Source organism: Rutidosis leptorrhynchoides, chromosome 2 (genome assembly GCF_046630445.1).
Source record: "Rutidosis leptorrhynchoides isolate AG116_Rl617_1_P2 chromosome 2, CSIRO_AGI_Rlap_v1, whole genome shotgun sequence".
NCBI lineage: Eukaryota > Viridiplantae > Streptophyta > Magnoliopsida > Asterales > Asteraceae > Rutidosis > Rutidosis leptorrhynchoides.
The window spans coordinates 135,507,216-135,579,304 of NC_092334.1; the positions used below are offsets into that span (position 1 = coordinate 135,507,216).

The window sequence follows — 72,089 nt, forward strand, 5'->3', positions numbered from 1 at the left end:
TAACACAAACTCTTCAGGCTCCCAAGTAAATTCGGAACCTTTACTAAGACGCCATTGAACATTAAAAGTTCTCACTTCTTTATTTCTCAACATTTTGACCTTCTCATCGAGTATGGCAATCGGCTCCTCAATATATTCTAACTTATTGTTTAGCTCAATCTCGTCAAACGGTACCCAAGATGAATCATCTGCAAGACACTTGCGGAGATAGGAAACATGAAATGTATTATGGATCCCCGCAAGTTCTTCGGGTAATTCCAACCGATACGCGACTTCACCAACACGAGCTAAAACCTTAAATGGCCCAATAAACCGAGGAGCTAACTTTCCCCGTTTTCGAAACCGAATAACACCTTTCCATTGCGAAACCTTAAGCATCACCATGTCACCTTCTTGAAATTCGATCATTCGTCTACGCTTGTCGACATACGACTTTTGTCTATCTTGAGCCTTTTTCAAATGATCCCGAATCATATCAATCTTGCTATTCGTTTCTAAGACCAAATCGGTACTCCCGATTTCTTTTTGACCAATCTCACCCCAACAAATCGGAGTTCGACACCTTCGCCCATAAAGCATCTCATAAGGTGGCATCCCGATACTAGTATGATAACTATTATTGTACGAGAATTCCACCAAAGGTAAGTGCTCATCCCAACTACCACCGAAATCAATAATACATGCCCATAACATATCCTCCAAAGTTTGATTCGTACGTTTGGTTTGACCGTCCGTCTGAGGATGATACGCCGTGCTCAATTTCAATTGTGTACCCATATCTTCGTGAAACTTTTCCCAAAACCGAGACGTGAAACGGGTATCTCGATCCGAAATAATAGATATAGGAACCCCATGTCAAGCGACTACCTCTTTGATAAACAATTTAGCCAAAGCCTCCGATGATATCGCTTCCCGAATGGGAAGAAACAAGGCACTTTTCGTCAATCGGTCAACTATCACCCAAATCGAATCAGATTGGGTTCTCGCCGTCTTTGGTAATTTTGTAATGAAATCCATGGTAATGTGCTCCCATTTCCATTTCGGAATTTCCAACGGTTGTAACTTACCATACGGCTTTTGGTGTTCGGCTTTAACCTGCAAACACGTGACACATTGCTCAACATACTTTACAACATCACGTTTCATACCCGGCCACCAATAATCTTTCCTTAAGTCAAGATACATTTTCGTCGCGCCCGGATGAATGGAATACTTTGACTTATGTGCTTCATCAAGTAGCACTCGTCGATAATCCCCCATCTTAGGCACCCACACTCTTCCTTGAAAAGACAACAGACCACGCGAACCCATAGTAATGAATTCCGATTGTCCCACAATTCTTTCCGCATGCTTGTTGTAAACGTAAGCTTCAATTTGAATCACGCCAAGTTTTTCAAGAAAATCGTTAGTAATAATCATACGTAACAATCCCAATCGTAACGCCGGGTGGTGACTCTTTCGACTTAACGCATCCGCGAGAACATTCGCCTTACCCGGATGATAAAGTATTTCACAATCATAATCTTTCACCACATCCATCCATCTACGTTGACGATAATTCAAATCTCTTTGATCAAAAAGATGTTTCAAACTCTTGTGATCCGAATAAATCGTACACTTGACACCATACAAGTAATGGCGCCAAATTTTCAACGCAAGAACAACCGCCGCCAACTCAAGATCATGAGTCGGATATCTCGTTTCGTGTTCCTTTAATTGTCGAGAGGCATAAGCGATGACTTTACCCCTTTGCATTAGAACACACCCGAGCCCATTTAAAGAAGCATCACAATAAACCGTCATGTCTTCCACACCTTCCGGCAATACTAACACCAGAGCTTGACATAACTTCTCTTTTAACAATTGAAAAGCAATTTCTTGCTCGTTCTCCCAATTAAATCTTGCGTTCTTTCTTGTCAATTTTGTCAATGGAGAAGCGATCTTAGAAAAGTCTTGGATAAACCGACGATAATAACCGGCCAATCCGAGAAAACTTCGGATTTCCGTAGGCGTAGTCGGTCGTCCCCAACTCTTTACCGTCTCAATCTTTCCCGGGTCCACTTGAATACCATTATCGTTCACAATATGGCCAAGGAATTGAACTTCCCTTAGCCAAAATTCACATTTGGAGAATTTAGCATACAACTTCTCCTTCCGCAACGTCCTTAACACACTCCGCAAATGATGTTCATGTTCCTTCATACTCTTTGAATAGACAAGTATGTCGTCAATGAACACAATTACCGACTTGTCCAACATAGGTTGGCACACTCGGTTCATAAGATCCATGAATGCCGCTGGTGCATTCGTAAGACCAAAAGGCATTACCACAAACTCAAAATGTCCATAACGCGTTCGAAAAGCCGTTTTCTCGATATCTTCCGCACGGACCCGCATTTGGTGATAGCCAGACCGTAGGTCGATTTTGGAGAAATACGTTGCACCTTGGAGTTGGTCAAACAAATCGCCGATCCTAGGCAAAGGATAACGATTCTTGATCGTCACTTTGTTCAACTCCCGATAATCGATGCACATCCGCATGCTACCATCTTTCTTCTTTACGAATAAAACCTGAGCGCCCCATGGCGAAGCACTCGGTCGAATAAAACCCTTCTCAAGCAACTCTTGGGTTTGATTTAACAACTCTTGCATTTCCTTCGGCGCTAAACGACAAGGAGTTTTAGCAATGGGGGTAGCCCCCGGAACCAACTCGATGCGAAATTCAACATGTCTTTCCGCCGGAACACCCGGTAACTCATCCGAAAAAACGTCTTCAAATTCACTTACCACCAGAATTTCACGAATGGATGGTGGCTCATCTCGAGTATCAACAACATGAGCTAGAAAAGCCATGCCACCACTAACAAGGAAACGACGCGCCCGTGCAAAAGTGCACATCAGCACAAGTCTTCTTCGTTTATCACCGTGAATAATTAACTCTCCCCCACTTAGGGTTTTTACCCGAATAAACTTATCATGGCATGCAATATTGGCTCTATTATGATCGAGCCAATCCATACCAATGACGATATCAAAATCACCCAAAGTCATCGGAATGAGATCGATTTTAAAATTTTCGGCACCAAACACAACATTACAATTTTTATACACATCAACCACTAGCGCCGTCTTGCCATCCGCTATTTCAACTTCTACCGGACGACTTAACTTAACTAGCGGTTTATTTAACTTAGGCACGAATCTTGGAGAAACAAACGATAAATTAGCACCACTATCAAATAGGATTCGTGCCGGATTAGAGTTAACCATGAAAGTACCTGAAACGACTTCGTTGGATTGCTTGGCCTCCTCATTCGTCATCAAATAGTTGCGACCCCTAGCCGTGCCCGCCGCTTTCTCCAACCGTTTAACATGATCAGTGTTCAAGTCGGGGCACTCCGACCTTCGGTGTCCTTCTTTGTTGCAATTAAAACAAGTGAGCTTGTTTGTTGAAGGAGGCTTTGTACAATCCCGAGCCAAATGACCTCGCACTCCACAATTGTAACAAGTAGGGATAAAGTTTCCGAAACCTCCCTTCTTCACACTATTTACACTTTTGCAACCCTTCTTGTTCTTGTTCTTCTTGTTGGAAAAGTTAGAATGACTAGAACCTTCAAACTTTCTTTTAGAAAAAGTGAAATCGCTTTTTCTTGGAACATTCGGCTCAAAACCCCGATCCAATTCAAATAACTCTTCACAAGACTTAGCCGTTCCACGACTAATCTTACCCTTATACTCATCATTCATGGTAGGGTAGAAATCTTTCATTAGCTTGTGATCGTCACCAACATATTCCGGACAAAAACGAGTCTTTGCCAAGAAGGTAGACTTGAGAGTTACCAAGTCCATTGAACCTTGTTGCAAATTGTGCAACTCGTCCCGGATTCTATCAAGATCGGAAGAAGTTCGGTATTCTTGGAAAAATTCCTTCTTAAACTCCTCCCATGTCAAGCTCATGCATTGCTCTTCACCATATAATTTGATTTTATCGTCCCACCACAACTTGCCTTCTTCGCGCAACATGCTAGACCCATACCTCGTCTTCTTCTCGGGAGGACATTCTGCGGTACGGAAAGCTCCCTCGATATCGGAAATCCAACAAGTGCTTTTCAATGGATCCCTCACCCCATTAAACATCGGAGGTTGAGTATCCTTGAAATTTTTGTAGTGGAAGTCCCGCCTTCCACCCCCACCATTACCTTCACCCCCTCGCCTCGAGGATAAATATTTCTAACTTCCAAAGCCTCCTCTATTGCGGCTTTCATTCGTTCATTTATCATTTCGGTCACTTGTCCTTCAACCGACTCTTGGAAAACCTTTCGAACATCGTCAAGAAAATCCTTCTTTAGCCTTTTAAAGATGGCCTCGACCTTGGTCGTGAGTTCAACGTCCTCACTCGTACTTCCGTCATTGGTGTCGTGTCCATTTCTCATCTTCATTCTATAAAACAAAGTACATTAAGCAACGAAACGAAAAGGACTTAACACATACGTATATACATATACACCGCACTATCCCATCTTGCTCAACAATCGTCGTACATTGCTTGTTTGACATGATTTGAACCCGTAACAATGGTAGCTAATCATTGTTACGCGAGCACGTCGCATTAACTTGCTAGTACAACGTCTATCTCGCTTGATGTTTGCTAACACAACACAAAACAAATAGCGCAAGGTTAGTTCACATAAACCTAAACACTAATCAACTCCCAGTCTGACCCGTCTCCTACAAGTCCCGCATAAAGCGCGTACACAATAAGTCTAAGTCTAGGCACATATCTCAAGTCGCCTAAATCCCTTAGACCAGGCTCTGATACCACTTGTAACAACCCAAACCAATAACCAACCGAATACGCGAAACAATTTTTTTTTTTTTATCAGTAGAGTGCGCCACGCGCACCTCTTGGGGTGCGCGGCGCGCACAGGCCCTCATTCAGTTCTGTCCGGTTTTGTCAATTTTCAATTAAAGATCTCCCACTTCCCGACATATTTAGACGAAACGCTTTTCACAACATGTTATAATGGTTAAAACTCACACGATTCAATAATAAAATGAGTTTTACAAAACGGGGCCCACATCGGCCGTTTTACGAGTTTCATACAAAAGTTCGAGTTTCGACCACACTAGTTTAAATTCCAAACGACACTAAGAGCATGGTGTTTGGGGTTAAACTACCCACATCTCGGTCAAACTCCAAAAGCTATCACATCCAAAAGCGTCCCCTATCAAACAACAAGTGGAAAATCTCTAATCCAATCGTACGCCCTTACCCTTATCAACGCCCGAGCCTATAAAAAGATAAACAACGAGAGGGTAAGCAAAGCTTAGTGAATGCAATAATTATACATATACATATATAACTTACTTACTTGCAAACACTTACAACATATCCGCATACATACTAGCAACATAATTAGCATACCTTTATAATGTATAACGCTAAATCCTCGATAACATAAGCTAGTATAACAATATCATATAGTGCAACAACACAATACGTTACAACACAATACATAAGCATTGATGTTCACAACATCCATTAGTATTCGAATCCCAAGGCTAGCTCAACGAATGGTATCGTCAACATCGAACTTAATTCCCATTCGTCCCAATAAATGTGGTATCGTCAACATCGAACTTAAACCCACATATGAGGTATCTCAACATCGAACTTAAAACCCTCATCGAATTTTACTACAATAGCGGTATGGCTTCGTTAACATCGAACTTTAAATCCATACATGAGGTATCATCAACATCGAACTTAAACCCTCATCAAAACGTACCAACAATATACTCTAGGATATGGTATTGTCAACATCGAACTTTAACCCATACCCCACAAGCAAATAAATCATATACATACATATATAATTATTCCACTCACCTCAATGATTTGGTGATGATTTTATACTTCCGAATGCTTCAAAGCTGAGTACCTAATACAATAAGTACTCAATCAACAAACAAACTTGTTGGGATAAACACCAACAATTCACTCAAGCGTATTTAATGACTTAAATGCATTAAATGCCCCATTTTCACCAAAACCGCCCCTTAAGGGTCAAGACCATCGTCAATCACCTAAAAGCTAGTGATTAAGGTCTATCAACACTAACTATAACACAATTAGGGTAATTCATACCCATAATCTCAAACTATGTAAATCATTAACCCCTTTGACTCATTTAAAGTCAACGCACCCATTTCGGGTCATCCACTAACCCAACTAACACCCATTTACCAATTAGCTAGGTGTGCTAGTAATTAACTAACCAATTAGGACTCATAACATCAATTAACACTTTGAAGCCCTAAGTTAGTTACCATTGGGTCTTCATGACTCCATCTTACCCAAGAACACCCAAAATCAACAAATATGGGTTTTATGTTCTTCATTTACCCAAACCCTAACCCTACACAAAATCAAAGTAAGGAAATCAAGACTAGAGCTTACCACTACAACCCCAAACGTAGCTAGTGAGTAGATAAACGACTTTAATACCCGCACTTTGGCCCGAGAACAACTTTTTCCTCTTGGATTTAAGCTTTCTCACTCAAGAAATCACACTCTCTCTCCAAAATTAAAGTGAAGAAGATAAGGTTGTTGAAAATGGAGTGAATGATACCCCAAGATCTGACCTACTGGCCTCCAATACGTCCACAAGTAAAATTACCAAAATGCCTATCAAAATATCTGAATAAAACAACAGAACCCGGCTACAGTGAGGAGTGCGCCAGGCGCACCCCTAAGTGTACGCTGAGCGCACCCTGCTCAGTTTGCCCTCTGACCTCTATTTTAATATACAAGGTCACCCACACTTCATGTACCATAATTACACAGATGTACAATTATTATTAGGGTCTTACACTTTTTATCTCGGATTTCAATATCAAACTCTTGTAAGAGTAAGATCCAACGGATTAATCTTGGTTTGGCATCTTCTTTTGAAAATAGGTATCTAAGAGCAGAATGGTCAGTATAGACCACCGTTTTAGCTAGAACTAGATATGAACGAAATTTGTCAAAAGCAAAGACAATAGCAAGGAGTTCTTTTTCAGTAGTTGTATAATTCGTTTGTGCTCCTTGTAACGTCTTACTAGCATAATATATAGGTTGAAATCGTTTTTCAATCCTTTGTCCTAAAACGGCTCCCATTGCAAAATCACTTGCATCACACATAAGTTCAAACGGTAGATTCCAATTTGGAGTTATCATGATCGGCGCATTAGTGAGTTTCTCTTTAAGAATATTAAAAGATTTGATGCATTCATCTGAAAAGATGAATGGAGCATCCTTTTCTAGGAGTTTATTCATAGGAGTGGCAATTTTAGAAAAATCTTTTATGAAACGTCGGTAAAAACCGGCATGCCCTAGAAAACTCCTAACTCCTCTAACATTGGTGGGATGTGGAAGTATAGCAATTACATCTACTTTAGCTCTATCCACTTCAATTCCTTCCTTTGAAATTTTATGACCAAGAACGATGCCTTCTTTAACCATGAAATGGCATTTCTCCCAATTAAGAACTAGATTTGACTGTTCGCATCTAATAAGCATTTGTTCAAGATTAACTAGACATGTTTCAAAAGTATCACCGAAGACTGAAAAGTCATCAATGAAAACTTCCATGCATTCTTCTATCATGTCGTGAAAAATCGCCATCATGCACCTTTGAAAGGTTGCAAGGGCGTTGCAAAGTCCAAATGGCATGAGTTTATAAGCAAAAGTACCATAAGGGCACGTGAACGTGGTTTTCTATTGGTCCTCGGGTACTATTGGAGTTTGAAAATATCCGAAAAAAACATCAAGAAAACAATAGTAACTATTTTCGGCTAATCTTTCCAACATTTGATCAATAAAAGGTAAGGGAAAGTGATCTTTTCTGGTGGCGTTATTTAATTTTCTATAATCAATACAAACACGACATCCTGTTACGGTCCACGTAGGAATAAGCTCATTTTTTTCATTTGTGATGACAGTCATGCCACCCTTCTTAGGTACGCATTGAACTGGGCTTACCCATGGACTATCAGAAATTGGATAAATTAAACCTGCATCTAGTAGTTTAATAATTTCTTTCTTAACAACATCTTGCATATTAGGATTTAGTCTTCGTTGACGTTGCACATACATTTTATGACCTTCTTCCATAAGGATTTTATGTGTGCAATACGAAGGACTTATTCCTTTAATATCATGAATCTTCCATGCAATGGCTGGTTTATGAGCTTTTAGCACAAAAATGAGTTGTGATTTTTCATTTTCAGTAAGAGAAGACGATATTATTACAGGTAATTCAGATTCACCATGTAAATAAGCATATTCCAAATGGTTTGGAAGTGGCTTTAACTCTAATGTCGGTGGTTCTTCTATCGATGATTTATATCGATATCTGTCTTCTTCTTTTAGCATTTGAATTTCTTCTGTTGTTGGTTCATATCCATTAGCCATAAGTGTAGCTAACATTTCAGTTTCATCAATTGGTTCAGTACTTTCTCCTAAAGAACATTCTCCTATTCCTTGTAATTCTGGAAATTCTTCTAACAATTCTGCATGTGATTCTATAGTTTGAATATAATAACATGTATCATCTGCAGATTGCGGTTGTTGCATTGCTCTATGAACTAAAAAGGTAACACTCTCGTCCTCTGTACTTAGGGTCAGTTTCTTACCAAAAACGTCTATTATTGCTTTGGTCGTGTTTAAGAATGGTCTTCCTAATATGAGAGGTACTCGAGAATCTTCTTCCATGTCCAGAATAACAAAATCTACTGAAAATACTAAAGTACCAACTTTAACTAGCATGTTCTCCATTATCCCTCTAGGATATTTTACTGATCGATCGGCTAGTTATATGCTTATTCTTGTTGGTTTCAATTCTCCAAGGTCTAGTTTAGTGTATAGTGAATACGGCATTAGATTTATACTAGCACCTAAGTCTGCCAATGCTTCTATTGAACTAAGACTACCCAGAAAATATGGAATTGTGAAACTTCCTGGATCTGATAATTTTTCTGGTATCTTATTCAACAGCACTGCAGAATAATTAACATTCATAGTAACAGCCGAGAGTTCTTCCATTTTCTTTCTATTTGTGATTAGATCTTTCAGAAATTTAGCATATCTAGGCATTCCTGAAATCACATCAATGAAAGGAAGATTTACATTTATCTGTTTAAACATATCCAAGAATTTGGATTGCTCGGCTTCAAGTCTCTCTTTTCTCATTTTACTCGGGTAAGGAAGTGGTGGTTGGTATGGTTTAACATAAGGTTTAGCCTTAACTGTGTTATCTTCATTAACCTTTTCAACTACCGGTTCTTTTTCCTTATCTTGATCAGATTGTGGTTCTTGTGGAGTTGGAATAGCTTCATCAGAAATTACAGGTATTTCAGGTGGTTTAAGTGTAATACCACTTCTTGTGGTAATGGCTTTAGTTGTTTCATTCCGGGGGTTAGCATTTGTATCACTAGGTAGACTTCCCGGTTTTCTTTCACCTATCAACCTTGCTAGGTTGCTCACTTCTTGTTCTAAATTTTGAATTGAAGCTTGTTGATTTCTAAATGCTTGAGCATTTTGTTCATTGGTTTGTTTCTGAGATGTGAAAAATTGTGTTTGAGAATCAACTAGCTTCGACATCATATCTTCTAAATTTGACTTTTTATCATCGGTTTGTGGTGGTTTATTTTGAAAAATAGGTCTTTGCTGGTTGTAAGTATTGTTGGATACTTGTTGATTGCTAGGACCTTGTTGGTTGTTGTATGGAACATTTCGGTTATAGTTCTGGTTTTGATTGTAGATTGGTCGTGGCGGTTGATAATTATTCTGATAATTATTTCCAGGCCTTTGGTTTGTGTATGAAACATTCTCTCTTTGTTCCATTGTTAGTTCAATACTGAGACAATCTTTTGTCAAATGTGGTCCTCCACACTGCTCACAACTAATTTGTATTGAGTGAATATCTTTAGTCATCTTTTCCATTCGTCTCTCGACAGCATCAATTTTTGCGGAAATGGAATCTAAGTCATGGCTAGAATCGGCTCTAGCTGCTTTAGATGATCTAACGATATCTTTTTCTTGGTGCCACTCATGTGAGTGGGAAGCAGTGTTATCAATAATTTTGTAAGCATCAGTTGCTGTTTTCTTCATAATGGAACCACCAACTGCTATATCGATGTCTTTCCTTGTAGTGATGTCTCATCCTTGGTAGAATATTTGTACTATTTGACAAGTGTCTAAACCATGTTGCGGACATCCTCTCAATAACTTTCCAAATCTTGTCCACGCCTCATATAGAGTTTCATTTGGCTTTTGTGTGAACGTAACAATTTCTCCTTGAAGTCTTACGGCTTTAGATGCCGGAAAGAATTGTTTAAGAAATTTTTCAACTAAAACGTCCCATGTATCAATCGCCCCTTCAGGTAACGATTCCAACCAATCTTTGGCTTCTCCCTTTAAAGTCCAGGGAAATAACATGAGATATATCTGTTCATCCTCCACTTCTCTGATTTTAAATAGAGTGCAGATCCTATTAAAGGTACGAAGATGTTCATTTGGATCTTCCTTCTGCGCACCACTAAATTGGCATTGATTTGTTACCATGTGTAGAATTTGTCCCTTGATTTCATAATCTGGCGCATTAATGTCAGGTTGAGTAATTGCGTGACCTTGGCCAGTGCGTTTAGCTCTCATTCGGTCTTCCATACTTAGAGGTTTCAGATTCTCCATTATTGAATTTGTAGAATCTGAATCACTAAAGGATTCTGATTTAATGGTTGGTTCCTCAACAATCTCTGTTTGAATGATTGGTGGTTCCAGAGGAAAGATTAATGGTTCAGGATCTTGGAATTGTCCCTGAATATTCTCCGGATTCTCAATTGTGAGGTCGGGTTCAAAAAATGGATTATCGGAAATTTGAATTGGAGTAATTGGTCGACTGGATGACGATTCTAAAGAAAAATCAACGGCGACAATATTTGCTAGATGTCTTGATCGAGTTACAGGTGGTGAACGTACAAAAGGTGGTGAACGTTTTGCTCGGTGCATTCACTGAATATCCTATTAGTTTTTAAAAAGGAAGAAAAATTATATAAGTTCTCAAATTAATAGACTTTTCTGATTTTGCCCACGTTTCGAATAGCCAAAAGATGCAGCAGAGGGGCAGGATTCGTTTGGTCTCAATATAATTGAGTACTGTTTGGCTCCAATAACCCGGTCCACGTACAAATCCAACTATTACTACGAACCAGAAAATTTTGATGTCTATCAATTTAACCACTTAAAATAATTTTTCGTAATTTAAAGAAATTTTAGAGAAGAAATAGAAAAAATCTAAGTCCTAAAACTAGAATGTCGAGAAATAAGAAAGAAAAAGAGCGCGTCGAAAAAGGTCGAAAAATAAAAGGTTGAAAAATAATAGGCGTCGAAAAATGAAAATAAGAAAGTAGCGCGTCGTAACTTAAAAGGCACTAAAATTTAAGAATTAAAAGTTGCGTCTAAAAATATTAAAGCTTAAAAGGAATACTATATCTCAAATGGCGATAACTTAAAAAGGTACTAAAATCTTAAAAAGGCGTCTCAAAATTCTAAGCACCTAAATCTTAGTCTAAAGAAAAAGCACTTAAGGGATTTTACGGCAAAGCCTAAAAATCTAGAAATAAAAATACTATGGCAAAAACTATAACTTAAAACTAAATACGAGCGAAAAATACAAATATTACGCTAAAACGAATAAAAAGAGGTACAAAATATAAAAATATACTTAAAGTTGTAAAAAGTACAATTTTTATAAAAATATTATTTTTATATTATTTATTTTATAAAACTATTAATTTTATAATTTATAAAAACTAAATAAACTTAAAATACAAATTAATTCTAAAAACTAATTAATTTAAAACTAAAACCTAATTAGGGTTTCTAATTATTAATTAAATAATACTCCGTAATTAATGCAGAATTAGGGTTGACTGTTGGCGTGTCAGACAGTCTCATGCGATCGCATGAGAATTTGCCTTCGGGCTCATACGATCGCATGAGCTAAGGTTACGGGCCAGGTTACGGGCTGCTACAGTACCGGGCCTCGAATTTTTTTTTTTCTGTTTTGCTGCTTTATAATTTATAAAATATTTATACTAAGTAAATAAAACTTATTTTTTTTACAAAATAAAAATAAAGAAACTTTATAAAACTTATATTTTTAACAAACTCTTAAAAATATATAAATTTTGTTTTTCTTTTTATATTTTTGATTATTTAAAATGTATTTTTATAAAAGCGTATTTTTATAAAAGTAAACTAAAAATTAATAAAAATCTTTTTTTTTTATATATAGCGTTGCGCTTCCGGCGTTTAAGCAGAATTGTCCCCGGCAGCGGCGCCAAAAATACTTGATGTGTGCGAGGTGTACTAGGAAATAGTATTATTTTTACAACGAAATACTATTAAATACGATACAATTTTACACAAGATATTTATTTATTTATAGAATGGATATACCTAAACCTTGCTACAACACTTATAGGCAGTATACCTAATCGTATAGTAGTGTAGTTTTTAGTAAGTCCGGTTCGTTCCACAGGGATACACTTAAACAAGCTTAACGCTATATTAGTTTTAACTTATAAAAATACAAATATATATATAATTAATATTATTATTATAAAAGGGGGTTTTTACCGTTTAATGACCGGTTTGTCGATTTTTAAAACTTTAGTCGCAGTTAAAACCTAATGTAAAATATTAAATAAATAAAAAGACTTAATTTAAAGCGTAAAGTAAATAACGATAATGAAATTGCGATAAATAAAAGTGCGATAAAATAAAATTGTGATAATAAAAGAGTACTATAATTAAAAGTGCAATTAAATACAAAGACAATAAATAAAAGTGCAATAATTAGAAGTGCAATTAAATATGAAAATAAAGGAATTATGCTTATTTAAACTTCCGTAATCATGATGTTTGACGTGTTGATTTTAGTTTATTCCCATGGGTTAATTGTCCTTTGTCCTGGATTATTCGATATGTCCATACGGATTTGTCCATAATAGTCCATCAGGCATAAATATAAAGTGCGAAAGTCTTCGTCAAATTATTCTTATTCCCGAAGTCAAATATTCCAACTAATTGGGGATTCGAATTATAACAAGGTCTTAATACTTTGTTTAATGAATACACCAGGTTATCGACTGCGTGTAAACCAAGGTTTTACTACTTTGTTAACAATTACACCAATTACCCTTGAATGTAATCCACCCCTATTTCAACAATACTATTAATCCAGTTCCGTGTCCGGTAAAATGAACAATTATTGGTATTTATAGATATCTCGCCCACCGTACCCAGTCAAGCGTATGTGGTTATATATAAATACGTCAAATTATAACTCTATATATTAATTTAACGAGGTATCGTTTAGTTAATATAAAACCCATTAATAGCCCATAGTCTAATTTCCACAAGTGTCGTTCTTTTGTCCAAACCCCCATTATGGTATAATGCCCAATTACCCAATCTTAATATTTTTAGCCCAACATCATGATTACTTCGTCTTAAATAAGCATAATAATAACTTAGCTACGAGACATTAAATTAAAATAACATTAACCATAACTTACAGTGATTAAAAATAGCGAAGCGTTACACGGACAGAGTTCCGACTTACAAGACCTTAAAACATTCGACTAACCCAACCTTATTATTATCACTAACTTAAAATTAAAATTACAAATTGAGATTACTAATTGGAGTGATACTTGGTACATTAGATAAGAGAAAGTTAGAAAAAGGTGTGTTTTTTACGTCCAAAACATGCGAGATTTATAGGTGAGGCCTGGATTTCAGGGCTATGCGATCGCATGGTTTTTGTTCTTCCAGGCCATGCGCAGCTGGGAGAGCTCAAAAGTCTTTAAAAACGTGGGCTGCTTATTTATTTATTATATAATATAATATATATAATTATATATATATATTATATTATATTCTTGTACTCCGTTGACTTGAAATTTTAGCTCCGTTGCGTCGAGCGTTGAGAGTTGACTTTGGTCCCGGTTCCGGATTTTCGAACGTCCTTGCGTATAATTTAATATCTTGTACTTTGCATTTCGCGTCTTGTACTCTTGTAATTTTGAGACGTTTCTTATCAATAATTGGAACCTATTTGATTGTATTTTGTACTTTTGAGCTTTTTGGTCGTTTGCGTCTTCAATTCGTCGAATCTGTCTTTTGTCTTCACCTTTTATTATTTAAACGACTATCACTTGTAAATAGAACAATTGCAACTAAAAGCTTGTCTTTCTTGAGGGATAATGCTATGAAATATATGTTTGTTTTTAGCATTATCAGTCACACTTACAACTTTCTCAATCACCTGTTCCGGCTCCTTTTCCTCCTCCGGTTCACTAACAACAACCGGTTCACTATCCTTAGCTAACGGCACTTGCAAATTATACTTATCGGGCTTCCGCGGTGAATCATATGCTAAACCACTTCGGGTGGTGATAGCATTAACGTGCCCATTCTTCGGGTTAGTATCTATTTTGCTCGGTAATTCCCCCGGTTTCCTCTCATTACTCTGATTAGCAAGTTGACCAATTTGTTTCTCCAGATTCTGAATAGCCGCTTGTTTATTGCGAAACATTTGATCATTCTTCTCATTGTTTTGGGTGACAGTGGTAACAAGCTGAGTTTGAGACATCACAAGCTTTTCGATCATCGCTTCTAGGTTGGACTTTTTCTCTTCGGCTTGGGGTTTCTGAAAATACCCGGGAGCTTGCTGTTGATATCCTCTACTAGATCCTGGCTGGAACCTCGAACCTTGATTACCTTGAGGATTATAGGGATTGTTGAAATTTATATTAAACTGCGCACGTCCCTGAAACTGATTGTTGGTCTGTTGACTAATATAAGCGATCTCTTCTTTCTGGTTCATAGTCAAACCTGTATCAAAATCTTTTCCTAAATGTAATCCCCCGCAAAACTCACAACCAACCTTAATACCATGCATGTCCTTTTCCAACTTCTCCAAGTGTCTACCAAATTTGTCTAACTTGGCATTAATAGACCCATAATCATCATACGCACCAGTGGTTTCGGTTCTCTTAAATGATGCTGAACGGGTTGACTCATGATCTTGATGCCATTCGTGAGTGTAGGCAGCTTGCTTTTCAATTATCTCTAACACCTCTTCTTCGATCTTATCCATTAAAGTTCCACCTGCTGCTTGATCAATACTCTAGCGAGTAGGTATGTCACACCCCTTATAGAAAATCTGGACCTTTTGTAAATCATTCAACCCATGTTGCGGACACGAGCGTAACATATTAGAATAACGGTCCCAAGCATCAAATAATGTCTCACTGCTCTTTTGTCTGAATTGCGAAATGTATGCTTGAAGTCTAGCAGCTCGAGACGTAGGGAAAAACTTTGATAAAAACTTATCTACCAAAACTTCTCAAGAGGTAATCGCTCCCTCTGGCTGCTTATCTAACCATCTCTTAGCTTCTCCCTTAAGAGTCCAGGGAAAAAGCCTTGTCTTGATCGAAGTATCGGCAACCTCATGCAGCTTGAATAAGTTGCAAACATCATTGAAAATACGAAGATTCTCGTTAGCATCCTCATTATCCTTGCCATGAAATTGGCAATAAGAAGAAATCAAACTCAGAATTGGCCCTGTGATTTGAAAAGGCTGAGTGATGTTTGGTTGAGTAATCGAATTGCCTTGGCCAGCTTGGGTGGCCTTCAGCTTTTCTGCCATAGTCTGAGGACGAGGTGGTTGATCAGCCATCTCTTCAGTCTCGAAAATATCTAATGAAACGTAAGAGTCTTCTTCTTCGTGGATTTCAGGTGGTGTATCGGGCACCACAGTCTTAGCACTACTACCCAAATTAATTATATTATCACTTGAAGAAGCTGATGAATCCACTGTAGACTGTTTCTCTTGACTTAACGCTCTAAACAACTCTCTTTCAGGTTCGTCAAATGGTTGAAGAATAGGAGAATTAGAAGAACGCGTATGTGGCATTCACTACCTGTTATCTGCGAAATCACAACTAACAACTGATTAAACGCACCGATTCAACTGAGAATAAACGAAAAGTAAAAATAAACTATAATTAAAACTAAACTAAGAACAATTACATAACAATCTTAATTTCTGACACAACTGTCCCCGGCAGCGGCGCCAAAAACTTGGTGTGTGAAATCGCGTCTATAATTTATAATGGAAAATACCGGTAAAAAGGATTACTACATACTAACGGGCAGTGTACCCGATCGTGCAGTAGTACAAAGTTGGTAAATCCGTATTCGTTCCAAGGACAGTTAAACGTGAGAATTAAGATTGTAACTAATAAAAGTAAACTAAGTTAATTTAAGAAAATGGAAAGTACGAAATAGTTTTGTTGGTGGCTATTTAACGATTAGCCAAATCAAGGATAACTTTAATTAATTAACGAAGAAAAACAATATTTTTGGTATTTTTAAGTTAAAGCTTTAAAGCAAACAGACAAGTAAAAATAAAATAGTTGAAATCAAATAGGAGAACGAATGCTTGTCTAGACCTTTTACACCTAGTATTGGATGCATTTAGATTAAGCCCCAGTTATTATCTAACTTATGTGAATTATCTAGTCGGTTCACCTGGAATTCCCCAGCGCAAACACTTCAATTAAGATTACACGACACGAAATTCCCCGTAGCCTAAGACCTCCTAATTGTGACCAAATACCTCAACTGAGATGAAGACTCGAATTACAATTACACCAACTCTCGTTGCGTATAATTCACCCCTATTTCGTCTAGCCTTTTGAATTCAAATTTACTCTCGTCTCCGAGTAAGCAAACAATCAATTAAGACAAACCAATTGTAAATTTATGCATTAAATTGACAAACTCTCGTCCTATCAAACAAATACACAACCAATTGAATCGAAAAGTCTAGGTTTAATAAGAATCGTTCTTTAATTCAAACATCAAATCATCATTAATTAAAAGAATAACTGATAAGTAGCATCCAATACAAAGGTTTATAAGTCTAGATAAACATTAAATAACTTAGCCAATAACCATGACAACAATAGAAATCAAAGTAATAAATAATAGAGTAAACATTGTATGATACATAAGAATCAACCTAACACAATGAATCTTGATTATTGCTTGAATTGATCCTTGATAGCGGAATGATTAGAGCGTTAGAGTAACCTTGGAATTCCCCAAAAGTGCCCAAAAATCTCCCTCAATGCTCCCAAAAATCGGCTGCCAGAAAGATTTTTTTGGTATAAAAAACTGCACCTTATTTATAGCAACAGAAATCTGGCCGACTCAATATGCGCGGTGCGCATATAAGTGCGCGACGCGCACTAGTGAATAAAACATGCTGCATAATTAAAAGTTGACTGGTCTCTTTCGAAGGCTTAACGCGTGGTGCGCAACCTTATGCGCGGCGCGCACCTCTGTACTCAACAATTCCTTCACGTTTCTTCATATAACTTGTCTTGATCACAACCCAATTCACCCAATAACATAGAAATTGCTGTAAATGCGCCATAAACTCCAAAAATCACTTAAATAATACTTCTCGGCTCTTAAATCATAATCCTCCAAATAATCGCGAATAATAACCAAAACCATATCGGAATGGACTAAAAATGACGAATATTGCATGATAAATATATGAGAAATGTGCAATATCACGGGTGCGTGAATTAACCACACGAATTATTTTAAATACGCTAGAGTAAACGAGAGATGTTATAATTAAATAACGGTAATATTAAAAATGCTAATTTACGGAAGGTACGAATTTAGGTAACGAAAGATATTATCTAAAAAAAAGACGGGCGTTAAAATAAATTAACGGAAAATGCGGGTTATTACACAATAACTAGTCAATAATTCATATAATTGAATTAAAGCATATAAATAATCACAACATTTGTTCTTATGAAAATCACATTTAATTAAGCATAATAACCTCAATAATCAAAATATAGAACAATCCCAAATCATATGTCTTACACTAAAGTGAACACATAATTAGCCAATCATGTTCATGGAATAGTCAAACACACAATTGTAAATAATAAAATTCATAGTGATTCACAAAACTAATGAAAATTAATAGTACCAGTTATGTTAGAATCTTCCAATCTTCAATTTTGATGAATAACCCTCTTGGTTTGATGAAGAATGATGTTGAAACCCTAAAATTCGACATTTTTCTCTCCAGAATTCGTATATGTAAATGGCCAAAACCTCCTCCTATTTTTGAATTTTGTCTGACGTGGATCCAAAGAAACATGGTGATACGCCGCATCTGTAAGGATGCGGCACATCTCTAAGGATGCGTCACATCCCTTTCCGTGTACATTACCCATACGCCGCATCCCTCTTGATGCACCACATCTCTATTTGACCGTTACTTAATGGGATGTTTAAAGTGCAATGATGCGCCACATCTGATACTAATTTTGACTTTTCTCTCGTTTTAAAACATTTGGAGCTAAATTCTTCACTTATATCAACCATATTGGTCTCCTTTAATGTTCTTCACTCACGATCATCATTCTAATCAATTCCCCACACTAGACTCTTGCTTGTCCTCAAGCAAGACTAATCTTCAACACATCATCTTAAGTCTTTAAACGATAAAATATCTAATGATCTTCCAAAAAATCGTGAAACTCTTGAACTTCAAAATCACCAATACGATGATACAGGTGGAACCAAGGTACCAATTCATTCTACACTCTAGCTGTTACACAAGAGGCGTTTTTCGTAAATTCCAAGCATACCAAAAAGTTTTAAACGGGTGAAACTTAGTTGCAAGGTGTAACAGACTGAAACCCGGGCTAGTTGTAAGTTGCCTATTTTGCCCTTAGGGTTTATGCTTAGTCTTAAGTGCTTTTATTTTAATTATTTTATTAGTGTTTTATTATAATTGTGTTGTGACCAGTTTGTGACAAGAGTCCCATAACAGGTTTGTTTATTTAATTTAGACCTCGTTTGGGCTACCTAATCTTGTGCGAAATATTTTAGATAACTGGTAATACCCGTGTGTGATGGGGTATTATTTTTTAACACATAAGAGTGTAATATCTGGATGTTTCCATCCATTTCACCTAATTTCCCAAAACTAGAACGTACCTAAACTCTTTCACTCTCAAAACCCTAATCAAATCCAAGTAAGAAATTAGATCAAGTAGCTTAAGTGACTAATTTCTTGTATCCTTGTGATCATCTAATCAGGTTTGTTTACTTGAATCCTTGCTTTGATTCTTGATTAATTGAGTTTTTGTGTTCTTGAATAAAAGTGTGATTTTAAGCTTGAATCTTCATTTTTGGTGTTTGTTATGCTTAATTGATGTTAGAAATAGGTTGTATATATGTTTAGTAGCTTCCATGTGCTTAAAAACGGATCAAAAACACTCGAAAATCGAGTTTTGGGCGAAAAAATCACGAAATCAGCTAATGTGTTCGAACCAGTTGCTACAGTATTTTGCTACAGTACCCGAGTTGCTACAGTGCCCGAGGTGCTACAGTGTCACTATTTGCTACAGTACCGAGTTGCTACATTGTCACTATTTGCTACAGCGTTCGGTATTTGCTACAGTACCCGAGTTGCTACAGTACCGATTTGCTACAGTGTCACTATTGCTGCAGTACCGAGTTGCTACAGTGCCGCTATTTGCTGCAGTACCTTTTATGAAATTGAAACGGGCGTAACTTTCAAAACGTAACTCCGTTTTTGATGAATAAACTATCGTTGGAATCGTAATAAAGAATACTTTTTAATGGTGAACTTTTAAGAAACTAGATCAAACTGTTTTTTGGGCCGAAAAAGGAGTTTTAGTGTGTATGTCGTGTTTTGCACGCACCTGTATGCCATTATTGAGTGGAGTCATGATGTAGACTCATAAAATTATGAATATATGGTGTTATGACCTAGTTAATCGTATGAAATGATTATATTATTTATTGGATATGTATATTAACTTTGTTTGTGTTGTTCTCGGGTTATAAGGACAAGGAGGAAGCTCAGAAATAATAACTGAGCAGTTGCTGGTAATTGGTGAGTGGGTCTATCTACGGATAGAGTTTAAGTAGCATATCATGCTACTGTGGTTGACTCTTTTACCATGCATAGTGTAGGAATTGCTATAATAGAATAATATCGTTTGCCTGATGTTGTATGTGAATTATGTGTACACTGTGTGAATGGCACCAGTCGGGCCTAGGGAGACTGGGGACTCGAGACCGTGCCTAGGAGAGGTTAGAGTCCGTATGAGGTCAACCGTGCCTAGGGGAGGTTGGGTCCATAGGCTACTGATTGTGGAGTATAGTGTGAATGATGCATCCCCTGCATCTGGATAACTATACTGTGAATTGAGTAGCAGGGACTATCGGTAGACTCAGGCCCGATCAGCTGGGAGTCGTGTGCTCGTACAAGCCGCCGATCCTCGTATTGTCTTATTGTATGCTAGTTGGTAGTTAGCATGTGTTGTTGTTAGTATATAGCTTGTGTGTGACTTAAGCTATATCTGTTAGATAGATTCCATTCACTTAGCGGTGCGCTAATCCCCCACATATTCTCCCCTTGCAGGTTTAGGTACTGCTAGTCGGGAAGGGTGCTATTGCAGAAGACATGTTTGACAACCCAACTCTGATGTGGACTTTTGTATAAATAATGTTTTGTGATAACGTAACACCGTTGTGTAAACTTAAACGTAATGACGTGACTTATAGTGTGTTTGTTAATAAAGTCTTCCGCTGTGTTAAAAAAAAAATGGCCGGTGTTACAAGTTGGTATCAGAGCATGGCTTGGCAGCAAATACGTGCGCGTATTTTGTTCCCAAACCCTGAGGCAAGTCAAACATGTCTGTGGGAGTGGGGGCTAAGTGAAAATAGGATATACGTGTGTTAGTTGTGATTGAACTAACTGTTATCCACTAAGCTTTTGTGTGAGCTGTTTTGTAGCACAGGTATGGCTGATAGAAACGCAACTGGCCCATCTAACCCCGGAACATTCAGAGCACCAGAAGAAGGTGTTGAGTCAGATGATGATCAGAGTAGTTACATCCTTCAGTTAGAAAGCAAGCTAAAAGAGGCCGAGGACAAAATTAATGAGCTTGAATTGGCGAGGCATTCTGGAAATGATGATACACCACCTGGATTCCCAACCGCGCAATCCCAAACGATACCTAATGTGCCCCAGAACAAGTTTCAGAATCAAATACCTAACGAATATTATATGCCACCACAAAACACCTTTACTTACCAAAATCTCATGATGATGAATCCATACCAAATGCAAATGTTCCATCAACCTTACATGCAACCACCCAAAAGATGTACGTATAAGAACTTCCGTGATTGCAAACCCTCCGAGTTCTCTGGAAGTACTGATCCGACTGTAACTCTCAATTGGTTGCGAGAAGTTGAAAGGGTATTTGAAGCGTGTCAGTGTGAACCCGAGCTGAAGGTAACATATGCTAGTAGACTGTTGAAAGGTAGGGCTATGATTTGGTGGGATTCTTTAATTTCTAGTATATCAAAAGAGCAAGTGAGTATGATCACATGGGAGCAGTTTCATGGGAAGGTGTGTGAACAATATTGTAATCCATTTGATATAAACCGAATCAAGACTGAGTTTCTTGAAATGAAGATGACACCTCAAATGACGATCGATGAGGTAGTAGAGAAGTTTATGGATAAACTGAGGTTTATACAACAATGGGTGCCAGACGAAGCATCTCGTATCCAGCATTTTGTTAATATCATTCTGCCTGAGTACATAACTTTTGTTAGAACAGCTACATCATTGTCTCAAGCTGTTGTGATGGCTAAGATGGTAGAAAGTGATGTTCAGGCTGCCAGAAACAGAATGTTTGGTAATGTGCTACAACAAGGTGGGCAAGTATCTGGTCAATCAGGATCTAAATTCAAGAAGTCTAGTGGGTTTAAATCGAAGGGTAAAAGTGGTCAGAGTAGTACTGGATCTGGATCAGGTAAAGGGAATTGGTGTCACACGTGTCGATTTTCTCACAGTGGTCAGTGTTCTGAGGCTACAAGAAGATGCTTAAAGTGTGGTGTTGTTGGGCATGAGTCTTCAGCATGCCCGTATCCGAATAGTGTGTGTTGGAGTTGTCACAAACCAGGGCATCGTGCAATTAGTTGTCCGTCGAAGAGTGGTAGTTTCAGGGCAGGGTCAGGGGCGCGTTTAGCATCAGCTGGAGGGTCAACTGCCTCGAGTGGGCAGAAGAGGAAGAACCCTCCAATAGCAGAGGCTAGAGCTTTTCAGATGTCGATGGAAAATGCTGTGGCAACCGACGAAGTAATCACCGGTATGTTTCTAATCAACTCAATACCTGCTCGCGTATTGTTTGATTGTGGTGCCAATAGGTGTTTTATGTCCCTAGATTTCTGTGCTAAGTTGAATTTACCAGCTACTATGTTACCCAAGCCGGTTAGTGTAGAAGTAGCTGATGGTAAGACCACACCCGTCACAACCTATGTGACTGGGGTTTGTATAGAGATCGAAGGGAAGTCTTTCCCGGTGACTTGTTTAGTGTTACCTATTCCTAGCTTTGATGTAGTACTAGGAATGGATTGGTTGAGCTCGCTTAGGGCTAATATTAAGTGTGATAGGAAAATGATTACCTTTCGTTTGACCGATGGAACCCGTGTTGTGGCCCGAGGGGAGCGGGGAGGGTATAATTTTCTGTTGATAACCATGATGAAAGCGAAAAAGTCGATGGCAAAGGGTTGTGAATCATTTCTTGCATATGTGATTGATGCAAAGAAAGAAAAGAAAACAGTGGCCGATATTCCGATAGTATCAGAATTTCCCGAAGTGTTCCCAGATGAGTTACCAGGTCTGCCGCCAGTAAGGGAAGTTGAATATAAGATTGAATTGGTTCCTGGAACAACTCCAGTTGCAAAAGCTCCATACCGATTAGCGCCATCTGAAATCCATGAAATGATGTCACAGATTCAAGAACTATTAGATCGTGGGTTTATCCGACCGAGTTCTTCACCGTGGGGTGCTCCGGTATTGTTTGTTAAAAAGAAAGATGGGTCAATGCGTATGTGTATTGATTATCGTGAATTGAACAAAAGAACAGTGAAGAATAAGTATCCGTTACCTCGAATAGACGATTTGTTCGATCAGTTACAGGGTGCTTCATTCTTTTCTAAGATAGACTTACGATCCGGATATCATCAGGTTCGTGTTGCTGAATCAGATATACCGAAAACAGCGTTCAGAACAAGGTATGGTCATTATGAATTTCTTGTCATGCCATTTGGGTTGACGAATGCGCCAGCAATCTTCATGGATCTAATGAATAAAGTGTGTCGCCCGTTCTTAGATAAGTTTGTGATTGTGTTTATAGATGATATACTAGTGTATTCAAAGACCGAAAGTGAACATGCTGAACATCTGAGACAGGTTTTGAACATGTTGAAACGTGAACAACTATTTACAAAATTTTCAAAGTGTGAATTTTGGTTACGTGAAGTGCAGTTTTTGGGTCATGTGATTTGTGCCGAAGGTATAAAAGTTGATCCGACAAAGATAGAAGCAGTAATGAATTGGAATTCTCCGAAGACTCCGACTGAGATTAAGAGTTTTCTGGGATTAGCCGGTTATTATCGCAGATTTATCAAGGATTTCTCGAAAATAGCGGGTCCGTTGACTAAGTTGACTCGTAAAGATGTAGTCTTTCGATGGACTGATGAACAGGAAAAGGCTTTTCAGATTTTGAAACAGCTACTGTGTCAGGCACCAGTGTTAGCTTTACCAGAAGGTTCAGAAAACTTCGTGGTATACTGTGATGCATCATATGCTGGGTTGGGTAGTGTATTAATGCAAAGAGATAAAGTAATCGCCTACGCTTCGCGACAGTTGAAAGTTCATGAGAAGAATTATCCAGTGCATCATCTTGAAATGGCTGCAGTAGTGTTTGCTTTGAAACTGTAGAGACACTATTTGTATGGAACCCATTATGTTATATGTACAGATCACAAGAGTTTGCAGTATATCTTCTCACAGAAAGAATTGAATATGCGTCAGAGACGATGGCAAGAGTTGATCAAAGTTTACGATTGTGAAATTAAATACCATCCGAGTAAGGCAAATGTGGTTGCAGATGCGCTAAGTCGTAAAAAGTCAAGTGAAAATGTGAAATTTCTTCATTTGAATATAACTTCAGATTTGATTAACAGCTTAAAAACCATTCAGGCATGTGCTTTAGAGGACGAACATATTAAATCTGAACAAATGACCAAACGAAAAGTGGACTTAATTGATGACTCACGTGGACTAAAGACCTTAAACAATCGTGTTTGGGTGCCTAAGCTTGGAGATTTGAGGGATTTAATCATGACGAAAGCTCACAAATCCAGATTGACAGTACATCCGGGTAGTAATAAGATGTATCATGATTTGAAAACAGTGTATTGGTGGCCAACAATGAAATCAGATATCGCCCGTTATGTCGAAAAGTGTCATATATGTGCTCAAGTGAAGGCCGAACATCAGAAACCTTATGGTTCGTTACGTCAGTTACAGATTCCAGAGTGGAAATGGGAACATATAACGATGGATTTTGTGACCAAATTACCTCGAACTCAGAAAAGACATGATATGATTTGGGTAATAGTGGATCACCTAACTAAAAGTGCTCATTTTCTTGCTACTCGTGAGACAGCTTCGTTAAGTGAGTTAGCCGATTTGTATGTGAAAGAAATAGTTAGTCGACATGGTGTGCCGTTATCGATCGATTCAGACAGAAATTCCAGATTTGTGTCGAATTTTTGGAACAGTCTTCAACAAAATTTGGGTACACGTGTGAATTTAAGTACAGCTTATCATCCTCAGACAGATGGTCATAGTGAAAGAACGATACAGACTTTGGAGGATATGTTAAGGGCTTGTGTGTTAGAATACGGTGGTTCGTGGGATACACATTTACCGTTGGTCGAATTCGCGTATAATAATTCATATCATTCGAGTATAGGAATGCCGCCCTATGAAATGCTGTACGGTCGTCGTTGCAGAACTCCGACTTGTTGGTTAGAAGCCGGGGAGAAGCAGTTTGCAGGTCCCGAAATTGTTCAAATGACAGCCGAAAAAGTTGCAATTGCGAGAGAAAAGTTGAAAGCCGCTAGAGATAGGCAGAAAATGTATGCTGATCCGCGTAGACGTCCGGTAACCTTTAATGTGGGTGAACGAGTGTATCTGAAAGTTTCGCCGTGGAAAGGGGTTATCAGATTCGGTAAACGTGGTAAGTTAGCACCGAGATTTATTGGTCTGTTTCCGATCAGTGAAGTGTTGAATGATCAGACTGTGGTGTTAGATCTTCCGCCAGAGTTAGCTGGTATTCATAATACATTTTATCTTCGTAAGTGTAAAGTCGACGATGAAACACAACTTCTTCCTTTAGAAGATTTAAGGGTCGATTTGAATAAGAAATTGGTGGAAGAGCCGGTCCGTGTGGTTGACCAAAAGGTGACTAAGGTGAGAAAGAAAGAGATTCCGATGGTGTTGATTGAGTGGAAACACAGTTTGGGTTCTAATTTTACATGGGAGACAGAAGAGTTGATGAGAAATCGCTACCCTCGTTTGTTTGACCAAGACCAGATTCCGAGGACGGAATATTCTTAAGGGGGGTGGATTTGTAACAGACTGAAACCCGGGCTAGTTGTAAGTTGCCTATTTTGCCCTTAGGGTTTATGCTTAGTCTTAAGTGCTTTTATTTTAATTATTTTATTAGTGTTTTATTATAATTGTGTTGTGACCAGTTTGTGACAAGGGTCCCAGAACAGGTTTGTTTATTTAATTTAGACCTCGTTTGGGCTACCTAATCTTGTGCGAAATATTTTAGATAACTGGTAAATACCCGTGTGTGATGGGGTATTATTTTTTAACACATAAGAGTGTAATATCTGGATGTTTCCATCCATTTCACCTAATTTCCCAAAACTAGAACGTACCTAAACTCTTTCACTCTCAAAACCTAATCAAATCCAAGTAAGAAATTAGATCAAGTAGCTTAAGTGACTAATTTCTTGTATCCTTGTGATCATCTAATCAGGTTTGTTTACTTGAATCCTTGCTTTGATTCTTGATTAATTGAGTTTTTGTGTTCTTGAATAAAAGTGTGATTTTAAGCTTGAATCTTCATTTTTGGTGTTTGTTATGCTTAATTGATGTTAGAAATAGGTTGTATATATGTTTAGTAGCTTCCATGTGCTTAAAAACGGATCAAAAACACTCAAAAATCGAGTTTTGGGCGAAAAAATCACGAAATCAGCGAATGTGTTCGAACCAGTTGCTACAGTATTTTGCTACAGTACCCGAGTTGCTACAGTGCCCGAGTTGCTACAGTGCCTGAGGTGCTACAGTGTCACTATTTGCTACAGTACCGAGTTGCTACATTGTCACTATTTGCTACAGCGTTCGGTATTTGCTACAGTGTCACTATTTGCTATAGTACCCGAGTTGCTACAGTACCGATTTGCTACAATGTCACTATTGCTGTAGTACCGAGTTGCTACAGTGCCACTATTTGCTACAGTACCTTTTATGAAATTGAAACGGGCGTAACTTTCAAAACGTAACTCCGTTTTTGATGAATAAACTATCGTTGGAATCGTAATAAAGAATACTTTTTAATGGTGAACTTTTAAGAAACTAGATCAAACTGTTTTTTGGGCCGAAAAAGGAGTTTTAGTGTGTATGTCGTGTTTTGCACGCACCTGTATGCCATTATTGAGTGGAGTCATGATGTAGACTCATAAAATTATGAATATATGGTGTTATGACCTAGTTAATCGTATGAAATGATTATATTATTTATTGGATATGTATATTAACTTTGTTTGTGTTGTTCTCAGGTTATAAGGACAAGGAGGAAGCTCAGAAATAATAACTGAGCAGTTGCTGGTAATTGGTGAGTGGGTCTATCTACGGATAGAGTTTAAGTAGCATATCATGCTACTGTGGTTGACTCTTTTACCATGCATAGTGTAGGAATTGCTATAATAGAATAATATCGTTTGCCTGATGTTGTATGTGAATTATGTGTACACTGTGTGAATGGCACCAGTCGGGCCTAGGGAGACTGGGGACTCGAGACCGTGCCTAGGAGAGGTTAGAGTCCGTATGAGGTCAACCGTGCCTAGGGGAGGTTGGGTCCATAGGCTACTGATTGTGGAGTATAGTGTGAATGATGCATCCCCTACATCTGGATAACTATACTATGAATTGAGTAGCAGAGACTATCGGTAGACTCAGGCCCGATCAGCTGGGAGTAGTGTGCTCGTACAAGCCGCCGATCCTCGTATTGTCTTATTGTATGCTAGTTGGTAGTTAGCATGTGTTGTTGTTAGTATATAGCTTGTGTGTGACTTAAGCTATATCTGTTAGATAGATTCCATTCACTTAGCGGTGCGCTAATCCCCCACATATTCTCCCCTTGCAGGTTTAGGTACTGCTAGTCGGGAAGGGTGCTATTGCAGAAGACATGTTTGACAACCCAACTCTGATGTGGACTTTTGTATAAATAATATTTTGTGATAACGTAACACCGTTATGTAAACTTAAACGTAATGACGTGACTTATATTGTGTTTACTATTAAAGTCTTCCGCTGTGTTAAAAAAAAAAAATGGCCGGTGTTACACAAGGTGGGTGAGCCATAAATGGCCATCCTCGTGTTCAGGACAACGACACTCGTCAAGTGTACCAATGACCACTTTGATGATTCTAGAATAGGGTGCACAAATGAATGGGTGATGGAATTTAAGTCCTACGTGACTTATATTTAGATAAACGGTTCTTGAATTTGAACCAAATAGCTCTCATGTTTTTTCACTAGTCCAAAAAGGCTCTAATGTTTACGAAATAACCGTTTAGCAGACAATATATACAAGGATCATAAATGATCGTTTCAGACTGCACAATTTAGGCTTTCACCCATTGTACTTAATGCTCCAATTGTTACCCTGAATAGACCTCCGGATTTAACCTCATCGGGCAATTGATTTTTAGAGTTCAAGACTCTACTTCTCACAGTACCTTATATCATAATGATATTGGTATAATTTGATGTAGTTTAGAAAGATGCTACATCAATTGAACGACTATTCGAAAGACTTTACTTCCTTTAAGGATGGAACAAATACATCCTTTGGAAAATTATGGCTTAATTTCACAAAAAAAAAAAAAAAAAATTAATATTAGGTGCAATTTTAATGAACACGAGAATTTATCCCCCCCCCCCCCTTTAAGATCATGTAATGCTCTCATTTACATGAAATCAGAAACATTTAATAAATTCGAGAGGTCTTAAGTGTAAGAGAATAGAAATACCCGAATTGAAGTCATTTCTGTATTTCCATACTACTACGATTTTTTTATGAAAAAACTCTACATGTGCATGTTTATTAACGAGTCGATCACTAGACTCGGTCTTTATCTCAACTAATGCCCGATTGGTAGGTTCCCTACTCTGTCAAACCACGAAAACCTCCATTTACAGAACCAAAGTCAATTGAAGTCAACAACCAAATATCTGTAGCTTTAGACTCCTCACACACTTCTTTCAATTTCTCCTTCTATTTCCTAGACAAATTCGATACTAATTGGTTTCTCACATGTTCATCATTTTCATACAAAGACCTTTGAACCCGCCCATATACTTCCTTATTGACCTATCGAACTTTTCATCCTTAAGAGGTTTAACTATGGGTTCCACTTCAACTTTCCCCTCACACTTAGTCGGTTTACTAACTCATGTTTTATCCTTGGTGGTTTCAACACTTAGGTGTTGTTTGTTTTCCTGTCTGCAGACATTATTATGTATTATGTCTGCGCGCTCGCAGACGTTTTTACTGCAGACAGTTTGTTTTTCTGAAGACATAAGATAAAATAATGTCTTATTATGTCTGCAGCCTCGCAGACTTAGAAATGTGCTTCTAAGTGCTGCAGACAGAATTGAGTTATGTTGCAGACATAAAAACAAACAGTCTTCATTATTCAGCATACAGACCTTCAGACCACATCTTCTTAACAGACATGGTCCGCAAATCTTCAGACAAAAACATCTTAAAAAACAAACAGCACCTTAGTCATGTGATATATCAGGGTGTAAATGTCAAGTTATTTGTGAATACACGAGAATATTTATATAATGATATTAGTTGAGACTAAATTTGAGGATTTTTGACATTTGAAGATTTTTTACTTCTACTAAAAATTATGAGAAAGCCTGTAGCATAAGTACTCTCTTTATAAGAAATCATTACATCTGTAATACTATTGTACATATTAAATAACCAATCACTTTCTACAAAAAATGTATCACAGTTTTTACACAAATTACTTGTTAAAATAGTCAAGTGGGCCCAAGTTCCTTGCAGAAGGTCACAGGTTCGAATCGAACGAATATTTTATTGTTGCTAGGGAATGGTTAGAAACAGCCAGGAAATAATCCTACTGGGTTACGTACATCAGAATATGAAGTCGGATTACTCGCCCTCTCGAGTAGCTTGAACAGGAAAAAACCTTTTACCTTTTACTATATGACTTCTTAAAGACAATCATTAAAATTGTTATTTAGCATTTTTCATACAACTATTGTACAGTTTTATGCTGTCACTTAAAATATATAACTGCAACGTATAAAAAGTTTTATCCACTTTAACAACAATTATGAGATTTGCTTTTATAAAATCCATCTTATAAGATTGAATTAAATTGAATATATACATAGTAAACTACTCCAATCAATGAGTATAATAATAATAATATACTGTATCATATATGTAGGCAACCTTAAGCAACCGATTCTTATGTACGGGTCAAATATCAAGCAACCAATTCTTATGTACGGGTCAAGTATTAACCAGGATTGGGTTTTGGCCGATATATTATTGGCGCCAAAACATTGTTTCCACTTCCCGCTATTTTACACATCTACATTTTACCCCTTTTATTTAAAAACCCTATACAAACATAGATCTATCAATCGCTGAATCAATCAATCACTGAGCACGAGAAGTTTGTGCGAAATCAATAAATATGGAAGACGATAACCCTAGACAAAAGAGGAAAACCAGATCAATAGAAGCAGAGAAACGAGCTGAAGCACTTCGCAAACTCAAAACCCTAAGAGAAGGCGGCGGCGGCGGCGGCGGTGGCGAAACTGGTGGTCAACGCTACCAGATCAAAATCGATGAGCCGATATACGATACAGTCGATGAAGATGAGTACGAAAGCCTTGTGGCTAAACGGCAACAAGATTTCAGAAGTTTTATAGTTGATGACGACGGATTAGGGTACGCGGATGAAGGTGAAGAAGTTGATTGGACTCAATCCGGTGTCGTTCCGTCTTCAGAAGAGGAATCTGATGGTGAATTGGATAAGAAGAAGAAGAATAAGAAGCCAAAAAAAGCGAAAAGTGATAACAATAAGGAGCAGCATAATAAGAAACCTTCATTTGAAGCTGCAGCTGCTTTAATGGGTAAGCAAAGGATATCTAATTTGTTTACTTCTGCTGTTTTTAGTAAGAATAAGCCTGCTACTGCTACTGTGTGTACGGATAGTATTATCGATGATGTACTTGCTGAATTTGCTCCTGATGAGAATGATAAAGAAAAGCGTAGACGCGCTAACAAAAAGTCGTTGCCTGCGAGTAGTTTAATTAGGCCGCCAGTTAACCTTGAAAATGTTGCTACTAGTTTGGGAATTGGTCATAATTTGTCATCAAATAGTTCACAGATAAACGGAAATGGTTCGCATAACGGAGGTGACGTGTTTGAAAAAGAGAAGGAATCATTGGAGATGCCTGAATTTGGTAATGATTTGGGCGTTGTGGACGAGCTGCCAACGGTGGTGGTGGGGGCACAGAGTGAGGAGGTGAAGTTGTTGAAGGATGAGAGTGAAGTGAAAGTTGAGCCAGTGGCAAAGGAGGAGGCTGATGTTTGGACTTTAAATGCGAAAGTTAAAGAGGGAAAAGATCCAACTTTTAGTGCAACTGCAGGGCTGAAGACGGTTATGGGTGCTAGTTTGAATGCTGATGATGGGAAACATCCATTTGTGGTGGATACTGATGGATCTTTGCCTTTTTACATGCTTGATGCTTATGAGGAGTTTTCTGGTTCTAATGCTGGGAATATTTATCTGTTTGGGAAGGTAATTTGCCCTTTTTTTTTTTTTAACTTTTATATCAGTACTTGCGTAAGTTAATATGGACAATATCGTCTTATAATGTGTCTATTGAATTGTCTTTAAAGTTGGATGATAAATAGACACTTGGCACTAGTGGTATTTTCCATTGCTAGGTTAGGTCATGGGAAGAAGTTATAGTTCAACAAAATCACCATTGAAAATGAGTACAAGTGGAATCTGTATATACATACTTATGGATCTAGATATTCGTTAATCATCGAAAATAGTAAGTGATGATAGTCTACTAAACTTTCATATTGCTGCACATTTGATAGTAGATGATTACAAGCCTCAACTAGCTGTAATTTGTCATACTGTAAATATCTGGTTGATACCTACTTGCAATATCTTCATGTTTTCTTGAACCACTAAAGATTGATAGACAATAACTGACTAGTTTTTTCGTATTTAGGATGATTGATGCAAAGAATTGATATATTTTAGAATGATTTTTATGGTTGAAATTTGTCATGTTGAATCAAGGTTAAAGCAGGAAGTACGTACCACAGTTGTTGTGTGGTCGTGAAGAACATGCAGAGATGCATATATGCTATCCCTAATGGCCCTGTATTTGAAAACTCCGCTATTGTGAAGCTTGAACAGTCAAAGTTGCCACCTACAGATTTTCACACCAAGCTTCACGTAATTAGTCGCCTCCCTTATCATTCTTTTAAGCTACGTCAGCATTATCATATTGCATGTATTTTAGTTTTTTTTTTCTTCTTTCAATTGTTACTTATGGTTATATATTGTTCACTTTAATAGGAGATGGCATCTGGATTGAAGACCAATATAACAAAACAATTGCTTGACCGAAATGTTTCCAACTTCAGCATGAAACCAGTCAAGGTGTGTTTTGTCAATAATGATTAAAAATAAATAGTTTTTGTGTGTGTGTGTGTGTTAACTTGCTTATGTCTCAAGCTCCTTTGTTGATATGTGATCTTTTATCTATTTTCAGAGGAGCTATGCATTTGAGAGAACCGACATACCGCGCGGAGAAAGTTATGTACTAAAAATCAGTTATCCATTTAAGGTACTATGTACATTTCATAATAAAGAAGGTTAACGAGGTTATACAATTATTCATTTATCTCCATTTTCTTATACTGTTAGAATGCATTTCCAAAATTTTGTATTTATTATTATTTGCTGATGTTGTTGTATATTTCAATATTGCAGGACCCACCACTTCCTTCAGATTTAAAAGGAGAGACCTTCTGCGCTCTGCTCGGAACACACAACAGGTAATGTTATACACTATGAGTAGTTGTATATCAGCTGTTATAATTGTAACTATATTTGTAAGGAGTTGCAAGGAATATCAAGTGGTACAAACAAACATCAGCTTTTTATATTTTTAGTTTTAGTATCCTGAAAGTTAAGATTTTGTGTTGCATGCAGTGCATTGGAACTCTTCCTTGTGAAAAGGAAGATAAAGGGGCCCTCATGGTTATCAATTTCAAAGTTTTCAAGCAGTTCCACTTCTGAAAGAGTGAGACTTTTAACATTACAATATTTTTTTATTCTGCCTTTGATTTCTGATAACATGCTTAAATAATTTATATATTCATCTTGATTGATGGCAACTTGAATATAGGTTAGTTGGTGCAAGTTTGAGGTTACTGTGGATTGCTCGAAGGACATTAAAGTTGCAGTGAATACTGGAGAGATTCCTCCTTTGATTGTTACTGCAATTAATCTGAAAACTGTAATAAACCAAAAACAGAATACAAATGAAATTGCTTCTGCTTCCGTCATCTGCTGTCATAAAGCAAAGGTACCCCTCAATCCTTATTCACAGTTTTTGGTGGTGGTAACATTCAAGGTTGCAAAAATCACTGCTCGGGATGTTGACCAAGTTTGACTTTGACTGATTTTAACTGAGTTTTGACCAATTTTGACCGAGTTTTGACTGATTTTCCTAGTTTTGTCCGATTTTACAAGTAATCCTGAGTTTTGACCATGTTGACTAAGTTTGACCGAGTACTCCCGGGTTGAAAAAACCGAGTAATCGCTCTGAGTAATTCCGAGTTCTGTAACACTAGTAACATTAGCATGACATTAAAGATAGGCACTTTACTTGCACAAGTCTTTATCATCATCATGTGGTATATACTTACTGTACCACTTTATTATAACCTGTTAACATATTTTCCTTTGACTAAATTATTCAGATTGACACCCCGATGTTAGCCTCAGAATGGACAAGACCAGGAATGCTGAGTCATTATACGGTTGTGCGTAATCTTGACGGTGTGTTTCCAATGGGATTTAACAAAGAGTCAGCAGATCGAAATTCAAAGGCAGGGTCAAACATCATTGGCCTGGAAAGCAGGCAAGTTTTAGTTTCGATTTATCCTTTTGCTGTAATCCACTCACATTTTCTCACATTCTGTATGTTACACATAATGTTTACAGTGAACGAGCTTTATTAAACCGGTTGATGATCGAATTACACAAATTGGATAGTGACATTCTTGTTGGCCATAACATATCTGGATTTGACTTGGATGTTCTTCTGAACCGAGCAAAGGTTGAGAAATTATATAACACAAAAGCTACAAAAACATAACTCGTTATGATGAGTTATCAAAAACTTCATCTAACAGATTTATTGATAACATGATATGGTATTGCAGGCTTGTAAAGTTCCTAACAGCATGTGGTCTAAAATAGGGCGGCTTAAACGGTCTGAAATGCCTAGGTTAAATAAAGGAACCACGGTTTTTGGATCTGGAGCAAGTCCAGGGATTATGTCTTGCATTGCCGGCCGACTCTTATGTGATACCTTTTTGTGTTCTCGGGACCTATTAAAGGAGGTGTGCATAATAAAAACCTTGATAATATAGTAAGACAATGATGATTTAATGTTTTATTTATCTACAATAAACAAAATGGAATTTTTGTTGCAGGTTAGTTATTCATTGACAGAACTTGCAAAGACTCAGTTGAGTAAGATTCGTAAGGAGATCGCTCCACATGATATTCCTCACATGTTCCAAAGCTCTCAAACCCTAATGGAACTCGTATGTTTAACTAAATTGAAAATTTATCAGTTTATATATAAGTTGCATGAGAAACATGCTCATATTATTGTTATGCAGATCGATAACGGGGAGTCCGATGCATGGCTGTCAATGGAACTAATGTTTCATTTGAGTGTTCTACCTCTCACGCGTCAACTAACTAATATTAGCGGTAATTTATGGGGCAAAACTCTTCAGGTAAACTTGTGAAAACCGTTTTATTAATGTATTCTGTCACAAAACGTGTTGATAGACGTAATAAAATTAAATACTCTTATTACATGCTTTTTCAGGGTGCGAGAGCTCAAAGAGTTGAATATCTGTTATTACATGCATTCCATGCTAAGAAATTCATGGTACCAGACAAGTTTTATTTGCCAAAAGATAACAAAATAGCGAAACGTAAATCGGATGGATCTGAAGACCACAAAGTAATCAATGATATGGTTTTGAATGATGATATAATAGATAACGAGCCTGTGAAAGCGAAAAAAGCACCCTCGTATGCAGGTGGATTGGTGTTGGAACCCAAAAAAGGGTTATACGATAAATATATTTTACTTTTGGATTTCAATAGTCTTTACCCTTCCATCATCCAGGTCTGTCTGTCGTATCTTCATCGTACTTACTGTCTCAGTTGACAAAATTTTATGTATGTTTGTGTCTGATTGGTTGGTTTATATCATCAGGAGTATAATATCTGCTTCACAACAGTAGATAGATCACAAGATGGCTTAGTTCCGTGCTTACCGTCATCACAAACAACTGGAGTTTTACCTGAAGTAAGAATTATATAAGTCAACTTTAAAAGCTTTGTGTCACAAATATTTGACTAATAATTATTTCATTTCATATGATGATGCTTGTACGTGTTTTTTTTAGTTATTGAGAAATTTGGTTGAGAGAAGGAAATTGGTAAAGGGATGGTTAAAGGCTGCAACGGGTCTCAAGGCCCAACAGTATGATATACAACAGCAAGCTTTGAAGCTAACAGCCAATAGGTTTGTGTTTGCTTTCATCGTTTCACCTTGTTTAAAACATGTTTTTTTTTACTTAGGAAACTTTTTCTTTCTTTCTATGCATGCAGTATGTATGGATGCCTGGGTTTTTCTAGTTCCAGATTTTATGCAAAACCGCTTGCAGAACTTATCACACTACAAGTAAGAATATTATGATGATTGACTTTTTTTATTTATTTATTATGAAACGATCATTGGAACTCTTGGATTTAACACTTGATTTATCAACAGGGAAGAGAGATCTTGCAAAAAACTGTTGATCTTGTTCAGAACAATCTGAATTTGGAGGTGATTTCTCTATTATAAAACATATTTTATGTCCTATTTATTAATTACTTGTGCTAAAAGTATGTTTTTTTTTTTTTTTTTTTTTTTTTTTATGTTTTTCAGGTAATCTATGGTGACACTGATTCAATAATGATTTATAGTGGACTTGACGATATGAACAAAGCTAAATCGATTGCTGGAAATGTTATTAGAGAGGTACGGTTTTAACTGCAAAACTAGTTAGGCAATCCGTTTGTGCATATGTTTTCTTTTTTTGAACTGATTCCTTACTCAATTCGATCTAAAGGTCAACAAGAGATACAAGAAGTTAGAAATTGATCTTGATGGTGTATACAAGAGAATGCTTCTACTTAAAAAGAAGAAATATGCAGCCGTGAAAGAGCAAATACGAGATGGGAAAACTCACAAGGTTACTTAATTATATGAATCTTTCGATACATTCTTTGAACATCTGATTATCGTCTGCTACTGTAGTTTTTAAATGTTTCGGTGTGTAGATTATAGAGCGGAAGGGTCTTGATATGGTTCGACGTGATTGGAGTTTACTATCGAAGGAGACAGGAGATTTCTGCTTGGGACAAATATTATCTGAACTGTATGTTTATTATAATTGATGTTTTTTTCCCACCAAAAATATCATCAATATCTGAAACTCTACCACATACTTACACAGGTCATGCGAGGAAGTTGTTGAATCAATACACGACAAACTCAGGAAGGTAATACATAAATTTAACCGATTATGTTTTTTCTAGTGTACAGTATTCAGCTATATAGATGTAATCATCATACTTATAGTTTAAACTAAATCCCCGAATTGAGTTGTTTCATAAAAAGACACTTACCAATTTTGTAAGTAGGTACAAGAGGATATGAGGAATGGAGAAATAGCTTTGGAGAAATATATCATTACAAAAACTTTAACAAAACCACCTGAAGCCTACCCAGATGCTAGAAGTCAACCTCATGTTGAAGTAAGTAATTTGTTCGTTCTATCCAATCTCTCCATTTCAACCCAAACCCCATTTGATCTATGACCCAACCTGACCTAACCCGACCCGTTTGCCAGGCATAGTATTCATCCATTTTTCTTACTCACTATAGGTAGCACTCAGGCTGCGGAAACTAGGATACACTAGCGGTTGCTCTGCTGGTGATACAGTTCCTTATATAGTATGCTGTGAGCAGGTATGTGATGAACGTTTTTAGTTCAGTTACTGTATCTTTTATGTATTCTGGTGCGTTCCAATTTCATTATTATTATTATTATTATTATTATTATTATTATTATTATTATTATTATTATTATTATTATTATTATTATTATTATTATTATTATTATTATCTGACGTTTGTAATATTTGTTTTCAGGGGTCTGGTTCGAGTTCATCAGCAGGGATTGCTCAGCGTGCAAGACATCCTGATGAATTGACCAAGGAAAATGAGAAATTGATTATTGACATCGACTATTATCTAGCGCAACAGGTACTGCTTAAATTTAATTTATTATACTTTTATTATAATTATATATATACTTGTTGTTCCGTTACCTCTAGCTTTTTTGGGTCCATTCAGATTCATCCAGTAGTATCACGTTTATGTGCATCAATCGAGGGTACAAGTCCAGCTGTTTTGGCTGATTGTTTAGGTCTTGATCCTTCTAAGGTACAAATCTGCTCTCATCAAGCCCTTAACCGTCGATAATTGTAGTGCATTATTAACTAATAAAATTGAGTGGTTCATTCAATTCATATGTAGTTTCAAAGCAAATCAAGTGAAGTTGCAAACAATGATCATTCTGGCTCAGTTCTTTGTTTGAAAGATGATGAAGAAAGGTACTGCAGTTGTTAATATATACTTCCTGATTATCCACTGTTAAAAAAAATAAAAAAAATACAAGGTTTTATGAACCATGATTATTGTAATGTGGATTGCAGATACAGGGGTTGTGACCCATTAAGCTTATCATGTCCTGGCTGTTCTGGTTCATTCGACTGTCCGTCCGTTCTCAGTTACATACGCACCGTAATTCCGGATACGTCAGCCGACATTCAAGATTCATTGTCTTCTAACAGTAGCTTCTGGCACAAATTGTGTTGCCCTAAATGTCAAGTCGAAATACCTCCAGTTTCAATAGCGAACCAGGTAATACCTTCTTCTAACCATTAGGATGTTGTTAACGTTAATTAACAACTATGGTGTGGTAATCTTCATTCATTTATTAACAATGTGATAAATCATTGTCATTAGGTAAAAAGACGAGCTGAAATGTTCATATCAAGATACTACAAGGGATTAATGACGGTAAGCAAGCATCTCACTTTGGTTTCCTATACAAGAATACAGATTTTTTAGTCGCTTACTTGTAAAAAAAATACAGTGTGATGATGAAACCTGCAATTACTCTACAAGAAGTTTAAACTTGCGTGTTATTGGAGACTCTGAACGAGGAACCGTTTGTCCAAATTACCCTCGTTGTAATGGTTGCCTTGTCAGACAGGTCTTTTTATCTCTTTCTTCAACTCATAACAGACTTTTGTCTTTTTAGTTACATTTTGCTGAAAGTCAATATTTTACCTTTGACTAGTATTCGGAGGCAGATGTTTACAAGCAACTTTCTTACTTCTGCTATCTCCTCGACACTGACCGGTGCATTGACAAGGTTGTTATCGATTTGGAAAAGTTCAACATTCGTTAAATGATTTTAAGAATTATTATACACGTATTTTTAATTACTGATGACGACGACTTGCAGGTTGGTGACAAGTTTCGAACTTTAGTTGAGAAAGAGGTTGTTAGGATAAGACATTTGGTTGAGTTAGCGTTGTTGACAGCACACAAGGCTAGGGACCAGTGCAATTTTGGTTGGGTGAACCTCAATGACCTATTTGCTAGTACAATCTAGTGACTTAAGTTGTACTCGAAGAAGAAACAGCAACTGGCTTGCAAATAATGGTCAAGAATTTAAGAGGTTTTGCATCTGTGATCAAAGATGGTGAAATGGGGATGATGATTATATGTGATATAATATACTATATTTTGCTTTTTTACCTAGTTTTTTATTATTTCTATTTTTTGGATTAAGTTCCCTATTTTTAGAGTTCTTGTCGTTGTATTGTATTGCATTGCCAAATTATTTACTCCGTACTTATTAGTTGATGGCTAGAGAAAGTGAAAAGATTACATGACCTTGTTTAAGTGTTAAGTGTAAAGTGTACACTTAAAGTCAGATGGCCAGAGGAATGAGAAGGAAGATGGCTACAAAACAGATTAAAAGGGAAGAACGAAAAGGAAGGATGTGATTAGGATTTAACTAATATCGACTTCAACTATATTAGACAAACTGAACAGTAACATAGCCTGTTTCTTTTTTATATATATGGTTATGGTTATATGTTTGTATGGGTTTATTAACGTACACTACTCACATATTTATTAAAATAAATAAATGTTAATTAAATAAAATATGTTATAATTCAGTAGGCTTATAACTACCTTTAGTGGTTCTTGACTGTAGAAGGTATATAGAGATAGAGATACTGTAAAACGGAGAAAACAAAGGTTGAACAAAAGGTATGAGTAATTGGTTTTTTATTTATAGAAAAATGTACAATGAGAGTTTGGTGGCATTTGGAATCTAGAGAGAGTGTTTTTTGTTAACCAAAAAATACATACAATAAACTCTAACTCAACACACCTATTTATACTCAAAAAAATATACTATGCAATATCTATAATAATAATAAAATTATTATCCAATTATTACTTTTATAACACTCCCCCTTGGATGATAATTTTATTAGTGAATAACTAGTACTGCCTCGTTAAAAACCTTGCTAAAGAAAACCCTTTGGGATAAAATTTTAGCTAAGGGAAAAAGAGTGCAGCATAGAGTTGACTCCCCCTCAAGTAGGCAACGCCTGAGTTGTTACATCTTCTGAACATGCCTCATGCCAATATTATGAACGTGTGTTCTGAAAATAGCAGTTGGAAGTGCTTTGGTGAAAAGGTCAGCAGAGTTTTTGCTGGACTGAACATATCTCATTTCAATCTGGTTGTCCTTAATGAGATTTTGAGTGTATGAGAAGAATCTAGGGGGTATGTGTTTTGTTCGGTCACTTTTGATATACCCTTCTTTCATCTGTGTTATGCAAGCTACATTATCTTCATAGATAGTTGTTGAACTTTTATTGCGTTCTAGTCCACAAGAATCAGTAATGAGTTGTGTCATTGATCTCAACCAAAAACATTCCCGACTGGCTTCATGTAATGCAATTACTTCGGCATGATTTGATGATGTTGCAACAAGTGTTTGTTTTTGAGAACGCCATGATATTGCGGTACCTCCATTTAGGAATACATATCCATTTTGAGATTTAGCTTTATGTGGATCAGATAAATAACCTGCATCTGCATAACCAACCAAATTTTGTTTTGATTCGTTAGAATAAAATAATCCTAAATCAGTAGTTCCTCGAAGGTATCGAAATATGTGTTTGATCCCATTCCAGTGTCTTTTGGTAGGAGCTGAGCTGAACCTTGCCAACAAATTAACTGCAAAAGAAATGTCAGGTCTTGTACAATTTGTAAGATACATAAGAGCTCCAATTGCACTAAGATATGGTACTTCTGGTCCCAGGATATCTTCATGATCTTCACAGGGATGAAATGGATCAGTGTCAACATTAAGTGATCTAACAACCATAGGAGTACTTAATGGTTTTGCCTTGTCCATATTAAAACGTTTTAAAATCTTTTCAGTATATGTTGTTTGATGTACAAGTAAACCATTAGGCATATATTCAATTTGTAAACCAAGGCAATACTTGGTTTTTCCGAGATCTTTCATTTCAAATTCTTTCTTTAGAAGTTGAATGGCTTCATGGATCTCTTTATTTGTACCTATGATATTAAGATCATCAACATAAACAGCTATGATCACATATCCAGATGTTGTTTTCTTAATGAAAACACATGGGCAAATAAGATTATTGGTATACCCTTTGCTTATCAAGTAATCACTTAATCGTTTATACCACATGCGACCCGATTGTTTCAACCCATATAAAGACCTTTGTAACTTGATTGAGTACATTTCTTTGGGTTTTGCATTGGTTGCTTCTGATACCTTAAATCCTTCAGGTATCTTCATATATATATCACTATCAAGTGATCCATAAAGATAAGCAGTCACAACATCCATGAGATGCATTTCTAAATTTTCAGAAACTGCCAGGCTGATTAAGTATCTAAAAGTAATTGCATCCATAACAGGAGAATAAGTTTCCTCATAATCAATTCCCGGTCTTTGAGAAAAACCTTGAGCTACAAGTCTAGCTTTATACCTTGTAACTTCATTTTTCTCATTTCTTTTTCGCACAAAAACCCATCTATATCCCACAGGTTTCACATCTTTAGGTGTGAGAATGATAGATCCGAAAACTTTTCTTTTATTGAGTGATTCAAATTCAGCTCGTATTGCTCCTTTCCAATGATCCCAATCATGTCTATTTTGACATTCCATGACAGATTTTGGTTCCGGATCATCATCATCATTCATGATGTCATATGCAACATTATATGAAAATATCTCATCAAGATTTTTCATTTCATTTCGGTTCCATAATATTTTTGAATGTGCGTAATTGATTGAAAATTCCGTATTGACATCATCAATCTCCTCTGCAGAAGGAGTATTGATTTGTAGTTCTTCTTGAACACTTTCTTTTACCTCATTATCAGCTGATTTTCTTTTCCGAGGATTTTTATCTTTGGAACCAATTGGTCTCCCACGTTTCTGGCGTGGCAAAGACTCAAGAATAACATTATTGCCAGTTTTTGGAATTTCAATTCGAGCTGGAGCATTTGCTGCTGGTATATATGATTTAGTCACTCTTTTTGTATCTGTAAATGCATCAGGCAATTTATTTGCAAGTTCTTGCATATGCATTATTTTTTGAATTTCGATCTCGCATTCTTTTGTGCGAGGATCAAGATACATTAATTGAGGTTCACACCATGAAACATCATTTTCTTTATTTTTTATTTCTCCCCCTAATCTAGGGAATAATGTTTCATTAAAGTGACAATCAGCAAAACGTGCTGTAAAAACATCACCCGTCATGGGTTCAATATATCTTATTATTGAAGATGTTTCATATCCAACATATATTCCCATCCTTCTTTGAGGACCCATTTTAGTGCGTTGTGGTGGTGCGATAGGGACATAAACCGCACAACCAAATGTTCTAAGGTGGGAAATATTTGGCTGATGACCAAAAGCAAGTTGCAAAGGAGAATATGTATGACTTGCGCTTGGTCTAATGCGAATCAATGATGCAGCATGCAAAATTGCATGGCCCCATACAGATACTGGGAGTTTTGTTCGCATTATCAATGGTCTAGCTATTAGCTGCAATCGTTTAATTAATGATTCAGCTAAACCATTTTGTGTATGCACATGGGCAACGGGATGTTCAACAATAATCCCAATAGACATGCAAAAGTTATTAAATGCTTGAGACGTAAACTCACCGGCATTATCTAGTCTCACCCTTTTAATAGTATAATCAGGGAAATGTGCTCTCAATTTAATAATTTGAGCAAGAAATTTTGCAAATGCCATATTTCGACTTGATAATAGACAAACATGAGACCATCTACTAGATGCGTCTATTAGAACCATAAAATATCTAAATGGTCCACATGGTGGATGAATTGGTCCACATATATCACCTTGAATTCTTTCAAGAAACATTGGTGATTCTTTTTCAACCTTAAGAGGTGATGGTCTTATTATCAACTTTCCAAGTGAGCATGATGTACATGGGATAAGTGCATCATGAGGGATCCTTTGATCCGCCAATGGATGTCCATGTGTATTTTGTATTATTCTTTTCATCATTGTTGATCCTGGGTGACCTAATCTCTCATGCCACAAACTGATCATTACAGGATGTAACGACCCGCCAAAATCGCTATTGACGCGGCACGTTAATCATTGATTCCACAGTGAGGTTTTGACCTCTATATGATACGTTTTGATAAAATATTGCATTCATTAAAGTAAGTGACTTTCTAAACATAGAAAGTTATAAACATGTGGGCAAGTGCTTAGGTATAAGCAAAACCCCGAAATACATAAGTCTTTAATTTACAGGTTGACATCACAGTCCAATTATTTATTACACAACGCAGTTTTATTTTGAATGCAATAAACTTTGTACAAAGCATGAGAGACTCCATGCAGGCAACAAGCACATCACAGCGGAAGCATTCTAAGGACCTGAGAATAAAACATGCTAAAAAGTCAACACGAATGTTGGTGAGTTATAGGTTTAATTGCTCGAGTCATAAACATATATAAAGATAGACCACAAGATTTCATCAAAAGTTTATCAATAGATTCTACGTAACAGAGCACCCTGGTAACTAAACTTAACGCTATAGTGATAATTACCCCATTCGTTTTAATACACGCAAACCAACGTGTCTTAAACTCAAATAACATACGTCCGTTAAAAGGCTAGCGCTCTAGCTCGGACGGGGATGTCAAGCCCTATGGATCCATATACAATTATTCGCGCCCACTAGTCCATATCCTATGTACTGGCAGCTACTAGTTACCAAAGCTAATGAATTTTCGGTTTAACTCAGTGTAGAATTTAGTATGTACTTGTGTCTTATCGCGTTTAAAATAAATTGCATGTATTCTCAGCCCAAAAATATTTAAAGTATTTAAAAAGGGATCTATAACTCACAGTTCAATATTGCGATTCAATATTGTAGGCAAATTGCGTAGACGTAATGATGGTAGACGACTGTATGGTTGGCCTTGGATTCAAGAACAATACCCCGAATAATACCCAATATTTCCTTAGCTTAAAGCGGTTTGAAACCCGAATTAAAAACACCCTCGTATATACCTTATTATTATTAAACTTAAATTTAAAATTAAAATTATAATATAAATATAAATATTGAGAGATAAATGTGAAAAAAATTCGTCGAACGAACTGCGTATTTATATTACTTTTCGATTTACTGTAGCTCATGCGATCGCATGAGTTTTCAGTGTTTTTGCCATGCGATCGCATGGCCGCCTTTTCCGTTTTTGTTTGCTAGTTCGTCGACATCAAATAGTGTTACTGTAGCAAATAGTGTTACTGTAGCAAATAGTGTTTTACTGTAGCAAATAGTGTCTACTGTAGCAAATAGTGTTTTACTGTAGCAAATCACTGTAGCAAACTCGTTTTCACTGTAGCACTGTAGCAAAATACGGTTTTACTGTAGCAAATAGTGTTTTACTGTAGCAAATTGTGTTTTACTGTAGCAAAGTAATTTTTACTGTAGCAAATAGGGTTTTACTGTAGGAAAGTCGTTTTTACTTGTACATATATATATACATACATATAATTGTTCATGAATCGTCGAGAGTAGTCAAAGGTAATTGTATATATGAAACAGTTCTAAAATTTTGAGACTCAATCTAACAGACTTTGTTTAACGTGTTAAAATAATAAATCGTATAGAGAATTGGTTTAAATTAGTCGAAATTTTTTGGGTCATCACAGTACCTCCCCGTTAAAGAAAATTTCGTCCCGAAATTTTGAGTAGTACCTGTTTCATGAGCGATATCAGTGAACAAATGTGGATACTTTTGCTTCATTTGATCTTCACGTTCCCAAGTAAACTCGGGTCCTCGTCTTGCGTTCCAACGAACCCTAACTATCGGTATTTTGCTTTGTTTTAATTGTTTGACCTCACGGTCCATGATTTCAACAGGTTCTTCGATAAAATGGAGTTTATCATTGATTCGTATTTCGTCAAGAGGAATTACGACATCTTCTTCAGCTAAACATTTCTTCAAATTTGACACGTGAAATGTGTTGTGAACACTACTAAGTTCTTGCGGTAGCTTTAATCGATAAGCAACTGTTCCAATTCTTTCGGTGATTTCAAAGGGTCCTACGTACCTAGGACTTAGCTTTCCTCGTTTACCGAATCGTACAACGCCTTTCCAGGGTGACACTTTCAACATGACTTTGTCGCCCACTTGAAATTCTAGCGGTTTTCTTCTTACATCAGCATAACTCTTTTGGCGACTCATGGCCGTTTTCAATCGCTGTTGTATTTGAATGATCTTTTCGGTGGTTTCATGAATAATTTCTGGTCCAGTAAGTTGTCTTTCTCCTACTTCACTCCAACAGATAGGAGATCTGCACTTTCTACCGTAAAGTGCTTCAAATGGCGCTGCGTTGATGCTCGTATGATAGCTGTTATTGTATGAAAATTCTGCCAACGGTAAGTGTCGATCCCAACTGGTTCCAAAGTCAATCACGCATGCCCGTAACATGTCTTCCAATGTTTGTATTGTTCTTTCACTTTGACCATCTGTCTGTGGGTGATAAGCGGTGCTCATATCTAATCGAGTTCCCAATGCTTTTTGTAATGATTGCCAAAAACGTGATGTGAATCGGGTGTCGCGATCAGATATGATGGAGATGGGTACACCATGCCTGGAAACTACTTCCTTCAAATATAGGCGTGCTAATTTCTCCATACTGTCTGTCTCCTTTATTGGTAGGAAGTGAGCTGATTTAGTTAGACGATCAACTATCACCCAAATAGTATCATGACTACTTGCAGTCCTTGGCAATTTCGTAATGAAATCCATGGTTATTCTTTCCCATTTCCACTGCGGAATTTCTGGTTGTTGCAGTAATCCTGACGGCTTTTGGTGCTCAGCTTTGACCTTTGCACACGTTAAACATTTGCTTACATAAGTAGCAATTTCTGTTTTCATATTAGGCCACCAATAAAACTTCTTGAGATCGTGGTACATTTTTCCGTTTCCTGGGTGAATTGAGTACCTCGTTTTGTGTGCTTCATCCAGTACTAGTTGCCTTAGGTTACCATGTTTTGGTACCCATATCCTACCAGCAAAATACAGGGTTCCATCGGCTTTTTCTTCAAGTTGTTTTTCTAACTCTTTGCTTATTTCGCCTTTTTCGTTTTCTTCTTTTAAAGCCTCTAACTGTGCTGCTTGAATTTGCTTTGTGAGATCAGTACGAATTGTAATATTCAAAGCTCGGACCCTAAGAGGTTTTACTCTTTCTTTTCGACTTAGGGCATCAGCTACAACATTAGCTTTTCCGGGGTGGTAACGGATTTCACAATCGTAATCGTTTAACAACTCTACCCAGCGACGTTGCCTCATATTGAGTTGTTTTTGATCAAAAATATGTTGAAGACTCTTATGGTCGGTGTACACTGTACACTTGGTGCCATATAGATAGTGTCTCCATATTTTGAGTGCAAAAACTACTGCTCCAAGTTCCAAATCGTGCGTCGTATAGTTCTTTTCATGAATTTTTAGTTGTCGTGAGGCATATGCGATAACTTTTGTGCGTTGCATTAATACACATCCTAAACCTTGGCGTGAAGCATCACAATAGATCACGAAATCATCATTTCCTTCCGGTAATGACAAAATGGGTGCAGACGTTAACTTCTTCTTTAATAACCGGAATGAGGATTCCTGTTCTGTGGACCAATCATACTTCTTTCCCTTTTGAGTCAATGCAGTTAAGGGTTTGGCGATTCTAGAGAAATCTTGAATGAATCTTCGGTAGTAACCAGCAAGACCTAAGAATTGGCGGATTTGTGTTGGAGTCTTCGGTGTTTCCCATTTACTAATGGCTTCGATCTTGGCGGGGTCAACTTTAATTCCATGTTTACTGACAACATGGCCCAAAAATTGTACTTCTTGTAACCAGAAATCACACTTCGAAAATTTTGCGTACAATTCTTCTTTCTTGAGTATCTCTAGTACCAGTCTTAAGTGTTGCTCATGTTCTTCCTTGTTCTTTGAGTAAATCAATATGTCGTCGATAAAAACAATGAAAAATTTGTCTAAATACGGTCTACAGATGCGATTCATTAGATCCATGAATACTGCTGGAGCATTAGTCAATCCAAAAGGCATGACTAAAAATTCATAGTGACCGTAACGGGTTCTGAACGCTGTTTTAGGAACATCTTCTTCCTTCACTCTCAGCTGATGATATCCGGAGCGTAGATCAATCTTAGAATAAACCCTTGATCCTTGCAATTGATCAAACAAATCATCAATCCTCGGTAATGGGTACCGATTCTTGATCGTTAATTTGTTTAATTCTCGGTAATCTATGCACATTCTCATAGATCCATCCTTCTTCTTGACGAACAGAATAGGAGCACCCCAAGGTGAAAAACTAGGACGAATAAATCCACGATCCGATAATTCTTGCAACTGGTCTTGTAATTCTTGCATTTCTGAAGGTGCAAGTCTATATGGAGATCGGGCTACAGGTGCAGCTCCTGGTATGAGATCAATCTGGAATTCTACACATCTGTGTGGAGGTAGCCCCGGTAATTCTTCTGGAAATACTCCGGGATATTCTCTTACAACCGGCATGTCATCAATGCTTCTTTCTTCAGTATCGATCTTCTTTACGTGTGCCAGAATAGCATAACAACCTTTTATTATAAGTTTTTGGGCCTTCATACAGCTGATAAAGTTCAGTTTTGAGTTGTTCTTCTCCCCATAAATCATTAATGACGTTTCATCCTTACGAGGGATGCGGATTGCTTTCTCAGCGCAAACAACTTCCGCTCTTGTTTTGGACATCCAGTCCATGCCAACGATTACATCAAAACTTCCTAATTCTACGGGTATCAAATCAATTTTGAAGGTTTCACCAGCGAGATTCATTTCGCAACCATGGCAAATTTTATCGGCTTTTATCAGTTTACCATTAGCTAATTCAATAGTATATTTATCGTCTAGAGGTAATGATGCACATTTTAGTTTAAAACTAAAGTCTTTACACATATAACTTCTATCAGCACCCGTATCAAACATAATAGAAGCTAGTTGATTATTAACGGTAAACGTACCCGTGACAAGATTAGGATCCTCACGTGCTTTACTGGCACTAACATTAAATGCCCTCCCACGTGCGGGTTCTTTGTTCTTCTCCTTATCATGGCATTGATTTATAAAGTGACCGGACTTCCCGCATCCATAACATTTCTTGACATCGGTCAATTTTGTCTTTACTTCAGAAACGGTGGCATAACAATCTTTCGCCACATGTCCTTTCTTGTTGCACTTATCACAGACCACTTGGCAATAGCCTGCATGATGTGTGTAACACCTTTTGCAGAACGGATGAGGTCCCTTATAGTTTGGACTTGCAGTTGCCCCATCTTGTTTACCTTTAAAAGTTTCTTGTTTCTTCAGGTGAGTACTTTTGCCCTTATAGTCTTCCCATTTCCTCTTTCCTTCAGTTGTCTTGACTTCGGTAATTGGTGTCTTAATCGAACTCTCTGTGATCTGGTCCATGAGTTGGTGTGCCATTGTCATGGCTTCCTGCATCGTATTTGGTTTGGACGATGTAACATTTCCTTTGATATTGATCGATAAACCGTCAATATACATTTCTATCTTTCGTTTCTCATTTGGCACCAATTCGGGACACAACAAGGCTAGTTCCATGAAACGCTTTTCATAGTTATTGAGATTCGCGCCGATAACCTTCAGATTACGTAACTCAGATTCCATTTTTCTGATCTCGTTTCGAGGACAGTACTCCTCGATTAGCATCTTTTTCAGTTCTTCCCAAGAGATATCATATGCCGTATCTATTCCTTCTGCTTTAGCATAATTGTTCTACCAAGTAAGTGCACCATCTTGCAACGTGCACGAAGCATACTTTGACTTGTCTCCGTTCGCACAATTACTGATTTTGAAAACGGACTCCATCTTTTCAAACCATCGGGTTAGACCGACTGGTCCCTCAGTTCCACTAAACGTCTGTGGTTTGCATCCTTGAAAAGTTTTGTATGAGCATCCGTTTCGTGAATTTGTGTTTACGGCTGCTGCTTTGGCTGCTGCTTCAGCTGTTGCTTTTGCTGCTTCGGTTGCAGCAATTCTTTCATTCACACGTTTCTCGACTAGTTGCTCAAACTCAGCATCCGACATTTGAGACATGTTTCTTCAATAAACATAACAGATATAATTTAATCATATAGAATATTATAGGTAAAATGAGTTGTCAATAGTTAATCGTAGCATATTAATAATATGAACCGATTATTATAAAAGCCTTTTCTTCTTATTAGCATTTTATAATTATTTCTAGGGTATTACCTACCCGTTAAGTTCATACATAATAGCTAGTACAAGGAATTAACTACTAAAATCCTAATAATATTCCACTATGAAAAATTATAGCGAGTTACTACATTATTATGTAATAATAATAATAATAAGTAGTAATAATACAAATAATCATTCCATGCATTTATTATTAATAAACCAAAATAATACAATATCATACAATACTGATATTTTACATATGCTTATTTTACATAACAAGATAGAGTAGCACACATAAGCAATAGAATAGCGCATGGAAGATTTATGGTTGCGAGGTCGTTTATTCAGAACTATCAGAAACTTCTTCCCATTTGGTTCTCTCTGCCAATTGTTTGTGTGCACATGGTCCGACAGACATTCTGGCAGTGTATTTTATTTTTGGTTGGGGTTTTGAGGTACCCGTTGCCTCAGTGGGTTTAATACAATAAGGGTGGTTACGGATCGAATGGTCCTGTTCTTTTTTAATAATTAAGGACATTTTATTATTGTGGTTGTTTTTATTATCTATAGCAAGTTGGAATTTCTCCTTAGTGATCTCTTTTATTTCATTAGCGAAATCCTCCTCCTTACTGATCTCGTCTGATGACGAACTGTCTGAGTCATGTGTAGGAGAATATGATGACGAACTGCAAGAATATGTACCGGTGGTCATGAACCGAAATCTGCCAGGCGTAATCGGCACAACCCGCCCGTCGGCGGTATATCTGGACCAATGTCCATATTTGTTTAGAAATGGACGATCCTCGTTTACTCCAGGGATCATGGGTCCATGCCAACGATACTGTGGCTCCGGAAAACTAAAGCTGGGTGGAGCTGCAACCTCCTCTGGGTTTACCGGGAGTTGAGATTCCCCGCCTAACACAATTTCTTCTTTAATAGGTATTGGAACGCCCTTTTCAGTTGTGGATAGAATAGATTCAGTGTCCGATTCCGAGTCGTACAAAATGATAGGATTAGAAGAAGTCATCTATCACATAATTGAAACAACAATTACGTTAGCATATAAATATATCACATATAATGTTTTTGACCAAATAATAAGCAAAAATCAGTAAAAACAGATATGGTCATAGTCCAGACTCACTAATGCATCCTAACAATTACCAGTTAAACACACTAATGTAATTTCTGGTTCCCTATGACCTCAAGCTCTGATACCAACTGTAACGACCCGCCAAAATCGCTATTGACACGGCACGTTAATCATTGATTCCACAGTGAGGTTTTGACCTCTATATGATACGTTTTGATAAAATATTGCATTCATTAAAGTAAGTGACTTTCTAAACATAGAAAGTTATAAACATGTGGGCAAGTGCTTAGGTATAAGCAAAACCCCGAAATACATAAGTCTTTAATTTACAGGTTGACATCACAGTCCAATTATTTATTACACAACGCAGTTTTATTTTGAATGCAATAAACTTTGTACAAAGCATGAGAGACTCCATGCAGGCAACAAGCACATCACAGCGGAAGTATTCTAAGGACCTGAGAATAAAACATGCTAAAAAGTCAACACGAATGTTGGTGAGTTATAGGTTTAATTGCTCGAGTCATAAACATATATAAAGATAGACCACAAGATTTCATCAAAAGTTTATCAATAGATTCTACGTAACAGAGCACCCTGGTAACTAAACTTAACGCTATAGTGATAATTACCCCATTCGTTTTAATACACGCAAACCAACGTGTCTTAAACTCAAATAACATACGTCCGTTAAAAGGCTAGCGCTCTAGCTCGGACGGGGATGTCAAGCCCTATGGATCCATATACAATTATTCGCGCCCACCAGTCCATATCCTATGTACTGGCAGCTACTAGTTACCAAAGCTAATGGATTTTCGGTTTAACTCAGTGTAGAATTTAGTATGTACTTGTGTCTTATCGCGTTTAAAATAAATTGCATGTATTCTCAGCCCAAAAATATTTAAAGTATTTAAAAAGGGATCTATAACTCACAGTTCAATATTGCGATTCAATATTGTAGGCAAATTGCGTAGACGTAATGATGGTAGACGACTGTATGGTTGGCCTTGGATTCAAGAACAATACCCCGAATAATACCCAATATTTCCTTAGCTTAAAGCGGTTTGAAACCCGAATTAAAAACACCCTCGTATATACCTTATTATTATTAAACTTAAATTTAAAATTAAAATTATAATATAAATATAAATATTGAGAGATAAATGTGAAAAAAATTCGTCGAACGAACTGCGTATTTATATTACTTTTCGATTTACTGTAGCTCATGCGATCGCATGAGTTTTCAGTGTTTTTGCCATGCGATCGCATGGCCGCCTTTTCCGTTTTTGTTTGCTAGTTCGTCGACATCAAATAGTGTTTACTGTAGCAAATAGTGTTACTGTAGCAAATAGTGTTTTACTGTAGCAAATAGTGTCTACTGTAGCAAATAGTGTTTTACTGTAGCAAATCACTGTAGCAAACTCGTTTTCACTGTAGCACTGTAGCAAAATACGGTTTTACTGTAGCAAATAGTGTTTTACTGTAGCAAATTGTGTTTTACTGTAGCAAAGTAATTTTTACTGTAGCAAATAGGGTTTTGCTGTAGGAAAGTCGTTTTTACTTGTACATATATATATACATACATATAATTGTTCATGAATCGTCGAGAGTAGTCAAAGGTAATTGTATATATGAAACAGTTCTAAAATTTTGAGACTCAATCTAACAGACTTTGTTTAACGTGTTAAAATAATAAATCGTATAGAGAATTGGTTTAAATTAGTCGAAATTTTTCGGGTCATCACACAGGATCACATAATTTTTCTTTAACTACCACATTTACTTCAGGTACATTTATATGTGTATAATGTAAACCAGAATGAAGTCTTGGTAGTTTTTCAATTACACGATTCTTATCTGTGATACTTAAATATTTTTCATTTTCTGTTGTCACTGACTGATAATCATATCCATTTTGGTATATGTCAGAGAAACTTAACAAATTTCTCTTTGACATGGGAGAAAATAAGGCATTATTTATCAGAAAATTCGTACCATTTGGTAACATGAATTTTGCCTTTCCCATTCCTTTTATTAAGTCCACAGGACCTGATATAGTATGTATAGTTCCTTCCGTTGCTTTCAAGTCTGTGAAATATTTTTTAGATTTGAGTATGGTGTGAGTGGCACCACTGTCTGCAATACAAATATCTCCACCATTTGACTGATTTTTTACTCCAGCAGTATACATCATGAACTTCAAAAAAAAATATGAGAAACAAATAATGAGTATATAATTCATCAATATATTACATTCAAAACATGTTACAAACGATAGCACATAATAAAGAAATATGTAGTAAACTAGATATAGTGTAGATTGAAAATCTACAACCATTTATTTAACGAGAACATATAATAGGATATCTATATATATATATATAGATATTAGAAATTTATTCATTAAAGTAGTCACAAGTTGGCTCAGTGATTTTTGTATCAAGGTCATCCACAAGATTTGCTTCTTTTCCTTTTCCCTTTAGGGATTCTTGATACCGATTAACAGAATGCTGATTTGTTCGGCAGTTTTTAGACCAGTGGCCAATTTTACCACATCGGTAACAAGAATCTTCAACATTCTTTGAAGAGCCTTCTTCAACATTGTGATTTGTGGGATTGTATGGTGTTTGGATTTTATAATTTTATGGATTATTATTTCTTTGTCCACGACCACGACCACCACGACCACGACCACCACCACGACCATTACCATAAGGGTGATTTCGAACATAGTTATGATTTTTATTATTGTTATGGTAATTTCCATGATGATGGTTTTGGCCAATATGGCTACGACCTCTTCCACGCCCTCGTCCATGTGCATTTCTTCTTTTATTATTATTATTATTATTGTTAATAGCATTAGCTTCAGGAAATGCTAGCGCACCGGTAGGACGAGATTCTTGATTTTTCATCAGTAATTCTTTATTAACTTCTGCAACTAAGAGATAAGTTTGAAGTTTGGAAAAAGTTTTATAATTCTGCAATCTTAAATTTTCTTGCACAGTTATATTTGCAGAATGCATTGTGGAGAAAGTTTTCTCCATCATATCAGCATCACTTATTTCTTGACCACAGAATTGAAGCTTTGAAAGGATCTTGAACATGGCCGAGCTGTATTCACTTACCTTTTTGAAATCTTGGAACCTTAGATTTCTCCATTCTTCCCTCGCAGCTGGAAGTAATATTTCCTTTTGATTATCGAATCTACTCTTGATACTTTCCCATAAAACATGTGGATCTTTGATAGTGAGAAACATATGTTTTAAGGTGGTATTAATATGTTTGCGAATAAAAGCAATTGATTTTAATTTATCTTGATCGGAACAAGTATTATTTTCTTTTAAAGTTTCTAGAATACCCAATGATCCAAGATTTATTTCTACGTCCATAACCCATGATGTGTAGTTTGTTCCCGATACGTCTAAGGCATCAAACTCAAGCTTTGATAAGTTTGACATTTTCTATTTTCAGAAAGATGAACAACATAAATCATAATCATAATCATAATCATAATATTTTTTTTCGTAGATAAATAACAACATGCAATTAGAATTAGTTTAGATTCATAAGTAGTAAACAAAGGAATAATGATATGATTACAAATAATAAAATCATAAGGGAATATAGGTTCATATTATATTATATTATTAATGATATTATTATAATATATATTAAGTTATAATATATATTATTATAATATATTTTTCTTATTTTAACCTTTAAGATTTACTTTTAATAAAAATACAAACTACTTTTCTTATTTTAACTTTTAAGATTTACTTTTAATAAAAATACAAACTACTTTTTTATTTTAACTTTTAAGATTTACTTTTAATAAAAATACAAACTACTTTTTTTATTTTAACTTTTAAGATTATAAATTTAAGAATAAACATTAGTATGCATGAAATAAATAATGATTAATTGCATAAGTAATCATAAATGTTAGATAACATATAAAGACCCCATCGTATTCGTATTGATCGGAATTAATCTCGACCCATGGTACCGTGTTGTCAAATGACGTGTTGCGTACATAAAGTACCGTGTTGTCAAATGACGTGTTGCGTACAATCATGAGGTCTTATTAACATAAATATAAATGTTAGTGAAGTTAATAAGAGTTAGATTACAGAAAATATAATTCAGGTGGTATAACCGACCATATATAACTTAAATAACATAAATATAAATGTTAGTGAACATAACTGTAAATGTTAGTATACATAAATAAATGTTAGATAACATAAATGTAAATGTTAGTATACATAAATAAATGTTAGATAACATAAATGTAAATTAGGCGACAGTGTCGACCATATATCATTTAGGTGGTATAACCGACCATATATTAGTTAGGTGGCAGAGCCAACCATATTTAGTATAAATGTTGAGATAATCGTGCTGATAACGTGTTATAATTCAGTAGGCTTATAACTACCTTTAGTGGTTCTTGACTGTAGAAGGTATATAGAGATAGAGATACTGTAAAACGGAGAAAACAAAGGTTGAACAAAAGGTATGAGTAATTGGTTTTTTATTTATAGAAAAATGTACAATGAGAGTTTGGTGGCATTTGGAATCTAGAGAGAAAGAGTGTTTTTTGTTAACCAAAAAATACATACAATAAACTCTAACTCAACACACCTATTTATACTCAAAAAAATATACTATGCAATATCTATAATAATAATAAAATTATCATCCAATTATTACTTTTATAACAAAATAATAATAATAATAATTAATATTAATGATTAGGAAAATGCTAACGATAGCTCTAACGGTTGTCGTTAACATGTATTAATTAATTATACATGGCGGTTATTAGTCATTAAAGGCGGTTATCAAAATTTACAATATTTTAAAACATGTTAACGACAACTCTTAGTGCTGTCGTTAGTATTTTCCTAATAATTAATATATTAATATTAATACTTTAATAATGGGGGATGATTCTCACACACTGTTTTTTGATCCTTACACACCAATTTACTTGAACTCCTCCCTAATAATAGGGTAAAAGGGTGTGTGAGGATCAAAAAACAGTGTGTGAGAATCATCCCCCTTTAATAATAACAATAATAAAATAATATATAATATAGTTTGGACCAATAACTTGATCCGAACTAAAACCCGAAATTAGACCCGGATGGAAACATAGAAACTGAGCCCTAACATATTTCCTTCATTAACCTCTCGAATCTCATTTTCTCCAAGATATCTTACGTGGCATCCACACGTGTGTTCGTCGTCAATAACAGCTCCGCCACACGCCCTCTAACTTTCATCTGTAAGCTCTCTTGATAAATTTTATTATTACGAAGGAAATATAATTATAATTAATATAATTATATATATCGCCATTAATAATACCAATTTTGCGGTTATTAAACGATTTGCATGAAAATTAATTACAGTATTATGATTTATGATGATGCAGAATTATATTAGGTGTGTATAGCGATAGAAATTAGGTTTTGATTATATATATATGATCAAATTATCATATGTCATATCGTGTTTCTTTGATATTTCTCATATAAGCTACACTGTTATTTTGTTGTATAGATAGATATTTATATTTTTCCGGAAACATTTTTGAAATTATGATATGCTAATAATTGTCATCGTGACAATATATGTAAGTTGATTTTAATATAATGTCAATAGAGGAGTCTGTTTCTTTCGTATCGAGGTGTTTTTTTAAAGGCAAACTCGCACGCCCCTAATATTAACACGAATATATACACCACGAAATGTCCTAAGTAGGACTCGATCCCCCTACCTCCAGGTTGTAACCTCGATACCTCCAAGCCATTGGCTCTTTGGTTCGGATTTACCTTAAGAAGTTCCTTTTGATTTTGGTGAAACTTAAGTTAATTAGCGGCTGATGTCAGGCTTTAGATATTCAATTATCGTATAATGTAATGATCACATTTTTATGCACCAATATATAGTTGCTGTGATATATATCTAACAAGTTCAATTATATATATGCAGGTTATCAAACACTAGGAATAAATGGCAATCTTCGACTGTTCCTTTAACGAGCAAGATATTCAAAGATGTCCTTTTTTGAGGAACATCAACAAACCAACCAATTTCTCATTTGCTTCACTCAATCTGCCTGTACCCGTAATAAGCTTATAATCTTCTACCTGATCATGCCTAAATGAATATATGTCTGTATTTGTAACTGTTTTCAGTTTAAACAATTATATTCTGTTTTGGAATTGTGCATGACAGGTGAATGGAGCCAAGGGTCCAATATTTGAAGATGACTCTAACTTCGATATGGCATTCAAGTTTTTTCATGGAAAAAATGGGGTGGTCCCACTCTCTGACACAGATTGTGAAAAAACCAAGGCAGATACTCCCCTAAAGTTTAACCCTTTAACGAAAAATATTGCAACCATCAGTTTGTCAGCATTTGGACCGGGTGGGCCATTTAGTTCTAAAGTTTTGTCACAAAAACTGAACTTGCAGAAACGTAATTCAAACTCATCCAAAAGGAAATCATCACACAAGGTATTCATCAGCGAACCATGAATAAGTAGCAAGATTAAAAATGGATGTCTGCAAATCACTAATGCAATGCCACACCTAAAGTTCTGATCTTTTAAATATACTTTACTCGTGTTTAGGGTGAGTCATTCACACACGAAGCACTAGGAAACGAGTGGTTGGAAAAGGGAAACTGCCCAATTGCCAAATCATACCGAGCTGTAAGTGGGGTCCTCCCATTAGTTGCATCAGTTCTTAAACCGCCACCTGGAATCAAACTTAAATGTCCAGCTGCTGTAGTGGCTGCTCGAGCCGCACTCGCAAGGACTGCGTTTGTAAAAAACTTACGCCCTCAACCACTACATGACAAAATGCTGGTCATAGGCATGTTAGGAATGGCAGCTAACGTTCCGTTAGGAATATGGAGGGAGCACACTAAGAAATTTTCATTATCTTGGTTTATTGCAGTACATGCAGCCGTGCCTTTTATAGCCATGCTTAGGAAATCAGTTTTGATGCCTAAAACAGCTATGGTGTTTACAATTGCAGCTTCTGTACTTGGGCAGGTTATTGGGTCAAGGGCTGAGCGGGTTAGGTTAAGGGCTCGGGCCCAGACGGTTGGTCAAGTGGTTAATGAAGAAACGGTTGTATGATTATGGTTCGGCTAATGTTGATACCCGTCTGGCTAAGGGTCAGTGTGGTAGTAGTGATCGAGTGATATGGTGGTCGCTTAATGTAAAGGGTGCAAGGTACCCGTCTGATTCTTCTTCGCCTGGTGTGTGTTTTTAGTTAAAAGTATTTGTACCTGAAAACCACCTTTGCATATGCAGTTGGTTTATTAGATACTGAATATTTGTTTATGTGTATGATTATCCTGAAGTAAATAAAATCCGGTCATGGTGTACGGCCGATGTATTAGTACCATAATAATGTTAGGATTTTTACACTATTTTAATGGTTTGAGTAAAGCCATCCAAAACATGCCAACAGGGGATACCTACATCAACAGCTTATAGATCATTACCTTTGTAATGAATAGATAGAATTACAATGCAAACATACATCAAAATAGATATAGATACAATAGATAGATACAATAATATAAAACTACGTACGGGTGGTTACGAATCTGTTTAGAAATAAACTCAGTGAGTTGAACTATGGATCCTTTTTGCAGCTTTTGAGAACTAGCTAACTCTTTGCATTTATCAGCTATCATTCCTTCGTGATGACATGATTTTTTTTCTTCAAAATAGTAAAAAAATACATGGTATATTATAGAAATGGTTTTTCAAACTCTAACTTTATAAAAATAGGAAAACCGGCCTTTGAATTGCCGGTTTGGCACTTTTCCATCCAAACCGGCATTCCAAATACCGGTTTGGAGCAACAAAAAAAAATTACAAAAATGCCATGTTAAAAACTAAACCCTAAACACTAAACCGTTCGTGTTAAAAACTCAATCTAAATTCTAAATCTAAACCCTAAATCTAAATCCTAAACCCTAAATTTCTAAACCCTAATATCTAAAACCTCAACATACGTTCGAAAAACACGATTTTTGTTATATATTAATTCTTCGAACGTTTTTCCGCCAAAATAAAAACATTTATCACAAAGTGTCTTTATTAAATGTTCATATATCCATCCAATCTATAATGTTCGTGAAAAAAGTTTTTTCAAAAAACGAAAAAAATAAAACTTTTGCTTCCCCCGATTGGTTACTTCCCCCTTGATCCTACCAATATATATATATATATATATATATATATATATATATATATATATATATATATATATATATATATATATATATATATATATATATGAAAGCTCTAGGTTCACGAGCTCGACATTTGAAGCTGGAGCTCGAACTCGAACTCGTTTATTATGAAAACCGAAAATGTAAGATCTCAAAAAAAAAAAAAGAAAAAAAAAATTTTCATGTAGGCAAACCGGCATTTCAAACGCCGGTTCGACTACGTGGCATTTTTTTTTGTCATTTTTTTCTCCAAACCGGCATTTGAAATGCCGGGTTGGGTCGAAAAGTGGCAAACCGGCAATTCAAAGGCCGGTTTCCCTATTTTTTTATAAAGTTCGAGTTTGAAAAACTATTTTTGTAATATGCTATGCATTTTTTACTAGTTTGAAAAAAAATTCGTGATGACATGAACAGTCAGATAAGAAAAGCAAGCCTGTATCTCTCTTTCGTAGGAATTCCAGATTTGGTTTTATGTATTCGAATATTGATTACTTGAAACACCGGTTTCAGATCCATCTTTTGACAATCTCCACTTGATAGCAGCCGGACGTAAGATCTATGGCCGTAATATTGATCGGAAGATGTGTAATTTGTGATGACCCGGAAATTTCTGATCAAATTTAAACTTTATCTTTATATGATTTCGACACGATAAGTAAAGTCTGTAATGTTGAGTCTCAAAAATTTTGAACTGTTGTTATACATTCATTTGACCTTTGACTATTTCCGACGATTCACGAACAAATATTGTAAAGAAATATGTGTATATATATATATATATATATATATATATATATATATATATATAAAAGTTTATATAATAAATTGAAGTAATAAAATACAATTTGATCATTAAGATTTAGTATGTAAAATATATATAAAATAATAAAGTGGGTACTAAAATTGTAACGACCCTGGATTTTTCAACTTATATTTATTAATATTTATTATTAATACTTGTGTTTTAATAAATGTATTCTTATACATTTACTTGTTACCGTATTTGACTTTACATGTCCCGACTTGTCTTTGTGACACACGTACTTTTCACGAATAATATTTCGAATATTATTTACATTCATAATTAATTATTATTAATTATTTTTAATAAACTAATGTAACTAGTTAATTACTTGGGCTTTATTTAATTAATTGTTACATACTTGGACTTGGACCTTTATTAATGGACATGGACTTGGAAGCTCACCCTACTTTTCTTAATGGACTACTAGTAAGCCCACTATTATGCTAATGACTCATTAAGGTTAAGAACTAGGATTAATTAAGTGAATGAGGAGACTTGTCACAAGCATGCTAGCACCAAGCTCCCATGCAATTTAACTTTAATCTATTTTGAGCTTACACCATCTCCCAACACTTGAAAGTAGCATTTGACCTTTCCCTTTGTGGCCATCCAAACCGTCGGCCTCTTTGAGAGGTGGAGAGAGTTCAAACTTTTTTTTTTGTGTTACTTATTTACTTGTATTACTTCATTTTTCTCACACACAAACTTACACTTTCTTTCTCTCATATCTTTTCTCTCAAACTTGTAAGTAACAAGACTTTATTTTCTTTCTTTTTTCTTCCTTAAAACCGATTATACATCATCATCATTTACTAGTTTGTAGTTTATTGTTGTTTGTTGTTGTTAAAGATCAAGTTCTATAACTTGTATCTTCATGTAATCTTGGTTACTTCCATCTTTTGTTTGATGAAGAACCAAGAACAAGAATCTAAACTTGTTAGTTTATGGTTCTACTCTTAAATGTTATAAGATTTAAAGTTCATAAACTTTATAATCATACTTGTGTTCATGTTTTGTAGACTTGAAGTTTATTTCCTTAAGATCCAAACTTTGATTTGAATCTTCTCAAGTATGAAACAAACATGAACATAATACTTGTAACTTTAGTTTATTTCTTTCTTTTGTAAGTACTTTAAAGTTGTAATATTGTTAATTTGGTCAGGTATTACTAGTTAAACTTGATCTCATATTTCTTGAAACTAAAGTTAACTTTATAAGTTCAAGAACATGGAAGTATAACTTTCTAGTTATAACTTCACACACTTATGTTGGATCTAAGTTTTTATAGCTTATGGTCTTCTAATTTTGTTGTAAATAAAAGCTTATAAGCTTACATACATTTTACAAGATGAAAATCTAAGTTTCATAACTTATGGTTTCATTAAAGTGAAGATTCAAGTTCTATAACTTAGGATCTAACTTAAGAACACTAGATCTAGACTTTCTAGTCTAGGATCTTTAAGATCTAGCTAATATCTAAGTTCTACAACTTAAGATCTTGTTTATTTAGTTTACTTTCAAGTTTATAGCTTAATAATATTATTAGAACTCATGTATGTGTCGGATCTAAGATCTTGATGTAACTTTGGTTCATCAACCTTCATACAACTCTTAAGTGAGTTGTGCTACATATCTTAGACTTACATTAGTGTTATGATGGTCAAAACTTGGTAAAGATGATGCAAACACATCGAGTTGTACACTTGAAGCTATACGCATCAAGGATGAGAACCGTGATAAGCATCAAGCACCAAGAACCCACCGGAGCACCTTACCTACCTTTTCCAGGTCTGATCAGTAACCTGCGCTACTGTAAAAGTTTATTTCTAGCTAGTTCGGTTTGAGTATATGATTTTCTGTTTAGGCCTCGTCTTAATCCGAGTTACGGTTTAGGATTTATGGCCTCCCGAAAGTCACTACACCCTTTTAACGTTGTGCTAAAATTTATGACCTACTCGCACTTAGGCCGTCGCCAAGGTCAAACAAAGACGAGTTTGGTTCTGGAAATTGGTCAGCCTCTAGGGGACTCATATACGGATCCATGGCCACTGGTCTCACCTCATTTCAGTTTGTATTGAGGTTGTGGCGACTGAACGAAGTCAGCCTTTATTTCAAACTCTATTCTTGATTGAAACTTACTTTACACTTTTTGATTAATGATGAATGATGATGATACTTAAGACCTAATTTACATACTTTTAAACCTTTGGGAACGATTTACTGACTTAGTAACTTTTGACTTAGGTTGAGGACCTTCCGGACCAACTACTTGCTTACTTTCCCGAATCAACTTTACTACTTTTCACTGTGAGTTATAGCATCCCTTTTTACTTTAACTATTTTGGGAACTGAGAATACATGCGCATTTTACATTTTACATACTAGGCATGAGTACTTAAACTATATATATGTGTGGGTTATACAACGGCATAAACTTTCCCCTTAGCTCGGTAACGTTTAGTCATTGGTCTTTGAACCGGTGAACGCGAATCTTAGATATGGATTCATAGGGTTTGACATCCCCACTCGGGCTAGTAGCGCTAGCATTTAACGGGTGTTTAATACTTTGTAAACTTACGCACTCGCCAAGTGTACTTTTAGGGGGTGTTATTTACGTTAAGTTAGTTACCAAGTGCCCACGGTTATACATATACTTTTCATACTGTTTTGAAACACTGAAATCTCGTGGCCTACCTTACATTACTGTTATACTTAAACTATAGCTCACCAACCTTTGTGTTGACGTTTTTAAGCATGTTTTTCTCAGGTGCTTAAGAGGTTTGTTTGCTTCCACTGTTGTAGTCTTGCTGTAGACACCCGCTGCTTGTGTTAGAGATGTCTTCGCATGAAACGTTTATCTTGCATTCACAAACTTTATTATTTTTGAACAATGTATTCGTAACGACCATTGAGTCACGTGCTATTATTAATTGCTTCTATTCATAGAAGCATACTTTCGTTGTAAAACAGTTGATGTTGGTTAAGACATCACCTTTTCTTATGACTGCAAACTTCTTTTGAAATAGCATATAGTGTTTGACCTTGTAATGATTCTGTTGTTGATGATCCGTACACATTAATTTTGTACGGGGCATCACATTTGGTATCAGAGCATTGGTTGTAGGGAATTAGGTTGCATTAGTGAGTCTAGACCGGACCGAGTAGGATTCACTAATAGGACTAATCTACAACTTGCTAGTTTACTTGTTTCTGCAGAACTTGCTGCATGCTGCTGCTTACTTTTACAGCTATATGTCGTATACTGCTACTTGTTTTCACTACTGCATGCTATTATCTGCTTTCGATTGCATTATAATTGTCATTATTGCCATGCTACTTACTGCTATAGATGATCTAGACTGTCGTAGTTACTTTGCCTAATACGTGCTTGCTATATGACTTACTGACATGGAAAAAGTTATTTTTCCTTGTTCAGATGTCGGATATCCCGCCCGTTATCATTTTGGAGAGCGACTCAGACTCATCTGCCACATCGCCTGCCATTGTTGCCGATTCACAGATCCCGTCCTCTCTACCCTCCAGCGACTCTGGCGCTTCATCCTCTGGAGACAGTAGCCATGCACCCGACCCAGTGATCATCTCAGACGGACACGAGGATCCACCAGAGATTCCAGCTCCACTTATCTCAGGGCCTTCGGAGCCACAGCACCATTTCGGTGGTGCTGTGATTCCTGGGGAAAATGGGGAAGGTCCGTTCCTTAATGAGCGTAACCATTGGGTCAGACGCCTTCCTGATGGACGTGTCGTGCCGATCCCGCCTTGCAGATACTAACTGATGACCACCGGTCGAGCAGAGCCACCCTCAGATAGTTCAGACGACTCATCATCCGATGACTTCAGCGAGGATGATTCCGATGAGGATTCCGACGAGGATCCTGAGGAGACGCCCGTGCAGCCGCCCTCTACCCCGCCGAAGAAGCGGTATCGTTTTGATGGTACTGTTATTCCAGGGGTTAACGAAGGTAGATCGTTCGTTAACGCACATGGACTGAAGGTTAGGGTCACCGCCCGCAAGCGGGTTATGCCTTACCCAGCCGATCCGTTTGTGCGTAAGGCTTCCCATTATACAGCATCTACTTCTGGTGCCGGGCCGTCTGCACCACCAGATCCACCAGCATCGTCTGCACCACCAGCTCCACCTGTACCATCAGCACCGCCTGCTCCACCAGCCTCTCTCTCTGTCGAGGAACTGACAAGGGAGGTGGATACCCTCCGTGCTCGGGTAACTGAGCTCGAGGACCAGATGTCCCACATAATGGACATCCTTTACCCACCGTCACCATAGGGCTTTTGTATTGGGTTTCTTTATGTAATCCCGTTTGTAGTTTCATGTTTCACTCATGTATTGTACGAATCTTATGCGAATGTATGCAACTTTTTATTAATGAATGGAATTTAGTGTTATTTAAATTTAGTACGGCGTTCTATTTACGTTACTGTATGATGATTTTGTGGTATCTGAAATCTATTTGCGTTACTTAATTAGCATGTGTTGTGTTGATTCCATGATTGGTTACCGTATACTGTATTATTATTATTTGAATGCTGGATTTTGACTTGAGTCAAAAATTTTGTTTAGAAGATCAATGGCCAACGGAAGATCAACGCCCACGGCAGCACAGATTGAAGAAATGATAGCCGAACGAGTGGCCGCAGCTATAGCGGAAATGAACCCCCAAGCTCCACCGGTTATCCAACACAATCATAACAAGTGCACATACAAGGAATTCCAAAGCTGCAAGCCCCACAATTTTAGTGGTACTGAGGGGCCAGTTGGACTTACAAGGTGGTTTGAGAAATTGGAAGCTGTTTTCCGTGTAAGTAACTGCTCAGAGATGAACAAAACCAAGTATGCCTCATGTACGCTGTCGGACGACGCCTTAACCTGGTGGAACACACTTGCTCAAGCTAAGGGTATTGATGAGGCGTATGCTACCCCGTGGGAGGAATTTAAAGGGGCCATGATTGAAGAGTATTGCCCCAGGACAGAGATATAGAAAATGGAAGTTGAGTTTTGGGAGTTGAAGGTTGTGGGAACCGACCTCGATGGTTATAACCGAAGGTACTTGGAACTAGCTTTGATGTGTCCCACGATGGTCACCCTGGAATTTAAGCGAATGGAACGATATTTGTGGGGACTTTCCAAGTCCATTCAAGGAAATGTCACCTCTTCAAAACCAGCTGACGTCCCGGAAGCTATGCGCATGGCGCACACCCTGATGAACCAAATTACCAGCAAAGAACCAGAAAAGGCGAAATCCGAATCAGGGGCCAGCAGTGAAAAACGTAAGTGGGACAACAACAAGGAAGGGTCTATGATCAAAACCCGGCGAAGAGACATGAAGGTTTCAAGGGAAACAACCCCAACCCGAACACTAGCTCGAACTCTAACTACAAGGGTAGTCTGCTGCAGTGCAAGAGATGCTACAAGCATCACACCGAGTACTGCAATGTGGTCTGTGAAAGATATAAAAGGACTGGGCATGTTGGCAAAGACTGCAAGATCACTACCCCAACTGTGAAGACAAACCCTACTGGACCAAGGAAATGCTATGAGTGTGGACAACAGGGCCACTTCAGGAATGAATGTTCCAACAAGAGAAATGACGGCGGGCCAGCGCGTGGAAGAGCTTTCAACGTAAATGCAAGGGATGCCTGTGAGAACCCCGACTTGGTTACAGGTATATTCACTATCAACAATCTATTAGCTTATGTCCTATTTGATACTGGTGCCGATAGGAGTTATGTATGTAGACACTTTTACTCTAAGATAAATTGATCGTTAGTTCCTTTAAAGGAGAGTATGCTTGTTGAGGTAGCCAATGGAAAACTTGAGAAAGTTGACCAAATTAGCCGAGGAGCTATTATCAATATAGCTGGTGTGGATTTCGAGATTGACTTGATACCCATTAAGTTGGGAAGCTTTGATGTTATTGTCGGTATGGACTGGTTGACCAAGATAAGGGCCGACATTATCTGTGGAGATAAAGCTCTTCGTATACCACACGGAGATGGTGAGCCACTGATTATTTACGGAGAGAGAGATGTAGCTCGAAACGGAACCTCATTAGTTGCATGAAAGCCCAAAAGATCATGAAGAAAGGACGTCTTGCTGTTTTAGCACATGTGAAAACATTAGAAACTGAGGTGAAGAGCGTGGATGATGTACGAATTGTGAACGAATTTCCCGATGTCTTTCCGGAAGAATTTCCTGGATTACCGCCATCAAGAGCAGTGGAGTTTCAGATCGATTTAGTGCCAGGAGCTGCACCTGTAGCTCGCGCACCTTATCGACTCACACCTTCCGAAATGCAAGAGTTGCAGAGTCAACTACAAGAACTGTTAGACCGTGGATTTATCCAACTAAGTTCTTCACCTTGGGGTGCTCCTGTTTTGTTTTTGAAGAAGAAGGACGGATCATTCCGCATGTGTATCGACTACCGTGAACTCAACAAATTGACGATCAAGAATCGGTATTCTCTTCCCCGAATTGATGATCTTTTTGATCAACTACAAGGATCGAGCGTTTACTCTAAGATCTATTTGCGATCCGGTTATCACCAGTTGAGGGTGAAGGAGAGCGATGTGATGAAAACTGCATTCAGGACCCGTTATGGTCATTATGAGTTTCTCGTGATGCCATTCGGTTTAACCAACGCACCTGCCGTCTTTATGGATCTCATGAATCGTGTATGCAAGCCATACCTGGATAAGTTCGTTATCGTCTTCATAGATGATATCCTCATCTACTCCAAAAGCGAAGAAGAACATGAACAACATCTTCGTCTAGTGTTGGAACTCTTGAGACAAGAGCAACTTTATGCAAAATTCTCCAAGTGTGAGTTTTGGTTGAAGGAAGTCCAATTTCTGGGTCACGTTGTGAGTGATCAAGGTATCAAAGTTGATCTCGCAAAGATCGATGCTATCAGCAAGTGGGAAACCCCCACAACTATGACTCATATCCGCCAATTTTTAGGCCTCGCCGGTTACTACCGAAGATTTATTGAAGGTTTCTCTCTGATTGCTCGTCCTTTGACCGGGCTGACTCACAAAGGGAAGAAGTTCATTTGGGAACCCGAGCAGGAATTAGCATTTCAAACCTTGAAAAAGAAGTTAACCACCGCACCTATCTTATCACTTCCTGAAGGCAGTGACGATTTTGTCGTATATTGAGATGCTTCAAAAAGTAGTTTTGGTTGTGTACTGATGCAACGCATAAAGGTTATCGCTTACGCCTCCCGACAACTGAAGATTCACGAGCGAAATTACACAACGCACGATCTCAAGCTTGGAGCTGTTGTCTTTGCATTAAAGCTGTGGAGACACTACCTTTATGGAACAAAGAGCACTATTTTCACCGATCATAAAAGCCTCCAACACATCTTTGATTAGAAGCAACTAAACATGAGACAACGTCGCTGGATCGAGACACTGAACGACTATGATTGTGAAATTCGTTATCACCCTGGCAAGGCCAATGTTGTAGCTGACACTTTGAACCAAAAGGAGAGGATGGCACCTCTTCGTGTTCGGGCCCTGAACATCACCATTCATTCGAACCTCAATAGCCAGATCCGAGCAGCCCAAGATGAGGCTCTCAAGGAGAAGAATATATCTCATGAATACTTGAACATTCTCGTCTCTCGATTTGAAGTTAAGGAGACTGGACTCCGATGCTATGCCGGGAGAATTTGGGTACACCGTTATGGAGATCTACGGAGCCTTATACTAGATGAAGCCCACAAGTCGAGATATTCGATTCACCCAGGAGCCGGTAAAATGTACCACGATCTCAAGGAACAGTATTGGTGGCCTAATCTTAAGAAGGACGTTGCAACTTATGTTGGGAAGTGTTTGACTTGCTCGAAAGTTAAGGCCGAACATCAGAGGCCTTCTGGGTTACTTCAACAACCGGAAATCCTGCAATGGAAGTGGGAAAGGATAACAATGGATTTCATTACGAAGTTACCAAAGACGGTGGGTGGATACGATACCATCTGGGTTATCGTTTATCGTCTTACCAAATCTGCACACTTTTTAGCCATGAAGGAAACGGATACGATGGAAAGACTTGCTCAACTATACATAAAAGAGGTTGTATCTCATCATGGTGTGCCCTTATCGATCATCTCAGATCGCGATCCCCGTTTTGCTTCCAGATTTTGGCGTTCTTTGCAAGAAGCCTTGGGGACTCGTCTCGACATGAGCACTGCGTATCACCCGCAGACCGACGGACAAAGCGAACGCACGATTCAGACTTTGGAGGATATGTTGCGTGCTTGTGTTATTGATTTTGGAAAGGCTTGGGAAAGGCATTTGCCGCTAGCCGAATTCTCTTACAACAACAGTTATCATTCGAGTATTAATGCCACACCTTTTGAAGCGTTGTATGGCCGCAAGTGCCGATCTCCTATTTGTTGGGCCGAAGTAAGCGAAAAGCAAATCACCGGACCTGAGATAGTCCATGAAACAACTAAGAAGATTGTCCAAATTCAAGCGAGACTCAAGACGGCCCGTGATCGCCAAAAGAGTTATGCAGACCTTAAACGTAAAGACTTCGAATTCAATGTGGGTGACCGTGTAATGTTGAAGGTCGCGCCTTGGAAAGGTGTGATCCGTTTTGGAAAACGTGGGAAGCTCAACCCGCGATACATTGGTCCTTTTAAAATCTTGGAGCGTGTTGGACCCGTTGCTTACCGTTTAGATCTTCTAACTCAATTGTCTTGCTGAACCGGAACATGTCATACCATCGGAGGAACTTACAATTGATGACAAACTCCACTTCGTGGAAGAGCCTGTCGAAATTATGGACCGTGAGGTCAAAACTTTGAAACACAACAGGATTCTGATCGTCCGAGTCCGATGGAATGCCAAACGAGGACCTGAGTTTACCTGGGAGCGAGAAGATCAAATGATGCAGAAGTATCCTCACCTTTTCCCAACTCCTCCATCTCCCTTAGCTTAAAATTTGGGGACGAAATTTTCTTTAACAGGTGGGTAATGTAACGACCCTGGATTTTCCAACTTATATTTATTAATATTTATTATTAATACTTGTGTTTTAATAAATGTATTCTTATACATTTACTTGTTACCGTATTTGACTTTACATGTCCCGACTTGTCTTTGTGACACACGTACTTTTCACGAATAATATTTCGAATATTATTTACATTCATAATTAATTATTATTAATTATTTTTAATTAACTAATGTAACTAGTTAATTACTTGGGCTTTATTTAATTAATTGTTACATACTTGGACTTGGGCCTTTATTAATGGACATGGACTTGGAAGCCCACCCTACTTTTTTTAATGGACTACTAGTAAGCCCACTATTATGCTAATGACTCATTAAGGTTAAGAACTAGGATTAATTAAGTGAATGAGAAGACTTGTCACAAGCATGCTAGCACCAAGCTCCCATTCAATTTAACTTTAATCTATTTTGAGCTTACACCATCTCCCAACACTTGAAAGTAGCATTTAACCTTTCCCTTTGTGGCCATCCAAACCGTCGGCCTCTTTGAGAGGTGGAGAGAGTTCAAACTTTTTCTTTTGTGTTACTTATTTACTTGTATTACTTCATTTTTCTCACACACAAACTTACACTTTCTTTCTCTCATATCTTTTCTCTCAAACTTGTAAGTAACAAGACTTTATTTTCTTTCTTTTTTCTTCCTTAAAACCGATTATACATCATCATCATTTACTAGTTTGTAGTTTATTGTTGTTTGTTGTTGTTAAAGATCAAGTTCTATAACTTGTATCTTCATGTAATCTTGGCTACTCCCATCTTTTGTTTGATGAAGAACCAAGAACAAGAATCTAAACTTGTTAGTTTATGGTTCTACTCTTAAATGTTATAAGATTTAAAGTTCATAAACGTTATAATCATACTTGTGTTCATGTTTTGTAGACTTGAAGTTTATTTCCTTAAGATCCAAACTTTGATTTGAATCTTCTCAAGTATGAAACAAACATGAACATAATACTTGTAACTTTAGTTTATTTCTTTCTTTTGTAAGTACTTTAAAGTTGTAATATTGTTAATTTGGTCAGGTATTACTAGTTAAACTTGATCTCATATTTCTTGAAACTAAAGTTAACTTTATAAGTTCAAGAACATGGAAGTATAACTCTCTCGTTATAACTTCACACACTTATGTTGGATCTAAGTTTTTATAGCTTATGGTCTTCTAATTTTGTTGTTGATGTGGTAGCGTGGGGGTACGAAATATACTATTATTTTTAATATAAAATACGTTACAAATTACACAAGTTATTTATTTATTTATAGAGTGGGATATACCTAAACCTTGCTACAACACTATAGGCAGTGTACCTAATCGTAGAGTAGTGTAGTTTTTAGTAAGTCCGGTTCGTTCCACAGGGAGCTGGTGATACTTACTATATTTTTAACAACTATATTTATACAAAATATATATAATTATATAAGTAGTAATATTATTATAAAAGGGGGGTTTTACCGTTTAATGACCGGTTTGTCGATTCTATATTTTAAGCGCAAAGATAAATGACGATAATTAAAGTGCGTAAAATAATGACAATAAATAAAATGACAGTAAATAAAATTGCGAGTAATAAAATGACAGTAAATAAAGATACGATGAGAAATACAATAAAAGAATTATGCTTATTTAAACTTCCGTAATCATGATGTTTGACGTGTTGATTTTAGTTTTATGCCCATGGGTTAATTGTCCTTTGTCCTGGATTATTTAATATGTCCGTCTGGTTTTTGTCCATAACAGTCCATCAGTTATAAATATAAAATGCGAGTGTCCTCGTCAAATTATTCTTATACCCGAAGTTAAATATTCCAACTAATTGGGGATTTAAACTGTAATAAGATTTTAATACTTTGTTTAATAATTACACCAGGTTGTCAACTGAGTGTAATCCAAGGTTTTAATATTTTGTTATCAATTATACCAAGTGTCCTTGTACATAATTTCACCCCTGTTTTAATTATTCTAGTGGCTATTAATCCATTCCCGTGTCCGGTTAAATGAACGATTATTCATACATATAAATACCCCGCCCATCGTGTCCGATTGAGTGTATATGGTGATTTATAGGGACGCCCAATTGTAAATCTTTATATTAACATTAACAAACTATCATTTAGTTAAACAAATATAAAGCCCATTAATAGCTCATAGTCTAATTTCCACAAGTGTCGTTCTTTTGTCCAAACCCTAATTATGGTACAAAGCCCAATTACCCAATTTTAGTAATTAGCCCAACATCATGATTACTTCGGATTAAATAAGCATAATAATAACTTAGCTACGAGACATTAATATAAAAAGGTTGAACATAACTTACAATGATTAAAAATAGCGTAGCGTTACACGGACAGAATTTCGACTTACACACTCAAACGATCTCTATCATAAATCTTATTATTATCATAATTTAAAATTAAAATTAAGATTATTGTTATATCTTATTAAGTTAACATTATGATAGAGATATAGAATATAGATATTGATAATTGATATTGATAATAGATAGATGGATCGATTGAAATATGATAGAAAAAGGTTGGAAAAGGGTAGATAGATAGATTTAGGATAGAAAAAGGGATGGAAAAAGGATAGATACCTTTTATAGGCAAAATATGAAATTGAATTTTCATTTACGACCCCTGAACTATGCTAAATTAACAACTTTTTATTATTTAATATTATTCTTATTATGAATTATTTAAATATTATATTTTATTCTTGTGCATAGTTGACTCATAATTTTTACACCGTTGCGTCGAGCGTTGAGAGTTGACTCATGTCCCGGTTCCGGATTTTCGAACGCCCTTTCGTACAATTTTATATCGTGTACTTTGCGTTTTGTAACTTGTACTCTTGTCATTTTTAGACGTTCTTCATCAATAATTTGAACCTTTTTAATTGTATGTTGTACTTTTGAGCTTTTTGGACCTTTGTGTCTTCAATTCGTCGTTTTCGCCTTTTGTCTTCGCACTTATTTAATATAAACGAATATTACTTGAAAATGGAACAATTGCAACTATAATCTTGTCTTTCTTGGGGAATAATGCTATGAAATATATGTTCCTTTTTAGCCTTATCAATATCCCCACACTTGAGCGTTGCTTGTCCTCAAGCAATACAGTCTTGAAATATAATACATCACACGAATCATTTCTTTATTCTTCACACTTTATACATCAGTGATTTTGATAGAGCGGTATAAACAATGATAGTAACGATAGAACCATGGTTAAAGGTGGGTGTGCCATCCACAGTTGCCTTGGGTTTAGGTCAACGACACTTGCAATCAAATAGCTGATTTACTTTCGGTTTCCAAAGCAAAGTGCACATTTGAAAGGCGGTTTACAGTCCCACATGACTATAAAAATTTAGATCCTTTAGGAAATAGGATCTTTATGAAAACATTTGATCTTTTGAAAATTCAATCTAGCTTTTACCCTAGATAAGTTTTCTGATTTGATCCACCATTGGTGTTGCAAAATATATTTGTGGATCAATATTTTGGCTAAAAACATTTAGGTTCGTGTAATCCACTGCTATCCCGGTATCGGAAAGCACACATCCAGTTTACTTGTTCCGTATATTACCTTTCGGCAAACTACTGTCCGGTTGTAAAGGAAAGCGATGAACAAGAAACTGTTAAGGCAATGTCCCGTGACATGCAGATGATTATGGTCTTTTAACGTGTCGGATGCTAGAACTATCCTTGGTAGGAGCGATAGTAAAGATCATCCTATGATTTTTCAGTCTGGCACAAGGTCCTGTCTCCGACCATGCTATGCAACCACCGTTCTTACGGTTGACACCCGATTTGGTTCAGGTGACCTAATGAATTCCAGGTGAATTCCTAGGATTTTACGTTCAATGGTAATGAACGCATTGAAAATGGATTTTCAGAAAACAAATCGGTTTGCAATTTTGATCAAAATATTTTCTCGTTCAAGCTCGAGTTTAGATATCATTGAATTCCATGAGTTTGAATTCTCAATCTTTAAGGTCAATCTCTAGGATTGAGTAATATCAGTCTTAAAAGCTGATTTTTAATCTTTAAGGAGATTATCCTTTCTGGGGATCTGATTCATTAGTCTTATCAAGCTAATTTGCACGGTGCCTCCCCATTGTACGAGATAAATCCTTC

At 36.7% G+C, this 72,089-nt stretch overlaps 2 protein-coding genes across 2 annotated transcripts; both read left to right on the forward strand.

Annotated features, from left to right (window-relative positions):
* The first annotated feature begins 30,094 nt into the window (after window positions 1-30,094).
* On the forward strand, window positions 30,095-38,721 carry LOC139891427 (DNA polymerase alpha catalytic subunit). The gene is made up of 31 exons (XM_071874396.1): window positions 30,095-31,207; window positions 31,727-31,885; window positions 32,009-32,092; window positions 32,205-32,279; window positions 32,426-32,490; window positions 32,648-32,738; window positions 32,844-33,023; window positions 33,421-33,581; window positions 33,665-33,779; window positions 33,886-34,065; window positions 34,159-34,272; window positions 34,351-34,470; window positions 34,566-34,871; window positions 34,962-35,054; window positions 35,155-35,273; window positions 35,360-35,432; window positions 35,523-35,579; window positions 35,682-35,774; window positions 35,866-35,988; window positions 36,077-36,174; window positions 36,253-36,298; window positions 36,440-36,553; window positions 36,684-36,767; window positions 36,951-37,064; window positions 37,155-37,244; window positions 37,338-37,414; window positions 37,517-37,724; window positions 37,830-37,883; window positions 37,960-38,079; window positions 38,167-38,241; window positions 38,335-38,721. The coding sequence occupies exons 1-31, from the start codon at window positions 30,095-30,097 to the stop codon at window positions 38,482-38,484; spliced, it is 4,551 nt and encodes a 1,516-aa protein (XP_071730497.1). The 3' UTR covers window positions 38,485-38,721.
* A 16,245-nt stretch (window positions 38,722-54,966) lies between these two features.
* Window positions 54,967-57,372, forward strand: LOC139891428 (uncharacterized). Its single transcript, XM_071874397.1, has 4 exons — window positions 54,967-55,112; window positions 55,823-55,957; window positions 56,069-56,350; window positions 56,467-57,372. Exons 2-4 carry the CDS (start codon window positions 55,844-55,846, stop codon window positions 56,977-56,979), a joined length of 909 nt encoding a protein of 302 aa, XP_071730498.1. The 5' UTR covers window positions 54,967-55,112; window positions 55,823-55,843; the 3' UTR covers window positions 56,980-57,372.
* Window positions 57,373-72,089: the final 14,717 nt, after the last annotated feature.

Coding starts and splice junctions, on each gene's coding strand:
- LOC139891427 (XM_071874396.1), top strand. CDS start 30,095: ATGGAAGACGATAACCCTAGACAAAAGAGGAAAACCAGATCAATAGAA. Junction 35,580..35,681: donor AGAACAATCTGAATTTGGAG/GTGATTTCTCTA, acceptor TATGTTTTTCAG/GTAATCTATGGTGACACTGA. Junction 35,775..35,865: donor CTGGAAATGTTATTAGAGAG/GTACGGTTTTAA, acceptor TTCGATCTAAAG/GTCAACAAGAGATACAAGAA.
- LOC139891428 (XM_071874397.1), top strand. CDS start 55,844: ATGGCAATCTTCGACTGTTCCTTTAACGAGCAAGATATTCAAAGATGT. Junction 55,958..56,068: donor CACTCAATCTGCCTGTACCC/GTAATAAGCTTA, acceptor TGTGCATGACAG/GTGAATGGAGCCAAGGGTCC. Junction 56,351..56,466: donor AAAGGAAATCATCACACAAG/GTATTCATCAGC, acceptor ACTCGTGTTTAG/GGTGAGTCATTCACACACGA.